General features: G+C 44.5%; 1 protein-coding gene, 1 long non-coding RNA gene and 1 pseudogene across 2 annotated transcripts; 2 read left to right on the forward strand and 1 right to left on the reverse strand.

The window, feature by feature from the left end:
- The first annotated feature begins 17,916 nt into the window (after positions 1–17,916).
- LOC149429023 (uncharacterized) lies at positions 17,917–19,018 on the forward strand. The gene is made up of 3 exons (XR_016310625.1): positions 17,917–18,460; positions 18,545–18,640; positions 18,746–19,018. It is a non-coding gene; the product is annotated as an uncharacterized LOC149429023 (long non-coding RNA).
- A 3,875-nt stretch (positions 19,019–22,893) lies between these two features.
- Positions 22,894–37,079, forward strand: CYP8B1 (cytochrome P450 family 8 subfamily B member 1). Its single transcript, XM_089666818.1, has 2 exons — positions 22,894–22,922; positions 34,808–37,079. Exon 2 carries the CDS (start codon positions 34,816–34,818, stop codon positions 36,349–36,351), a length of 1,536 nt encoding a protein of 511 aa, XP_089522944.1. The 5' UTR covers positions 22,894–22,922; positions 34,808–34,815; the 3' UTR covers positions 36,352–37,079.
- Positions 37,080–55,148: 18,069 nt separating this feature from the next.
- On the reverse strand, positions 55,149–56,335 carry LOC149429025 (one cut domain family member 2 pseudogene; annotated as a pseudogene).
- Between the last annotated feature and the right edge of the window lie 15,754 nt (positions 56,336–72,089).

A 72,089-nucleotide genomic window follows, 5' to 3' on the forward strand; every position in this document is an offset into this window, starting at 1 on the left:
CTTCCTTGACGCAGAGCAGACACCATGTTCTTTCCGTTGTCAGTCAACATGGTTCCGATTTTTAGTTTGCGCGGAGACAGCCATCTGTCGATTTCTCTGTTCATTACACTCAGCAGTTCCTCCCCTGTGTGACTACGTTCGCCAAGGCATACCAGGTGCAGCACAGCGTGACACCGTTGCGCCCTGCACATGTGATATGCCGGTCGGGTAATGGGACTTGGCACGGGGGTGGCGGCTGAGGACACGGCGGAAAAAGAGGTGGTAGAGGCGGACATGCTTGCTGGACCAAGGACGTGCAAACGTGGAGGCAAAAGCGTCGTGACCTGTCCAAGTTGCTGGTGCGGCTGTGCCGGCACCACGTTCACCCAGTGGGCCGTAAATGACATGTACTGTCCCTGACCGTAGTTACAGCTCCACACGTCGGCGCTGCCGTGCACTTTGGCAGAGACCGACATGCTCAAAGACTGGCCCACCATCTCTTCTACATGTGAATGCAGGGCTGGCACTGCCTTTTGGGCAAAGAAATGACGGCTTGGCACTCTCCACCGCGGCGCGGCACAAGCCATCATTTCTCGGAAAGGTGCTGAGTCCACCAGTTGGAAAGGGAGGGACTGCAGCACCAGCAACTTGGACAGGAGGACGTTCAGCTTTTGCACCGTCGGGTGCGTGCTCGCAAACTGTTGTCTCTTGGATACGGATTCCAAGAAAGACTGTTGACGGAATCCGAGAAGAGGAGTAGCAGGAGAAGGAGCATCTGAACGAGCGGAAGATGCCAATGAGCGACAACTCCCCTCAGCAGAGGTGTTGGAGCCTTGACTGGCTGATAGAGGGCGATTGACGACGTCGGGTGACGGAGCAAGTAACGGAGCGGGTGATGGAGCGGGGGCTGGGGCAGGCAGAACCGCCGTATGTTTATCACGGTTTTCCCAGGCCACCGAATGGTGACGCTGCATATGCTGACGCAACGCTGTAGTCCCAACATGGGCCCCCTGGCCACGCTTGCATTTCTGGCCACATAGTCGACATACGGCTACGTTTACTTCCTCGGGCGGCTTGAGGAAAAATTGCCACACCACCGAGTAGGAAACTTTGCCCCCGCTACTCTTCACTGGCTGACTGCTACTTCCTCCGTGCGCACCGGCACCACTACTGGCCGTGGTGGTAGGCTGCAGTGGAGCTGGTGCTCTACTCCGTGGACGTTTGGCTCCACTGACACTGATGCGACCCTGCTGCTGTCTCCTGGGCAACCCACCGACTGTTTTGCTCGCTGCCAAGCTGCCACCCTCTTCTCCTGATGATGCGGAAGAAATTGCCTGATGACGACGAGGCTGCCAAGTGCGATCAACCTCCTCATCATCAAGTAGGGTCTCCGCCTCACTACTAGCCCCCTCGGCTGCGTCTGGGTCAGGAGACAGACCTGTCTCTAGACCGGCTACCGAGCCACTCTCCTCGCCAGTACTTGTTCGCTTGGCTGCTGAAAAGGCCGATGTCTCCCCCCGTTCCTGACCGCCCTCTGTTAGCTCTTCCTCACTGTACAGTGGGGCTGAGCCCACAGCATGCGATACTTCGCTTGGTGAGGGAACAGCAAAGGACAGGGGCAGGTAGAGGACACGTGATTTCAGTGGGCTTGGTCCCGGGCCATGCCAACTAACGGTTGTGTCTGACGTACCCACCGACCGTTGGCTGTAGGTGTCAGAGGTGACCTGGGAAGAGGAAGACGACCGAGCCAACCAATCAATGACGGCAGGGTTGTCGGTGGAGACACGACCGCTGGATGACACCGGGAGCACTGGCCTCTGGCTGCGAATACTGCTGCCTCGACCCCTTCCTCTGCTGCCACGTCTGCTCGCTCCTAAAACATTGCCTCCTCTGCCACTCCTCTGCATGTTGTCTGACATACTATTTAATTCAACGATTAGGTGTCCCTGAGTAACAATTCTCTGGCACTCAGTAACAATTCTGTCTGTCCCTGAGTAACAATTCTCTGGCACTCAGTAACAATTCTGTCTGTCCCTGAGTAACAATTCTCTGGCACTCAGTAACAATTCTGTCTGTCCCTGAGTATGAATTCTGTGGCCCTGAGTAACAATTCTGTGTCTGCGCGAGTAACAATTCTGTGTCTGTGCAAGTAACAATTTTGTGTCTGTGCGAGTAACAATTCTCTGGCACTCAGTAACAATTCTGTCTGTCCCTGAGTATGAATTCTGTGGCCCTGAGTAACAATTCTGTGTCTGTGCGAGTAACAATTCTGTGTCTGTGCGAGTAACAATTCTGTGTCTGTGCAAGTAACAATTTTGTGTCTGTGCGAGTAACAATTCTCTGGCACTCAGTAACAATTCTGTCTGTCCCTGAGTAACAATTCTCTGGCACTCAGTAACAATTCTGTCTGTCCCTGAGTAACAATTCTCTGGCACTCAGTAACAATTCTGTCTGTCCCTGAGTAACAATTCTCTGGCACTCAGTAACAATTCTGTCTGTCCCTGAGTAACAATTCTCTGGCACTCAGTAACAATTCTGTCTGTCCCTGAGTATGAATTCTGTGGCCCTGAGTAACAATTCTGTGTCTGTGCGAGTAACAATTCTGTGTCTGTGCAAGTAACAATTTTGTGTCTGTGCGAGTAACAATTCTCTGGCACTCAGTAACAATTCTGTCTGTCCCTGAGTAACAATTCTCTGGCACTCAGTAACAATTCTGTCTGTCCCTGAGTAACAATTCTCTGGCACTCAGTAACAATTCTGTCTGTCCCTGAGTATGAATTCTGTGGCCCTGAGTAACAATTCTGTCTCTGTGCGAGTAACAATTCTGTGTCTGTGCAAGTAACAATTTTGTGTCTGTGAGAGTAACAATTCTCTGGCACTCAGTAACAATTCTGTCTGTCCCTGAGTAAGAATTCTCTGGCACTCAGTAACAATTCTGTCTGTCCCTGAGTAACAATTCTCTGGCACTCAGTAACAATTCTGTCTGTCCCTGAGTAACAATTCTGTCTGTCCCTGAGTATGAATTCTGTGGCCCTGAGTAAGAATTCTCTGGCACTCAGTAACAATTCTGTCTGTCCCTGAGTATGAATTCTGTGGCCCTGAGTAACAATTGTGTGTCTGTGCAAGTAACAATTCTGTGTCTGTGCAAGTAACAATTTTGTGTCTGTGAGAGTAACAATTCTCTGGCACTCAGTAACAATTCTGTCTGTCCCTGAGTAACAATTCTCTGGCACTCAGTAACAATTCTGTCTGTCCCTGAGTATGAATTCTGTGGCCCTGAGTAACAATTCTGTCTCTGTGCGAGTAACAATTCTGTGTCTGTGCAAGTAACAATTTTGTGTCTGTGAGAGTAACAATTCTCTGGCACTCAGTAACAATTCTGTCTGTCCCTGAGTAAGAATTCTCTGGCACTCAGTAACAATTCTGTCTGTCCCTGAGTAACAATTCTCTGGCACTCAGTAACAATTCTGTCTGTCCCTGAGTATGAATTCTGTGGCCCTGAGTAACAATTCTGTGTCTGTGCGAGTAACAATTCTGTGTCTGTGCAAGTAACAATTTTGTGTCTGTGCGAGTAACAATTCTCTGGCACTCAGTAACAATTCTGTCTGTCCCTGAGTAACAATTCTCTGGCACTCAGTAACAATTCTGTCTGTCCCTGAGTATGAATTCTGTGGCCCTGAGTAACAATTCTGTGTCTGTGCGAGTAACAATTCTGTGTCTGTGCAAGTAACAATTTTGTGTCTGTGCGAGTAACAATTCTCTGGCACTCAGTAACAATTCTGTCTGTCCCTGAGTAACAATTCTCTGGCACTCAGTAACAATTCTGTCTGTCCCTGAGTAACAATTCTCTGGCACTCAGTAACAATTCTGTCTGTCCCTGAGTAACAATTCTCTGGCACTCAGTAACAATTCTGTCTGTCCCTGAGTAACAATTCTCTGGCGCTCAGTAACAATTCTGTCTGTCCCTGAGTATGAATTCTGTGGCCCTGAGTAACAATTCTGTGTCTGTGCGAGTAACAATTCTGTGTCTGTGCAAGTAACAATTTTGTGTCTGTGCGAGTAACAATTCTCTGGCACTCAGTAACAATTCTGTCTGTCCCTGAGTAACAATTCTCTGGCACTCAGTAACAATTCTGTCTGTCCCTGAGTAACAATTCTCTGGCACTCAGTAACAATTCTGTCTGTCCCTGAGTATGAATTCTGTGGCCCTGAGTAACAATTCTGTGTCTGCGCGAGTAACAATTCTGTGTCTGTGCAAGTAACAATTTTGTGTCTGTGCGAGTAACAATTCTCTGGCACTCAGTAACAATTCTGTCTGTCCCTGAGTAACAATTCTCTGGCACTCAGTAACAATTCTGTCTGTCCCTGAGTAACAATTCTCTGGCACTCAGTAACAATTCTGTCTGTCCCTGAGTAACAATTCTCTGGCACTCAGTAACAATTCTGTCTGTCCCTGAGTAACAATTCTCTGGCACTCAGTAACAATTCTGTCTGTCCCTGAGTAACAATTCTCTGGCACTCAGTAACAATTCTGTCTGTCCCTGAGTAACAATTCTCTGGCACTCAGTAACAATTCTGTCTGTCCCTGAGTAACAATTCTGTCTGTCCCTGAGAATGAATTCTGTGGCCCTGAGTAAGAATTCTCTGGCACTCAGTAACAATTCTGTCTGTCCCTGAGTAACAATTCTCTGGCACTCAGTAACAATTCTGTCTGTCCCTGAGTAAAAATTCTGTGGCCCTAATAACGTTTCTGTGGCCCTAAGTAACAATTCTCTGGCACTGAGTAACAATTCTGTCTGTCCCTGAGTATGAATTCTGTGGCCCTAACTAGCGTTTCTTTGTCCCTAAATAACGATTCTGTGGCCCTCATTAACAAGTCTGTGTCCCTGAGTAATGGTTCTCTGTCCCTAAGTAACTTCTCTCTGTCCCCAATTCTCGTTTCTGTGGCCCTAACTCTGTCCCTGTCCCTAGTACAGAGCGGTCTGCCTCTGTTCAATGACTGCAGGCAAATGAAGATTTCCAAAATGGCCGCTATATATACCTCGACCATTACACAGTGCTGGCTGGCTGGCTGCTGATTGGCTGATGCGATCACATGTCGTTGAGGAATGCATTATGGGGCAGCGCGCCTTGTCTGCGCGCCTTCCCCGACATCCCCGCTCCGTCGCCGCACATGTCAGCCGCCATTTTCGGAAAAATTTCGATTCGCGCGTCCGAATTAGGCTGTTTTTCGGATTCGGCACGAATCGAAATTTTTCCGATATTCGACTCGAATTCCACTTCGGATACTTCGATTCGCTCATCTCTAGCAAAGACCAAAGAGCTGTCCAAGGATGTCAGGGACGAGATGGTAGACCTACACAAGGCTGGACTGGGCTATCAAACTATCACCAAGCAGGTTGGTGAGAAGGTGACAACAGTTGGTGCAATCATTCACAAATGGAAGAAACACAAAACAAGTGTCAGTCTCCCTAGGTCTGGTGCACCATACAAGATCTCCTATTGTGGAGTGTCAATGATCATGAGAACAGTGAGGAATCATCCCAGAACTACACGTGAGGATCTTGTCAATGATCTCCAGGCAGCTGGGACCATGTAAATGCAACATAAATCATGCAACTTAATAAAAATGTCAATTGCTGTGAACTGTCCCTTTAAATCTACAGTAACTTCACTTGGACCAGTGTTGTCATACCAGAGTACGGCGCGTCTGTATCACTCCTTAGTGCTTCTCCACCTCCAACAGACTTATGTGCTCACCTCAATGTTTGACCCATAATGACGGGTCAAACTGAACTTTTACCTTTTAGGTATAATAGTACACAGGTCTTCCCACTCTTTGCCAGCACTTTTATGTAGATCCAATCCACTCCGCATTCATGTAAAAAAAACGCTGAATATAGTGTAGCATGTATACCAAAAATAGCCTTTATTTAAACTACTATATATCCACTCACATCAACACGTGTCCTCCTGGGACACCACAGGGTTAAAAACTCACTTTACGGTGCTCCAAATTGAATATATGCTGTAATCCCTCTTTCAAAATGGCGGCACGTAGACTTCCGGTTTACTGCTTGACGTCATCAGCGTACCCTGCGCGTTACGTCCCATCAAGTGACTTCATCAGGAGTAGCCGATTGGATGTCAAGCCTTCCATTTATACTCATTCATAGATTGTAATACAAGACATCTGTGCCAGGCGCTATTAACTTATAAAAAAAACCCAAACATATAATATTTATTAATTATAATTAAAAATTACTTTTATATATGTATGAAAAATGTTTATCTATTTAGCATATTGTCTTTAATTATATTTTAAATGTTTATTTAGTAACTCTGATTAGTAATACTAGAAACACACACAATACACACACTGGATGGACTTGTGACTTTAAACTGTCAATATACATTAACGTCATTCGCACGGCCCGCTCCTATGTGAAACAACGGAGTTCAGCCTTCACCTTCCACCCGGAGCCCCATTGCATGATGCAGCTCCAGTCCCTGGCAGGTTATCAGCATGAACAAGGCCAGCTTCTCTGTACACAGAGGGAAGGTTGGTGTTGTGTCGGTTGTGCTGACATATCACGGTTATTCCCAGATCTCTAGTATCTGATTCAAATGTGTGGTCAAAGTATGGAAAACCACCATAGAGACCCTCAACGCCAATGGCAGCACAGTGGCTAAATGGTTAGCACTTCCCCCTGGCAGTACTAGGGTCGTTGGTTTGAATCTCAGCTACGGCACCACCTGCCTGGAGTTTGCATGTTCTCCCTGTGCCTGTGTGGGTTTCCTCCTGAGTACTCTGGTTTCCTCCCACACTCCAAAGACATGCTGGTAGATTAATTGGCTCCTGTCTAAATTGTCCCTAGTATGTGTATGTATGAATGTGAGTTAAGGACCTTAGATTGTACGCCCCTTGAGGGTTAGGGACTGATGTGAATGTACAATATATATGTAAAGTGCTGTGAAAATTGACGGCGCTATATAAGTACCTGAGATAAATAAAATAACACGGAAGAGTAGGCACCACATGGATGTTTTAAATCCTCCTTCCCGGCACCAATCCATGGCAGCATACTATACCAACCAGTTCCTTCCTAGGTTGTGGAGGCATCAACTTCATAGCTATTCCCTGGCCCCATGGGTAGAAGGAGATGGGGCTACTACCACACGTACGCTGCACATGGCTCGGAAAGAAAAATGATGGTAAGTATTTGATACAATTTTATTATTATTATTTTTATACAGGATTTATATGGCGCCAACAGTTTGCTCAGCACTTTATCATAGGGCAGCACAGTGGCTAAATGGTTAGCACTCCCGCCTGGCAGAACTCGGGTCGTTGGTTCAAATCCCAATCACGGCACCACCTGCCTGGAGTTTTCATGTTCTCCCTGTGCCTGCCTGGGTTTCCTCTGGGTACTCCAGTTTCCTCCCACACTCCAAAGACATGCTGGTTGGTTGAATTGTCTCCTGTCTAAATTGTCCCTAGTATGTGTATGTATGAATGTGAGTTAGGGACCTTAGATTGTACACCCCTTGAGGGTTAGGAACTGATGTGAATGTACAATATACATGTAAAGTGTGGCGTAATTTGACGGCGCTATATAAGTACCTGAAATAAAAAATATATATAAATATAAAAATCATAAATAAAATATAAAATAAATAAGATAGATAAGAAATAAAAGATAAATAAAATATAGATAAAAAATAGAGAAGATAAAATAAATAAATAAATGATAAGATACTGTAGATATGAAATAAAAGATAAGTAAAATATAAAATAAATAAGATAGATAAGAAATAAAAGATAAATAACATAAATAAAAAAGATAGATAAAATATAAATAAAAAAAATTAAGTAGATAAAATAAATAAATGATAAAATAAGATAGCTTAGAAATAAAAGATAAATAAAATATACATAAAATAAATAAAAAAGATAAAATAGATAAAAAATAAGATAGATAAGAAATAAAAGATAAATAAAATATACATAAAATAAAATAAATAAAAAAGATAAGATAGATAAGAAATAAAAGAGAAGAGGTGAGTAAAAAGCATAATAAAAGGCTTGATAATTAAATCATCATTACATAATCTTGTGTTTTATGATTTGTAGTGAAGCTCCATAATGAGCGGGATTGGCAGGGATCGCTGGTAAAGCTGATTCCAGGCAAGCAGCGGCAGACTCTAATATACACACATCTGAACTGTATTATCTGCCAAATGATTTGTCATTCTATGCTCTGAAGGAACGGCATACCCATTCCTTCAGAGCGCTGTGCTGTGCCCCGAGACTCCCGCACGTGCAGGAGTGACGTCATCCTGTCATGGCCAGTCAGACGTAGCCCTGTAAAGAAGGCCGGGTGAAGATGGAAGGGCTGTCAGTGGTGACAGTGAGCCGCTGGAGGGCTTCATTTTAGGGTCAGTCTTTCATACCGTGCCAGTACGCGATGCACACCACTACATTATGATGTTACCTTGCAGGGGATTTTTTTTTTTCAAGTTGCGGTTTCCTACCACTTTAAAGTACAACTAAAGGCAAAAGTTTTTTTTAGTTTTGGATAGAGTGGAGAGGGATAAGGTCACAACTCTGCCCAGCCAGCCATTCAGCAAGGCCACAACTCTGCCCAGCCAGCCATTCAGCAAGGCCACAACTCTGCCCAGCCAGCCAACCAGGCCACAACTCTGCCCAGCCAGTCAGCCAGGCCACAACTCTGCCCAGCCAGCCAGTCAGCCAGGCCACAACTCTGCCCAGCCAGCCAGTCAGCCAGGCCACAACTCTGCCCAGCCAGCCAACCAGGCCACAACTCTGCCCAGCCAGCCAACCAGGCCACAACTCTGCCCAGTCAGCCAACCAGGCCACAATTCTGCCCAGCCAGCCAACCAGGCCACAACTCTGCCCAGCCAGCCAGCCAAGCCACAACTGTGTCCAGCCAGCCAAACAGGTCACAACTCTGCCCAGCCAGCCACTCTGGCCAAAACTGCCCATCCAGCCAGTTTGGCCAAAATTCTGCCCAGCCATTCAACCAGGCCACAACTCTAACCAGCCAGTCAACCAGGCCACAGCTCTGCCCAACCAGCCAGGCCACAACTCTTCCCAGCCAGCCAGCCAGGTCACAACTCTGCCATGCCAGCCAGGTCACAACTCTGCCAAGCCAGCCAACCAGGCCACAACTCATCCTTGTCAGCCAGCCAGGCCACAACTGTGCCCAGCCAACCAACCAGGCCACAACTCTGCCCAGCCAGCCAACCAGGCCAAAACTCCTCTGCCCAGCCAGTCAACCAGGCCACAACTCTGCCCAGCCAGCCAAGCCACGACTCTGCCCAGCCAGCTAACCAGGCCATGACTCAACCCAGCCAGCCAGCCAGCCAGGTCACAACTCAGCCCAACCAGCCAACTAGCCAGGCCAGAACTCAGCATTGAACTCAAACTAGTCAGATGAGCCAAGCTAAAAAGAAATTACTGGTTTATAGTTTTACAACAACATTTATATTATCATATTTTCTAAGTTTTCTTCAAATTTTCCATTGTAACAATTATAACAATGCCTCGCTAGATTATCTCCTTAGGGCGCTTCACCCTGGTGTTCTTTGGTCTCTGATCTCTTCCATGTTGGTCAGGTAGACCTTCACTTCTTCAAAGTTGCTTACCTCTGCCATACCCCCTCCCCCCATCCCTCACACATACACAGACATATAGCGAATGTCGCCAAAGCTGACCTTACACTAGTACAACAATTCTCATCAGTACATTCAGTGAATTGGGGAATGTTGTTCAAACGTACTTGTCTTGACCATGTCTCCCACCTTCTGTCTAGTATAACAGCCCAAGTCCTAATCATGGGGGATACTTTGGCCCCCAAAATACATTGGATACTGCTAGTCTAAGGCTTTGTCCCCAGCTCCCCGGACCAGGGGGGGGGGGGGGAGTGGGTACCTGAATTTGACAGGTTCCCACTTTGGGTGCGATTGCCTGTGGCAATTGAAAGCAGAGGTTATCCTCCCCCCCCTCCCTGTACTCTTCTGGGACACGTGACAGGTCCCAGAAGACTATGGGACCATTCTCAAAGCACATGCGCAGTGTGAAGTCGCAAGCTGTCACAGCCAGGTGCCCACACTGAAGATGCCCGGGAGAGAAGATGGCTGGTGAAACCAGCCATGGTGAGGACACCGCTGGACTGAGGGACAGGTAAGTGTCTGTAAGTCAGCAGCTACAGTTTTTGAACCCTGGGACTGTACTCTATCCTCTGTTCTTCCCTCAGCTGTTGCCTGTGTGGTCTTCAAACTGTGGTCAGGACACACAGCCCTCCGACGATCTGTGATGAGTTGGTGAAGGACCTCAGCCCTCTGGACATCCTTCTCCATGTCACTCTGGCTAGACTTCCTCTGCTGAGGCCACTGTTGGCTGGTGAGTCCCTGAATTGCTGCCCTGTGCCCTTGGACTTTTCTGTACCAATTTCTGGCCTGCTACTCACTGGGCTCGGATTGTTGCTGTTTGACTCTGGACTAAGTTCTGCTGTACTAGAGTGCCATCTGTGCCAAGGACTTAGCCACTGTTGTATTCCTGCTGTGTATCCAGTTCCTTGTGCGGATTAACCCTTTCCTGTCAGACCTCTTCCATCTCTGCTGTGTGCCCAGCCTGTGCTACGGACTTAACCCTTTGTCTGACAGAATTCTGCTATCCCTGCTGTGTGCCCAGCCTGTGTTATGGACTTAACCCTTTGTCTGCCGGAGTTCTGCCATCCCTTCTGTGTGCCCAGCCTGTGTTATGGACTTAACCCTTTGTCTGCCGGAGTTCTGCCATCCCTTCTGTGTGCCCAGCCTGTGTTATGGACGTCACCCTTTATCTGCAAGAGTTCTGCCATCCCTTCTGCGTGCCCAGCCTGTGTTATGGACTTAACCTTTTATCTGCAAGAGTTCTGCCATCCCTTCTGTGTGCCCAGCCTGTGTTATGGACTTAACCCTTTGTCTGCCGGAGTTCTGCTATTCCTTCTGTGTGCCCAGCCTGTGTTATGGACTTAACCCTTTATCTGTTGGGGTTCTGCCATCCCTGCTGTGTGCCCAGCCTGTGTTAGGGACTTAACCCTTTGTCTGCCGGAGTTCTGCCATCCCTTCTGTGTGCCCAGCCTGTGTTATGGACGTAACCCTTTATCTGCAAGAGTTCTGCCACCCCTTCTGTGTGCTCAGCCTGTGTTATGGACTTAACCCTTTGTCTGTAAGAGTTCTGCCATCCCTTCTGCGTGCCCAGCCTGTGTTATGGACTTAACCCTTTATCTGCAAGAGTTCTGCCATCCCTTCTGTGTGCCCAGCCTGTGTTATGGACTTAACCCTTTGTCTGCCGGAGTTCTGCTATTCCTTCTGTGTGCCCAGCCTGTCTTATGGACTTAACCCTTTATCTGCAAGAGTTCTGCCATCCCTTCTGTGTGCTCAACCTGTGTTATGGACTTAACCCTTTTTCTGCCCGGAGTTCTGCCATCCCTTCTGTGTGCCCAGCCTGTGTTATGGACTTAACCCTTTATCTGCAAGAATTCTGCCATCCCTTCTGTGTGCTTAACCTGTGTTATGGACTTAACCCTTTGTCTGCCGGAGTTCTGCCATCCCTTCTGTGTGCCCAGCCTGTGTTATGGACTTAACTCTTTGTCTGCCCGGATTCTGCCATCCCTGCTGTGTGCCCAGCCTGTGTTATGGACTTAACCCTTTATCTTCCAGGATTCTGCCATCCCTGCTGTGTGCCCAGCCTGTGTTATGGACCTAACTCTTTGTCTACCGGAGTTCTGCCATCCCTGCTGTGTGCCCAGCCTGTGTTATGGACTTAACCCTTTATCTGTTGGGGTTGTGCCATCCCTGCTGTGTGCCCAGCCTGTGTTAGGGACTTAACCCTTTGTCTGCCAGAACTCTGCTATCCCTGCTTTGTGCCACTCCCGTGTTGCGGACTTAGCCCTTTGCCTACCAGAACTCTGCTATCCCTGCCATGTGCCCACTCCCTGCTTTTCAATAAAATCCTTATGTGTATACTCCCACTCTCTGCATATGTTCTGTTCCACCTACACCTTCGTCACACCACCCATTTTCTATTCATAAATAAAAATAAAGCTATATGGACATTTGATGTGATCATCTGGCACCACGATCATTATTCTTATTTGGATTTCTCAAATCAGGAGGCACCCTCCTGGTGGAATTGATCCCTCCCCCCCCCACAAACACATACACTTATTTTGAGTGGTCTGTGTAAAGTCAACTGGCAGTCACAGCCAATTTGCTCAGGTGGTTATGGGTCTCTTCCCCCCTTGCATGGCTCGTCTAATAACCAAGTATCATGTCTCATTAGGATCTGTACTAAGCAGTGATGTCTTAGAGATCGAACATTCTCACCCTTATAACCCCTTCATAAAACATAAGTGGGATCCCCATTTGATTCTACTCTAGTGGAGTACAGACTTTCAGCAAAATGAACAGTGGTCTTCTGAACCACTTTACCAGTTCACCCAAAGAAATGGACCGCTTTGCACGAGATAGAACTGATCGTGAATTGGGTTGCTTCACTCTAACCATAAGGTAATCATATGTTGGTGGTGAACTGGCCTAGTCCGCGATGGGTTGGGTCCTCTCTAAAAATTAGGATGGGGGTGTAGACCATAGTGTGTAATGACCAGTCTAAAGCAGATCCCACCACCAACTTCATCTGACGGACAATGTACACCCCTTCTTCTTTAGCAGGAATGCTGAAGTGTTTATAAAGGTTTTGGTTCTGCAGAGCCTCCCCCATCATCTGGAGCTCTCTACCCCAATTTATTTTATTTGTTTCAGGTATTATTATTATACAGGATTTATGGCGTCAACGGTTTGCTCAGCGCTTTACATTATAGTGGGAGACAATACAGTAACAATACAGTTCAATACAAGAGGGATTTGAGGGCCCTGCTCCTTGGAGCTTACAATCTAGGAGGGAGGGGTGAGTGGTACAGTAGGTAGTCACTGTGGGGGATGGAGTGGTTGGAAGAGTAGAGGATTCCAGAATTAGCAGAGGGCGGGATAGGCTTCCCTGAAGAGAAAGGTTTTCAGTGATCGCCTAAAAGCAAGTCAAGTAGGTGATAGTCTGATAGATTGGGGTAGGGAGTTCCAGAGGATGGGTGACGCCCTGGAGAAGTCTTGGAGACGAGCATGGGAGGAGGCGATAAGGGAGCTAGAGAGGTCTGGCGAGGAGTGGAGTATACGGTTTGGGTGATATTTAGAGATAAGATCGGTGATGTAAGTTGGGGCAGTGTTGTGGATGGCTTTATATGTCATTGTTAGAGTTTTGAATTTTATCTGTTGGCCAATTGGAAGCCAGTGGAGGGATTGGCAGAGAGGGGTGGAGAACACTGAGTGGAGGCCAGTGGAGGGATTGGCAGAGAGGGGTGGAGGACACTGATTGGAGGTCAGTGGAGGGATTGGCAGAGAGGGGTGGAGGACACTGAATGGAGGTCAGTGGAGGGATTGGCAGAGAGGGGTGGGGGACACTGAGTGGAGGCCAGTGGAGGGATTGGCAGAGAGGGGTGGAAGACACTGAGTGGAGGTCAGTGGAGGGATTGGCAGAGAGGGGTGGAGGGCACTGAGTGGAGGCCAGTGGAGGGATTGGCAGAGAGGGGTGGAGGGCACTGATTGGAGGCCAGTGGAGGGATTGGCAGAGAGGGGTGGAGGACACTGAGTGGAGACCAGTGGAGGGATTGGCAGAGAGGGGTGGAGGACACTTAGTGGAGGCCAGTGGAGGGATTGGCAGAGAGGGGTGGAGGACACTTAGTGGAGGCCAGTGGAGGGATTGGCAGAGAGGGGTGGCGGATACAGAACAGTTAGTGAGGTGGATGAGTAGCAGCAGCGTTCATGATAGACTGGAGGGGGGATAGCCTGCGATGAGGTCGGCCAATGAGGAGGGAGTTACAGTAGTTGAGGTGTGATATGACAAGGGAGTGGATAAGTTGCTTAGTGGTTTCTGGGGTTAGGAATGGGTGTATCTTGGAGATGTTGTGGAGGTGACGTCTACATGATTTTGTCAGCGATTGGATCTGGGGCTGGAAGGACAGATGGGAGTCTAGGATTACCCCTAGTACCCCGGCATGAGGGGATGGACTGAGGATGGTGTTAACAATATTTATGGTAAACTCAGTGGGGGTGGCGCGGGCGGGGGGGGGGGGGGGGAATACTAGGAGCTCAGTTTTGGAAAGGTTGAGTTTGAGGAAGTGGAGTGACATCCATGCCGATATGTCGCTTAGTAGGCTAGCGATGCGGGTGGAGACTGAAGGGGTGAGGTGGGGGGTAGAGAGATAGATTTGCGTGTCATCAGCATAGAGATGGTAGTTGAAGCCGTGGGAGTTTATCAAGTGACCAAGGGAGGAGGTGTAGATGGAGAAGAGAAGGGGCCCGAGGACAGAACCTTATATAGCTGTCAATTTACACAGAGCTTTACATATATATTGTACATTCACATCAGTCCCTAACCCTCAAGAGGCGTACAATCTAAGGTCCCTAACCCTCAAGGGGCGTACAATCTAAGGTCCCTAACCCTCAAGGGGCGTACAATCTAAGGTCCCTAACCCACAAGGGGCGTACAATCTAAGGTCCCTAACTCACATTCATACATACTAAGGCCAATTTAGACAGGAGCAGGGGCGGGCTGACAACTCATGGGGCCCCCGGGCAATAGGGGATCATGGGGCCCCTGTGTCCTTGCCCAAACTCAAAAAAGCCTATGAAAAACGTAGCAGGGGCATTTAATGGGGCCCCCTACTGACCCCAAGCCCTCAGGCAGTGCCTGAGTTTCCAAATGGTCAGTCCGCCCTGGACAGGAGCCAATTACCCTACCAGCATGTCTTTGTATATCTGTATATCACCTACTCTGCTCACTTTTAGGCGATCTCTGAAAACCTATCTCTTCAGGGAAGCCTATCCTGCCTTCAGCTAATAATGGAATCTTCTATCTCTCCTATCAGTCCATCCCCCACAGTTATTACAAACTGTTGGCGCCATAAATCCTGTATGGTTCTAGAGAAACTGCAATGTCGTCTTTTCTCTTTTGGCTTCTCTCTTTTTTTAATTGAAGATGTTCTTATGTTTTAGTATGACCATAGTAACATACATTAAAAATAATAAAATCTCCTGATAAGCCTGCTGTAGAAATAGAAATAACCTAGAAAAATATGGGCGAAAGGTTGAGATTGCCTTTTACATGACTATATTCTCTGATTCTTTCCAGCAATAATTAGGTTTTGGCCATCTCTTCCCTGGAGAACAAGGAAAATGGGATTACTACCTTTGGCCATCTCCAAATCAAGATCAAAGTTCAATTGTATTGATAGGGATCCAAGGACGCAGCCTTGTAATCTCCATTCTCAGAAATTAAATATTAACGCTGTGCTGATCCAAGTCCCTACCAACTAGAAACACAGGTAACTGCAGGACACACATGTATTTGTATGGACAGCAGGCAGCCTTAAGGAGGTCCTTCTCTTTGTTCCTAAATCCCCAAGTCCTCAATTTGTCCATCACTGTCCCTCTTTAAGTTCTGACATCTATATAAGTAGGTTTGTCTGGTTGTATGTACAAGATGGTAGTTTGAGGATGTTAGGCTTTGGAATGATTGCTGCAATAACATCTACACTAGTTTTTGGACAACAAATGTATGTATTATTCAGACTGGGGAAACAGCAATCGTCTAGATCAGTGGTTCTCAACCTCTGGGTCACGACCCCTTCGGGGGTCGAACAACCCTTTCACAGGGGTCACCTAAGACCATCGGAAAACACATATTTCCAATGTGTAAGAGCAGCTACTGTGTTGAAAGCAGCTACTCTGTTAAAAGCAGCTAATGTGTAGAAAGCAGCTAATGTGTAGAAAGCAGCAGTATTGGAGGTAAAAAGACACTTCATGAATTATAATTACTGGGTAAATAATTTTATGGTTGGAGGCAGGGGCGGACTGACCATTTGGAAACTTGGGCACTGCCCGAGGGCCCGGGGTCAGTGGGGGGCCTCATGAGATGCTCCTGGTACCTTTTTCATAGGCTTTTTTGAGTTTGGGCAAGGACACAGGGGCCCCATGATCCCCTATTGCCCCCTGGGTGGGGGTCACCACAACATGAGGAACTGTATTAAAGGATCGCGGCATTAGGAAGGTTGAGAATCACTGGTCTAGATAGATCAGTTTCAGCTGAACCTTCATTTTCCAGGGGTCATATCAAGTCTATGTTTTCCTGAAGCTGGTAGGCCAGGGGTCATATCAAGTCTATGTTTTCCTGAAGCTGGTAGGCCAGGGGTCATATCAAGTGTATGTTTTCCTGAAGCTGGTAGGCCAGGGGTCATATCAAGTCTATGTTTTCCTGAAGCTGGTAGGCCAGGGGTCATATCAAGTCTATGTTTTCCTGAAGCTGGTAGTCCAGGGGTCATATCAAGTCTATGTTTTCCTGAAGCTGGTAGTCCAGGGGTCATATCAAGTCTATGTTTTCCTGAAGCTGGTAGGCCAGGGGTCATATCAAGTCTATGTTTTCCTGAAGCTGATAGGCCAGGGGTCATATCAAGTCTATGTTTTCCTGAAGCTGGTAGGCCAGGGGTCATATCAAGTCTATGGGTACTCTAAGGGCTCATTTACACCTACTTCGACTTTAACCACCTACCACTTCAACATGATTTTTTTATGTGCTTTAGATGAGTTTGTGGTGCTTTTTTTGAAGCTTTAATGAAGCTTAGTAAATGCCCATGTGTGCTGTAGCTGCTGACTTTTAAAATACAGCCACCTGTCCAGCGGTGTCCTCACCACGACTGGTTTCACCGGCCATCTTCTCTCCCTGGCACCGGCATCTTCTGTGTGGGCACCCGGCTGTGACACAAAAAAATGAACCTTTAGAATCACTTTAACTCTAATTAACTAGCAACAAATGACGCAACAGATGATAATTTTCTCTATTGGCTAATACAAAAATCCTAAAGCTCAAAATGCCAATGCCTAAAAAAAAAACGCTGTATGAAAACGCATGAAATCGCGCAAGAAATCGCATGTGAAAATGCAGGAAAAACGCTTTTCAAATTCGCTACACTCAAGAGTGAACGCAGCCTGATGTTAACAGCATACTAAACAATATGGTAGTGTGACAAGAGCACCCCTACCTTAAAAAAGAAGGTTACTAAATGATCCACGCGGAGTAATATGAATTCAAAAATTTTTTTAACAATACTTTATTTGATCACATAGATCATAAGGAGGTTAAACATGAGCACGGTGAACATGTCAAACAAATAAAATCATGTTAAAAAGCACTTGGCGTCTTCATTATAGGGTCATTTTAGCAAGTAGAGTACCATATAAGGCAATATAGGGTAATGGTGAGGTAATGGTGAGTTTTTTTGAATTGATTTTTTGGAACCTTTAACATACCTTGAGTTATAACCTGTACTGGGGTACTGTATATGCGAATGAAATATGGATTTATCTGGACATAGTATGAATCTAATTATGTGATTCTTTCTATTTCCCACTATAGATTAAACTCCTATAATAACTAGATCAATACTATAATTAGGAAATTGAACTCTGTCTTGATGTCTTCCTGTTTGAACGATAATTATGATAATAATAATTTCTTTCCACTAATTTCTTTAAAGATGATCTGATTTACAGTAATATGGTCCCTCCTTTTTATTGCCAGCAGTCATTTTAAATTCAATATATGTGTTTCAATTCACTCTGGATATTTCAAATGTAGTGATACTCTTTCAACACAAGATGGCGAGGTGGAGACTCTTTGGTATGCAATTAGTGCACCATATAAGGCAAAGGACTGAAGTCCCCTCCCAGTTCTGACGAAGTCTGCGGTGATTGGCGGACGAAACGCGTCAACATATTGACGTCACTACGCTCGGCGTCTTCATAGGGTGCGGCGCCCACGAGGCGGGAAGGAACGGCGGTGTCACAGCTCCCTGCTAGGAAGGCACGAGACCCTCTGAAAACTACCATAAGGCTACTATTACAGCGGTTCGCAAACGGCAATCCCCTAGGGGAATATACCTTCCACCGGTGGCAAGTTATTTAAGCTTACAGCTGTTTAGATTTATAGAGCATATATGGAGTTAAGAAGGCATGTCATACGGGCCTAATCTACCCTATATACTTGGGGAATTTTTGGAAATCCTCTTCAGAGGATAATATACATATATATATATATATATACGCTATCCTACTTAGGCATTGTATGCTGTGACATAGCCATATCCTAATGAAACCGCTTCAATTTTCTCAAATTGAGTAATTTTTGGAAACCCTTCATTGGGTATATAGACTCAGGTACTCACGGCCTGCTACATACATATCACATGTGTTTGGAATTGACGTACTGTGACTACCTTGCTCCCCACCCCCATATGCACCTTTGAACAAGCATCAAGGACCTGATCCTATTTCAAGTCGACGGGAGTCTTCTTGATCTTTATTGATGGTAATATACCCATATTGTGTTCTTTGTTTTCAGGGTTTACTTGATGCCTGTGATCTATACATTTATTTTTATATATATCCCCAGAATCATTTGGTACTGTGGACTTTGTTTCACTTGGGGTGGCTACCCAGGAAGTCCCTACACTTGAGAAGCGGGTATGATAGTCTCATGACTGAGAAGGTAATAGAAGTGTCCACTAATTACTGTAGAGGGAGGCCTGGTGAGTCTTGGATGCGATTCGGCTCCTATATTTTTATACATACACTGTGTATTTTTGTGTTCCAGCTTCCACATACCAGGAGGCTCCTGACGTATATTGGGAACATATCTGCTGAATACATGGCTCACTCTAATACAAGCTGGAAATTCATGGAAACCTAGGAGAATTACCTCACCATTACTCTATATTGCCTTATATGGTACTCTATTTGCTAAAATGACCCTATAATGAAGACGCCAAGTGCTTTTTAACATGATTTTATTTGTTTGACATGTTCACCGTGCTCATGTTTAACCTCCTTATGATCTATGTGATCAAATAAAGTATTGTTAAAAATTTTTTGAATTCATATTACTCCGCGTGGATCATTTAGTAACCTTCTTTTTCAGGTAGGAGTGCTCTCGTCACACTACCATATTGTTTAGTATGCATTTTCTGGGTTTATGGATCCACACTTATACAAGTGAGTCGGAGATATGACAATGACACCAGTTATTCGTGTCATTTTAAGTGGCCTGTTTCTGCTCTATTTTTGTGATGTTAACAGCACCTCAAACACAGCCAACAGACGCACATTCCGCCAATCAGAACACCCGACCAAACACGGCCAGCAGACGCACATTCCTCCAATCAGGAGAACACCCGACCAAACGTGGCCAACAGACGCACATCCCTCCAATCAGAACACCCAACCAAACACGGCCAACAGAAGCGCATTCCTCCAATCAGGAGAACACCCGACCTAACACGGCCAACAGACGCACATTCCTCCAATCAGGAGAACACCCGACCAAACATGGCCAGCAGACGCACATTCCTCCAATCAGAACACCCAACCAAACACGGCCAACAGACGAGTATTCCTCCAATCAGGAGAACACCCGACCAAACACGGCCAACAGACGCACATTCCTCCAATCAGGAGAACACCCGACCAAACACGGCCAACAGACGCGCATTCCTCCAATCAGGAGAAAACCCGACCAAACACGGCCAACAGACGCACATTCCTCCAATCAGGAGAAAACCCGACCAAACACGGCCAACAGACGCACATTCCTCCAATCAGAACACCCAACCAAACACGGCCAACAGACGAGTATTCCTCCAATCAGGAGAACACCCGACCAAACACGGCCAACAGACGCACATTCCTCCAATCAGAACACCCGACCAAACAGGGCCAACAGACGCACAATCCTCCAATCAGGAGGGGAAATTGTGGGATATTTGTGCTAACAGGAGGATTTGGGTGGGGGCGGGGTTTTGTGCTGGGAAGAGTGAGGATTGGGGGGGGGATTTGAAATATGTGGGGGGGATTTGAGGGGGGTTTATACTAGGAGGGGCGATTTGGGGGAGGATTTGTGCTGGGATGGGGATTTGGGTGGGGGTGGGGATTTGTGCTGGGAAGAGTGAAGATTTGGGGGGGGGGAATATTGTACTAGGAGGGGTGGGTGAGGGGGATTTGTACTATGTGGGGGATTGAATTTGTACTATGTGGGGGGTTTATACTAGGAGGGGCGATTTGGGGGAGGATTTGTGCTGGGATGGGGATTTGGGTGGGGGTGGGGATTTGTGCTGGGAAGAGTGAGGATTTGGGGGGGGGGGTATTGTATTAGGAGGGGTGGGGTGGGGGGGAAATTGTACTATGTGGGGGGGGGGGGAATTTGTACTAGTAGGGAGGATATGAGGGGGATTTATACTAGGAGGGGTGATTTGGGGGAGGATTTGTGCTGGGATGGGGATTTGGGTGGGGATTTGTGCTGGGAAGGGTGAGGATTTTGGGGGGGATATTGTACTAGGAGGGGTGGGTGGGGGGGAATTTGTACTATGTGGGGGAGGGAATTTGTACTATGTGGGGAGTGGGGGATTTGTACTAGTAGGGGGGATTTGAGGGGGGTTTATACTAGGAGGGGCGATTTGGGGGAGGATTTGTGCTGGCATGGGGATTTGGGTGGGGGTGGGGATTTGTCCTGGGAAGGGTGAGGATTTGGGGGGGGGGGATGTTGTACTAGGAGGGGGGTGGGAGGGAATTTGTACTAATAGGGGGAATTTTAGGGGTGGCTGTACGGCAAGCAGATATACTGACAGGTCTGCAGGAGACATACATGGCATCATCGCTGGTGAATGTCTCCTTTAAGGACAACACTTTAAAGCGTTAGCAAAGTCCCTTTGAAAAAAAAAAAACCACGCTGACTGGCCGGGCCGCGGTGTTGTCACTCCCATGCGGGAGCCCAGGGCATGGCACGGGTATGCCAACCTTCAGTGCTCTGGTGATGGCTCCGGCTGCTGCTCTCTGGAATATCTCCCAAGTGGCTCACATTTAGCAGATATTCATTGTACCTCCAGGGAAGATTTATTATAAGCTCACCTGAAGATAAAAGTCAAAGAACGCACTTTACTGCCACCTTACCAGAAATGACAAAACCGTCCCGCTCTGTGCGTTCGCTAAAAAACAGACTACAGTGTTTCTGCAAATCTATACTCAGCAAATATGTCCCAGGAAATACACGGCTCAAAAAAATGAAAGGAACACTCTGAAAACCCATCAGATCTCAATGGGGAGGAATCTCCTGCTGGATCTCTATACTGACATGGACGGGGGATGGGCGAGGAATGTAAGGACGCCCCATCAGTTTATGGAAATGAAAATGATCGACCTACAGAGGACTGAATTCAAAGACCCCCCAAAAATCAAAGGGAAAAAATGATGCAACAGGCGAGTCCATTTTGCTGAAATGTCATCACAGCAACTCAGAATGGACCGAAACATGATATCCCAGAGGAGTTCTATTGGATTTAGGTCAGGTGAGCGTGGGGGCCATTCAATGGTATCAATTCCTTCATCCTCCAGGAACTGCCTGCATACTCTCACCACATGAGGCTGGGCATTGTCGTGTACCAGGAGGAATCCAGGACCCAATGCACCAGGAGGAACCCAGGACCCCCTGCACCAGGAGGAACCCAGGACCCACTGCACCAGGAGGAACCCAGGACCCACTGCACCAGGAGGAACTACTGCACCAGTGTAGGGTCTGACAATGGGTCCAAGGATTTCATCCCCATACCTAATGGTAGTCAGGGTGCCATTGTCTAGCCTGTAGAGGTCTGTGTGTCCCTCCATGGATATGCCTCCCCAGACCATCACTGACCCACCACCAAAACGCTCATGCTGAACCATGTTACAGGCAGCAGAACGTTCTCCATGGCTTCTCCAGACCCTTTCACGTCTGTCACGTGCTCTGGGTGAACCTGCTCTCATCTGTGAAAAGCACAGGACGCCAGTGGTGGACCTGCCAATTCTGGGGTTCAATGGCAAATGCCAATCCAGCTCTATGGTGCCGGGCAGTGAGCACAGGGCCCACTAGAGGATGTCGGGCCCTCAGGCCACCCTCATGAAGTCTGTTTCTGTTTGGTCAGAGACATTCACACCAGTGGCCTGCTGGAGGTCATTTTGTAGGGCTCTGGCAGGGATCATCCTGTTCCTCCTTGCACAAAGGAGCAGATACAGGTCCTGTTGATGGGTTAAGGACCTTCTATGGCCCTTTCCAGCTCTCCTAGAGTAACTGCCTGTCTCCTGGAATCTCCTCCATGCTCTTGAGACTGTGCTGGGAGACACAGCAAACCTTCTGGCAATGGGACGTATTGATGTGCCCTCCTGGAGGAGTTGGACTGCCTGTACAACCTCTGTAGGGTCCAGGTATGGCCTCATGCTACCAGTAGTGACACTGACCCTAGCCAAATGCAAAGCTAGTAAGAAACAGTCAGAAAAGATGAGTAGGGAAGAACACGTCAGTGGCCTCCACCTGTAAAACCATTCCTGTGTTGGGGGTTGTCTCATTGTTGCCCATCGAGTGTGCCTGTTGTTAATTTCATGAACACCAAAGCAGCTGAAACTGATTACCACCCCCTCTGCTACTTACCTGACCAGATCAATATCCTGAGAGTGTCATTGACCTGATTCTAGACTCTGATTACAAAGTCTTCCTTTCATTTGTTTGATCCGTGTATTTGCTCTGCAATCTTCCATTGTAAGTCATCTATATAGTCTGTGTGCTGAGTGGAAGTTTCGCCCATCAGATGGTAATGGATGAAATGTATTGCTGAGCGGAGTGGATTAGGAAGGGGTTAAACAGCTTGCAGCAGAGATAAGACGGGGAGTGGGGAGGGGCCTCTGTAGAATACCAGGAGGTTGTCACAGTGTCAGGCTCAGAGTAGCTGGGACCTCACTGGCAGCCGCAGGTAACTCTCCCATCTCTTCCTGATCTTTCTGCCAATTTTCTCTGCTTGCCATGTGTGCGTTAAGGAGCTGCAGCTCAACGACTTCTTCATTCCAGGCGTTACTTTCCGTCGCATCTTCGTCTCTGCAACAAATAATGATCCAGCCAGCCTCAATGGCCCCGTCGCAGGAATACACCGCGCCTAATGCGCAAGAAAACCAGTTACTATTATAATCTATGACGCTCATTGCATCTTTGTGTTGCGTTAGAGCAGTGTTTCTCAACTCTAGTCCTCATGGACCGCCAACAGGTCATGTTTTCAGGATTTCCATTATTTTGCACTGGTGATTTGATCAGTTTCACTGCCTTAGTAATTACCACAGCTGTTTCGTCTGAGGGAAATCCTGAAAACATGACCTGTTGGGGGTTCATGAGGACTGGAGTTGAGAAACACTGCGTTAGAGGGACGTGCGTTGCATTGATGAAAAATCCCGCCTAACCCCATGTTCACACCTAAGCATTTTCTGCAGCGTTTCGCGTTTTTCAGAAACGCAGTACGGTCCATTTAACATGATTTCCTATGGGACAGGTTCACATCTCCGCATTTTTACCCGGTGCGTTTTTTCAGAAAGGGTCAGGGACTTTTTTTTTAAACGCACAAAGTTGCGTTTTTGGTTCTATAGACTTCAATGGAAACGGTGAAAATGCAGAAAAGCATGTATTGTGTTTTTGCTGAGTTTTGCACTTTAAATCTGCCTAGCAACAAGAACAATTTTTAAAAAATGAAAATAAAAAAAATTGCAAAATGCAGGTGCAAAACGCAATGCAGAAACGGCTCAAACGCAACCTGCATAGGTGTGAACCTAGCCTGGTGCATCTGTGTCAGGGGCTGACTGACCATTCGGCAACTCGGGCACTGCCTGAGGGCCCGGGGTCAGTAGGGGGCCCCATGAAATGCCCCTGGTACCTTTTTTATAGGCTTTTTTGAGTGTGGTTGAGGACACAGGGGCCCCATGATCCCCTATTGCACAGGGGCCCCATGAATTGTCAGTTCGCTCCTGTTCTGTGTTTATTTTATTTTTTTTAAATGCGACAAGTTTTATTTACTGCGTTTTTGCTGCATTTTGCGTTTGAAAACTGCCTAGCAACAAGAAAAATTAAAAAAAAAGCAAAATGTGGCAAAAACGCAATGCAGAAACAGCTCAGACGCAACCTGCATAGGTGTGAACCTCGCTTGATGCATCTTCTGTGTTTATTTTTTTGTAAAATGCGCCTTGCCTGATAGGTGAGGATAACACAGAAAATGCACTAAAAAAAAATGCGAAACGTGTTTTATTTACTGCGTTTTTCTAGTCAGGCGGCGGTAACTCCCATGGAAGGGTGAAAATGAAAACGAAGAAGATGCATGTACAATGCATCTCGCACTGTTACATTTTAACGCAGCGCAATTCAAATCAGGCTAAAACTTAAAGATTGCGCTTCGAGGAAAGCACATGCGCGGGTTCTAGCATGATGGTGCAAATGGACCTTTTAGCCTCGGGTCACACCTATGCGTTTTCTGTAGCGCTTTGCGTTTTTCAGAAACTCAGTACAGTCCATTTAACATAATTTCCTATGGGACAGGTTCACATCTCCGCGTTTTCACCCGCTGCGTTTTTTCAGAAAGGGTCAGGGACTTTTTTTTAACACACAAAGTTGCGTTTTTGGTTCTATAGACTTCAATGGAAACAGTGAAAATCGCAGAAAAGCATGTATTGCGTTTTTGCTGCATTTTGCATTTGAAATCTGCCTAGCAACAAGAAAAATTTTAAAAATTAAAAAAAAAAGCAAAATGTGGCAAAAACGCAATGCAGAAACGGCTCAGACGCAACCTGCAAAGGTGTGAACCTCGCTTGATGCATCTTCTGTGTTTATGTTTTTGTAAAATTGCGCCTTGCCTGATAAGTAAGGGTAACACAGAAAATGCACTAAAACAATGCAACACGTTTTATTTACTGCGTTTTTGTTGCATTTTGCGTTTGAAATCTGCCTAGAAACAAGAAAAATTTTAAAAATGAGAAAAAAAAAGCAAAATGCGGCACAAATGCAGGTGCAAAAACGCGTTCTATAGACTTCAATGGAAACGGAGAAAATGCAGAAAAGCATGTATTGCGTTTTTGCTGCATTTTTCGTTTGAAATCTGCCTAGCAACAAGAAAAGAAAAATGCAAAATGTGGCAAAAATTCAGGTGCAAAAACGCAATGCAGAAACGGCTCAAACGCAACCTGCATAGGTGTGAACCTAGCCTGATGCATCTTCTGCATGGTGCAAATGGACCTTTCAGCCTTGGTTCATACCTCTGCGTTTTGTTTTTTTTGTTTGTATTTCAATGTTTTTATTCATTTATAAACAGTTTTTAAGGCTACGTTCACACTAGCGTTGTCAGCAGGTGGCAGACAGGCGTTTGGGAAGCGTTTTTACCGTTTTCCAAACGGCTCGGAAAATTCTGCACATTGCAGCACATAGCGCTGTTCACACGGGAGCGTTAGCGTTGCGGCAAAACGGACGCCTCTGGTCGAGTCAGGAGGACTCTGCAAACGCCCAGCTGGCAGAGGGCGGAGCAGGCTGCAGGTCTAGACCAAGAACAGTCCACTTTGGTCATCCTGTGGTGCTGGGGGCGGGACACACACACACGATGTCATTGGCTGTTAGTTCGACTGTGGTCATAACAACCAATCACTGCAGGAGAAGGGGGGACCTGTGTTAGGGGTCCAGATAGAACTGTGATGTCTAAATTAGAGAATTTTAGGTTTTTTTTGTAATTATTCCAGGTATTGATATAATTCTGATTATTTATGCAGCGTTTAGCATATTGTACATTCACACCAGTCCCCGCCCCCAAGGAGCTTACAATCTAAAGTCACAGAACAGATACACCTACTAGGGCCAGTCTTAGACAGGAAACAATTGAACTACCAACAGGTATTTGGAGGGTAGGAGGAGAATGGCGTATCCAGAGGAATCTTACACAAGCAGAGAGAGAACATGCAAACTCCATGCAGATAGTGTCCTTGTCAGGATTCAAACCAAGGACCCCACCGCAGAGAATGCAAAAGTGAATCTCATTCATATTTTATCTGTTGGCACCAGGGGCGGACTGACAACTCATGGGGCCCCCTGGCAATAGGGGATCATGGGGCCCCTGTGTCCTTGCCCAAACTCAAAAAAGCCTATGAAAAAGGTACCAGGGGCATCTCATGGGGCCCCCAACTGACTCTGGGCCCTCGGGCAGTGCCCGAGTTTCCAAATGGTCAGTCCGCCCCTGGTTGGCACTGCCTTTGTCTAGAATCTGCGTATATTCTGCTCTCTTCAGCTTTTATTTGTTAAATCTACTTCAAAGGTTTTCCGGAATCTCGTGTTTGAAGTCTGCATGAACTTTCAGCTTCAATCAGCTAAATACATTCCCGGAGCAGCAAAGCAAAAAGTGTGCGAAGGTTGGATTTCTATAGAAAGCAGCCACAGCCTGTGAACAGAAAAGCCTGTCCCCTGCCTGCATGCTGCGGAGAAAGACTCTTGCTCTGTGTGGAAGCAGCGGTCTCTCTACAGAGGTCCAACATACCCTCCTACTGTGTCAGGGCTAGGGCTCTCCAATCGGTAAAGCTCATGCTGCCTGCTGATTGGAGAGCTATAGCCCTGACCAGGGGCGAACTGACAACTCATGGGGCCCCCTGGCAATAGGGGATCATGGGGCCCCTGTGTCCAAGCTCAAAAAAGCCTATGAAAAAAGGTACCAGGGGCATCTCATGGGGCCCCCTACTGACCCTGGGCCCTCGGGCAGTGCCTGAGTTTCCAAATGGTCAATCCGCCCTTGAGCTCTACTTCATGGTAGCCTTGAGTTCAGAGTTATTGTGATCGCCATCGAATTTCTACATTCGGGATGAGCTGAGGGCACGTGGGTTTGGGGCAGGATAGGCAAACATTACTAAAGTTCTGGTGGCAAATCCGAGCCCCATCTGTTGTGAAGGAGGAGAGGACAGTGGCAGTATCTGGGTGACAGTGGCAGTATCTGGGTGACAGTGGCAGTATCTGGGTGACAGTGGCAGTATCTGGGTGACCCCCTTTTGTTAAAGCGGGCTTACAGATTTTGATAAACCCACCCACCTGCAGGCCCCAACAACCACCAAACCAGGGTTGTTTGATTGGAGAGCTATAGCCCTGACCAGGGGCGGACTGACAACTCATGAGGCCCCCCGGGCAATAGGGGATCATGGGGCCCCTGTGTCCTTGCCCAAACTCAAAAAAGCCTATGAAAAAGGTACCAGGGGCATCTCATGGGGCCCCCTACTGACCCCGGGCCCTCGGGCAGTGCCCGAGTTTCCAAATGGTCAGTCCGCCCCTGACCCTGCAGGATGGTGTGCTGGACCTTTGCAGAGAGACCACCGCTTCCACACTGAAAGCAAGGGTCCTGCAGCATGCTGAGCAGATAATCACTTTGATCCTTTTTTTTTTTCCTCCCGTTCTCTATTCCCTTTTTATATGTTTAAAAGAATCTGTCGTGTCTAGTTGGGTGAACTATGCAGCTACCTGTATGTACTTGTTAGAGCCGGGAATGTTCTAAAACATAGATTTGTCAAGAAGCCAAAACAATAAATATTCCGCCTGAATCAATGTTTGAGCAGAACGAATAAAAATCAGTTTATATAGGACGTATTTATCAACGCTGGCCGCAAAACTCACATTGAGCCCCGGATTCACACTGATGTGGTGTGGAATTCGCAGCGTTTTCTGTTCAAATTACGCACTGCATCACGGTTGCACCCCCTTCCTGCAAACTGCTGCGAGGGTGTATGTTCAGTTAACAACACCCCGAAAGCGGTCCGCAAAACGCGGTGCGATGTGCAGAATTGTGCTCACAGTTTGATTTGTGTGATTATATGCACTATAAGAAAATAATTTGGATTTGAATATATATATATATATATATATATATATATATATATATATATATATATATATATATATATATATATATATATATATATATATATATATATATATATAATTTTTTTTTTTTTTTGCAAAAAAGGTTTTTGAAGTGTATTTTGGTTGCACGGGGTGATTATTGCTATTATTATTATTATTATTAAGGTAATGCACTAGATATTATTTTTTTTTTTACTTCGAGGTGCGTTTTGGATGAAATAGGAGTCAATCCTTTTATTGGATGAAAAGAGTCGAAAAATTTTGGGATCTTTGTGGACACTATTTTGGACATCTTTTTGATCAGTTGGACTTTATTGTATATTATATGTTTAAAATTAATTCATTTATTTATTTTACTTAATTTCTGTAATTTCACAAAAAAGGTTTTATATGTATTATTGCACTTTCTAGGGAGGAAGTATTGACTTTTTGAGGGTTTAAAAAGGAGAAGGGTATATATTGATTGATGTGCAGAACTGGATCACATAGGTGTGAATACCCGTGCGATCCGATTCTAGTGCAGACCCAAGAAAAGGGTCCTGCGTGTTTTTGGTGTGGACGCGGTGCGATTAGAGCCATACAAAATGTACGACTCCGATCGCACCACACGCAAATCGCATGTGATTGGCACAGGAATGCGGTTCCTGTGCGAATCACGAGATATACCGCACCGCATATATGTGAACCTGGGCTAAGGCTCTAATTACGTCGTGCAAATTCCCACGCTTAAATCGAATGTTCGGTGTAACACTGAGAGACAGAATAGCAACAACAAATTCAGCAGAAATGCGTCTAACAAATGACTGATTTGCATGTTCATGAGGGAAATAAGTATTTGATCCCCTATCATTCAGCAGGATTTCTGGCTACCAGGTGTCTTTCATACAGGTAACAAGCTGAGATTAGAAGCAGTCTCTTAAAGGGAGTGCTGCTAATCTCATTTGTTACCTGTAGGGTGGTCAGGAAGCTGTTAAATTTTAATGGCTTTTTTTTTTTTTTTAATTTTGCCCAGAGTTGGGAACACTTCTCTAACCCTGGGTGGTGAGTCTTAGGTTTACGTCTATACCACTAAATACTATGCGGTGCAAGGAATAAGGACATATGCCGGCCATACATTGGTCGAAATTCGACCGATTTTTCGTCCAAAAATTGGACCTAAGAATAATCGACTAATTTTCGCTCTATTAGTAGGCCAATGGCACCAAACGATTTTTGTGGTTCCTCCCCTTTTTGGTGAACGGGCATGTTGGAAAATTTGTGAAAAACGACCGATTTTTCAACTCAATGACGGTCAAATCGTACGATTGTTTTTCTGAAAAGAATATGCGCATGAGCCGTGACCTGGAAGGAACAGACGTTTCTCTTGTTATATGGGGTGAACTTTATGACTTGGTCGACCGATTTTCGAAATCATTGATGGCGCCATCGGGTTACCGAGCAAACGATGTTTTCGATTTTTGGACAAAAAATCATTCAGGGTTCGACCCATGTATGGCCTGCATTACCCTTTAAATGGAGTGTTCATGGAGAAAGCACGTCCACACATGGGTCCCTTATGCGGGCCATAGACAAGATGAAAAACGACCGAAAATTGGCCGAAAAAAAAAAATCGATCATTAGTGCAGTAATCGGACGGCCGTTTTTCGTGATTTTTGACCTTTTAGATTATCGGTCCTGCTGGAAAATAATCGGCCAAATTTGTCGTTCTGCTGATTTTCGCGGCAATGATGGACAAATTTGCCGATCTTTTTCCGATATTTAAAAATACGCATGAGCAGTGACATGAAAGAAGAAGGAAAAGAATAAAAGGAACAAAACAGAATAAGAATGAGAAGAGAAATAGAATATGAAGAAGAAGTAGAAAAAGAAGAAATAGAATATGAAGAAGTAGAAAAAAAAGAATTTCAGTCCGATTATTATATTTGACATTTAAAAGTATAGCAACATTGTATCTATTTGTATCCGAATAGAAACATCTGTATCCGAAATGTATACAAATAGATACAATTTTGCAACTTTTTCTGCTTCTGCATATTCTATTTCTTCTTTTTATTCGTATTCTATTTCTTCTTCTTCTGCATATTCTATTTCTTCTTCTTCTTCTTCATATTCTATTTCTTCTGCTTCTGCATATTCTGTTTTCTTCTTCTTCATATTCTATTTCTTCCTCTTCTGCATATTCTATTTCTTCTTCTTTTTCTGCATATTCTATTTCTTCTTTTTATTCGTATTCTATTTCTTCTTCTACTTCATATTCTATTTCTTCTTCTTCATATTCTATTTCCTCTTCATATTCTATTTCTTCTTCTTCTTCATATTCTATTTCTTCTTCTTCTTCATATTCTATTTCTTCTACTTCTGCATATTCTATTTCTTCTTTTTATTCGTATTCTATTTCTTCTTCTTCTGCATATTCTATTTCTTCTTTTTATTCGTATTCTATTTCTTCTACATATTCTATTTCTTCTACATATTCTATTTCTTCTTCATATTCTATTTCTTCTTCTTCTGCATATTCTATTTCTTCCTCTTCTGCATATATTCTATATAATTGCCGGCCGTAGACGGGACGAAAATCAGCCGATTTGTCAGCTGATTGAACGACCGATTTTTCGATTTTCAAAAAGAAAAACGGCCGGTTTTCTCCCCGTCTATGGCCTGCATTACTGCGCTTATTTATGGAGCAGACAGGAAGCCAACAACCATAAGGAATACAATGACAGCACATTCCAGCAGGCCAGGAAATCCCTCTACTCCTACATTCCTATCTCAGGAAGAGTTCTATATACGTTCAGAAAAGGACACATGTAGATATTACCCCAGAAAGCCAGACTATAGCTAAATAATATATCTAACAGCATTTTATTTTGGATGGAGTAAGGAGGGTTAGAACCCCTAACTTTTTTTTAAAAATTTCTATTGCGTTTCGGATGGGGAGATTCTCCCGCTATTTGGGTCTGTTCATAAAACATTTGTTGCATGGATGTCAGAAGCATTCGTGAATGCTGATCAGAATGTACCCGTAATTCTTGTAAGAGATTAATGCTGGGATTTGTAGCTCCATCTAGTGGCCATAATGCAGTATGATTTTTTGAAACGCCGCAATGAGAAAACTATACTGCGATATGGCCACTAGACGGAGACAAAGATCCCAGCCTCAATTTTACAAAAACGACAGTCGAATTTCATGCAGGAATGCTTCTGATATTTGTGCAACTGTGTATGCTGGTGACCACTGTTCATAGAATATTAGATATATATTGTATGTGTGTATATATATATATATATATATATATATATATATATAATAGAATAAATGTTAGTTTTTTTCAGAAGGAGAGGAGGAAATCATCCATTGGGGACAACTGCCTAATGGGGGTTCTGTTCACAGATTTATTTATTTTTTTTTTTTTCTGATTTCCTGTTGGGATTTGAGACAGGAAGCGATGGTCAATCTGCCCAATGGGACACTGTCAAATAAACAAAACAAAAAAAACCTTGACTAAGTTCTAACCATTCCCCACTCTATCTATAACAAAGCAGAAACATTTTAACTTTGGAGTTTAACCCCTTTTGCACTCTGCCCTGATGTCCCTTTTAACAGGGTCTTCATGTCCTAGAGATGGGAAGGACCAGCCAATCACATGACTGCTGTGATTTGCTGTCACAGTGGTCACGTGATTGGCAGCCGGCTCCCAATCAGTAGAGATCGAGAGCTCTCTTAGACAGCTCGGTCACTGTTCTGGGATCATGTGATGGGCATACTCTCAGCATAGAAAGCTCTTCCACCCATTGGTGTACGTGCAGCTTTTTTTTTTTTAAGCTGAACAAATCAAATATAACTTTGTTTTCAGTAATGAATTATTACTTTTTTATGTGTAGGCACCTAAATTCGACCTGGAATCAACCTCTACAGCAGACCTCAGGGAGGGTGTGGGAGAAGAAGCACAAGGAGCGTGCAACTCAAAGCAGAAGCATGCAAGGAGGTGGAGAGAGCAGAGGCTGCTGATAAGGGGGTAGCATAGGGCCCATGTACCTTCAGTTCAATGAAGGGCCCATAAAGTGTTACGGCAGTTCACCAGACTGGAACGAAGATCCCCTGTGACTCCCCTCTGCTTTGCAGCCATCTCCTCCTCTACCTCCCGCTTGGTTCCAGTAATTGTGTCGTCCCCCCCCCCCACTATTCTGATCCAACCCCTCCACAATCGGATCCCCACTTCCTGCAGCTCTGTTCCCCATGTGTGCCCCAACCTGCACTGCTACTGATTGGCATGATGGAGAAGAGGGAAGGCCAGTACACATCCATATTTACTGGCCGCTTCACTTCCTGAATGAACAAAATAAGCAACGGGTACCGATCGTTGCTGTATTCATTTGTAACTGAAGCATAGGGAACTGCATTTACTATGCTTCATTTTGTGAATGAACAAGTCGCTTCTGCACCCTGTTCCTTCATCCTAAAGTACAGCTTTGGCTACAGAGAAGGGTTATGAGGAATCTATGTCCTCCATCTTTGTCTCTGTCTCAAAAGTGAGTAAGTAAATGTAAAACTACAGTAGAGCAGACCAGTGTCTCAACTTTTTTTTAGTCAAGGCACCCTCTAAAATTAGTCCCGAGGCACCCTTTAAAATTATGGACAGTCTTGAGGCACCCCATTCTAAAATTTAAAAAACTATTCTAATAGTTTTCTATAGGAACCAACATCCACACATGTAGGACACCCAACGCTAGAGGCGATTCATTCTTCCAAATTAATTACACTTTTGCACACTGGTCCTGACTAGTATCCCAGTGTTTCTCTCAGTTTTTCTCCATCGCTGAGCTAATGTGACTCCAGCACTGATGGAGAAGGGCGGGGGAGGGTCAAACTAGGATGCTGTGCAGGCAACCGACATCTTCCTTATCATCTGATGATGTCATTGGTTGTCAGGCTAGAAGGCCATAATGATGCTCAATGAAAACCCATGGCTTTGAGTAACTAAAAGGCCGGCTTGTTCCACCCGATGGCTTGTATACACGTTTTGTGCAACTTTTAGACATTTTGCCAAGGCACCATTGAAGAAACCTCAAGGCACCCCGGGGTTCCTGGGCACCCTGGTTGAGAAAGGCTGGAGTAGAGAATACACTAGAGCTGTGATGTTTACATTTTAGATGGACAGAAATACTAATTCTTTAGCAGGTAAACCCGCTCCCACATACAGTTGCAAGAAAAAGTATGTGAACCCCTTGGGATTACGTGGAGTTTTGCATGAATTGGGCATAAAATGTGCTCTGAACGTCATCTAAGTCACAACAATAGAAGAACACAGTCTGCTGAACATAATACTACACACACATTAGATGTTGCCATGGTTTAATTGCACATAACATGTAAACATTCACAGTGCAGGGAGGAAAAAGTATGTAAACCTTTGGACTTAATAACTGGTTGACCCTCCTTTGGCAGCAATAACCTCAACCAAACGTTTCCTGTAGTTGCAGATCAGACCTGCACAACGATCTGGAGTCATTTTGGACCACTCCTCTTCACAAAACTGTTTCAGTGTAGCAATATTCTTGGGATGTCTGGTGTGAATCGCTCTCTTAAGGTCATGCCACAGCATTTCAATGGGGTTGAGGTCAGGACTCTGACTGGGCCACTCCAGAAGGCGTATTCTGTGCTGTTGCAGCCATTGTTTTGTTGAATTACTTGTATGCTTTGGGTCATTGTCCTGTTGCATCACCCATCCTCTGCGGAGCTTCAGTTGGCGGACAGATGGTTGTACGTTTTCCTGCAAAATGTCTTGGTAAACTTTGGAATTCATTTTCCCATCAATGACAACAATCCGTCCAGGCCCTGAGGCAGCAAAGCAGCCCCAAACCATGATGCTCCCTCCGCCATGTTTCACAGTGGGGATGAGGTTTTGATGTTGGTGTGCTGGGCCTTTTCTTCTCCACACATAGTGTTGTGTGTTCTTCCCAAACAACTCAATCTTGGTTTCATCTGTCCACAGTATATTTTGCCAGTAGTGCTGTGGAACATCCAGGTGCTCTTTTGCAAACTTCAAACGTGCTGCAATATTCTTTTTGGACAGCAATGGCTTCCTCCGTGGTGTCCTCCCATGTACTCCATTCTTGTTTAATGTTTTCCTTATTGTAGATGTGTCAACAAAAATGTTAGCATGTGCCAGAGATTTCTGTAGGTCTTTAGCTGACACTCTGGGATTCTTCTTTACCTCATGCAGCATTCTGCACTGTGCTCTTGCAGTCATTTTTAGAGGACGACCACGCCTAGGGAGAGTAGCAACAGTGCTAAACTTTCTCCATTTGTAGACAGTCTGTCTTACCGTGGACACATGAACATCAAGGCTTTTGGAGATACATTTGTAACCCTTTCCAGCTTCATGCAAGTCAACAATTCTTCATTGTAGGTCTTCTGAGAGCTCTTTTCTGCGAGGCATGGTTCACATCAGACAGTGCTTCTTGAAACCAGTAAACCCAAAACAGGTGTGTGTTTTTTAAGGGCAGGACAGCTGTCAGCAACACATCCAATATCATCACACTGATTGGAGTCAAGGTTGGCTCACTCCTGGCTCCAATTAGCTCTGGGAGAAGTCATTAAGCTAGGGCCTCACATACTTTTTCCTTCCTGCACTGTGAATGTTTACATGTTATGTGCAATTAAACCATGGCAACATCTAATGTTTGTGTAGTATTATGTTCAGCAGACTGTGTTCTTCTATTATTGTGACTTAGATGATGTTCAGAGCACATTTTATGCCCAATTCATGCAAATCTCCACGTAATCCCAAGGGGTTCACATACTTTTTATTGCAACTGTACAGTATGTATTGCCTCTGTTTTATTTCACAGATCACTTTAACATATCACTTTTATCTGCAAACCTCATACAATGTCCTATTTTGAATTGGATGAATATAAAATATATTGTGTTCTCTTTTGCAGCCTCCAAGATGGCTCTGTTACTCCCAATCCTCCTGGCTTTATTGGCCTCGGTTCTTGGAGGCCTCTACATGTTGGGAATGTTCCGGAAAAGAAAACCCAATGAGCCGCCATTAGACAAAGGAACCATCCCATGGTTGGGATACGCCCTTGAGTTCCGTAACAGCACAGCCGCCTTCTTGAAGAGGATGCAGAAGAAACACGGAGACATTTTCACAGTTCAGATCGCCGGCTATTATTTCACGTTTGTAACAGATCCACTCTCCTTTGGTCCCATCGTCAAGGAAGCCAGGACAAAGCTGGACTTTGAGCAGTTTGCTGCAGAGTTGGTTGCCAGGGTGTTCGGCTACCATCCTATATCTAATGACCACAAGATGCTGGAGAAATCTAGTACAAAACACCTGATGGGTGATGGCCTTGTGCTCATGACACAAGCTATGATGGACAACCTCCAAAACTTGATGCTCCATAATGTTGGCTCCGGAAATGGTGAAAAAAAATGGCACCAGGATGGCCTTTTCCACTATAGCTACAACATTGTCTTCCGAGCCGGCTACCTAGCTTTATTTGGGAATGAACCAACTAAAAGCAAAGGTGATGTGGAAATGGCTAAGAAGCAAGACCGTGAGCTCTCAGATGAACTGTTTCGTGAGTTCAGAAAGTACGACAAATTGTTCCCACGTCTGGCTTACGCCGTCCTGACACCTAAAGGCAAGTTGGAAGCTGAACGGCTGAAGAAGCTGTTCTGGAACATGCTTTCCATAAAGAAAACTCTACAGAAGGAAAATATCAGTGGGTGGGTCACCGATCAGTTCCAGTTTAGGGCTGAGAATGGGATGCCAGAATATATGCAAGACAGATTCATGTTTCTGCTTCTTTGGGCCTCTCAGGGTAACACTGGACCTGCGTGCTTCTGGCTTCTTCTTTTCCTCATGAAAAACCCAGAAGCTATGCAGGCTGTAAGTGAAGAAGTTCAAAAAGTTCTTAAAGAAACTGGGCAAGAAGTCAAACCAGGCGGACCACTCGTCAACCTCAGCAGAGATATGCTGCTGAAGACCCCTGTTCTGGACAGTACTGTGGAAGAAAGCCTACGTCTTACAGCTGCTCCTGTGTTAATAAGGGCTGTCAAGGAGAACCTGAACCTCAAGATGGCCAATGGAAGAGAATATGCCATCCGGAAAGGTGACCGTGTAGGGCTTTTCCCGTACATTGCAGTGCAAATGGACCCAGAGGTCCACCCTGAACCTGAGAAGTTCAAGTACAACCGCTTCCTCAACGAGGATGGCAGCAAAAAGACTGAATTCTACAAAAATGGAAAACGATTGAAGTATTTCACAATGCCATGGGGAGCCGGCACCACCATTTGCCCCGGGCGTTTCTTCGCAGTCAATGAACTCAAACAATTTGTGTTTTTGATGCTCTTGTATTTTGAGTTTGAGCTTGTGAATCCCAAGGAAGAGATTCCACCCATTGATGAAAGTCGTTGGGGCTTTGGAACCATGCAACCCACCGAAGATGTTCAGTTCAGATACAGGTTACGTTATTAGACCAAGAAGACAAAAATCATCTGCAAGAATCCTTTCTACAGTTGAGAGGTATTCTGACTGCCACACACCTCACGTGGCCGTGTGGTTAAAATTTAGAAACAGCCTCAGCTCACTCTGTCAAAGCTATGTCCCCACCGCATTCCGTCCCATCCCTGAGCTTGCTTATGGACCTCCATGATTAAGCCCCTGGGGTGGGGTGAAATGTGTGGGGCATGTCTTTGATGGAGTGAGCTGAGTCTGCTTCTGCTAATCATATGGCCAGCTGAAGTGTGGCGACCATATCTCTTTTCAACTCTGTGTGCCTTGAGTCGGTGCAGACGCCTCCTCAGCCAGCACCCTCAATGACAGCGGCATCCATCCCATCAGACACCGGCAGCCTGAGCAGGGGACCCTAAACTACCTGGGCTCATAAAAAACATTTCTACTTTTTTTTACAAAAACAAACACTTAAAATTTTGGGGAAGTGATTGACAGATTTTTGACCGATGCTGTTAACAATCATTCCGGTCCAGGAGAAGCTGCAATTCTTTGAAATTAATTGAAGTGAACTAGTGAATTAAATTAATTGAAGTGAAAAAAAACAAAAAAACAAAGTAAGCGTAAAATTATTTTGTAAAAAGAGATTTTTTTTTCCTTTTTGTTACTGATAAAAGGATTTCGATCCACAAAAGCGTAAAAAAATAAAAAGTTGAATATATACATTGTGAGAAATAAAACAATTACATGTTTGCATACTGTATTTATTTCAATATCATCCATATAACCCATGGCTAACTTTTCTATAGGCTGACCTGTGTTATGACCTGCTACAGTAGTCTTACCTATACTCCCCATTTACAAAATTCCAGCACCAACATGGGTGATACCGGCCATAAAAGAGACGGGTTGCCAATGCTGATGTTGAAATCGACACCCCTGAAAGGTAACGTGGGTTCCCCTGAGGAGCAGAGTCTGACAACCTGGTCTTCACCCATTATAGAGTGATGGACTGGTGACCTTAGCGGACCCCAAGGCTACTTTGCTGTCTGCTGTCACCAGGTCACGGCCCTCAGGGTCGCCCCACCAAGGGGTCACAGGAACAGAGTGGCTACAATGTGGCGACAAGGTATGAAATAGCAGAAAATCAAAGTTCAGGCAGAGGTCAGGGCTGGCAGTAGGGAAGAAGGTCCCCAGGCAAAGGTTGAGGCAGAAGGATAGTCAGTGTCTAGGCAGAGGTTGAGGCATGCGGCATTCAAGAATATTCGGCAGGCACGAGCACAGGGGCGGACTGACAACTCATGGGGCCCCCGGGCAATAAGGGATCATGGGGCCCCTGTGTCCTTGCCCAAACTCAAAAAAGCCTATAAAAAGGTATCAGGGGCATCTCATGGGGCCCCTTACTGACCCCGGGCCCTCCGGCAGTGCCCGAGTTTCCAAATGGTCAGTCTGCCCCTGCACGAGAATGTTGAGGATATAGGCAAAGGTCAAGGCAGGTGGCAAGCAGACAAATAGTCTCCATCTAGACAGGGGTTGAGGCAGGCAAGAGTGTTTAGTATCCAGGTGGAGGTTGAGGGTGGCAGCAGCAAAAGAGGGTAGTTAAGGTCCAGGCAAAGATTGAGGCAGAAGGAAAGTCAGTGTTTAGGCAGAGGTTAAGGCATGTGACATGCAAGAGTATTCGGTATCCAGACAGGGGTTGAGGCAGGCAAAAGAATGTTGAGGATTTAGGCAAAGGTCAGGGCAGGTGGTAAGTAGAATAGTCTGTATCTAGGTAGAGGTTGAGGCAGGCAAGCGTGTTTAGTATCCAGGCAGCAGACGAGGATAGTTAGCGTCCAGGCAAAGGTTTAGGCAGGTGGCAAACAAAGGGATAGTCGGTGTCTAAGAGCAGGTTGAGGCATCTAACATGCAAGAGTATTTGATATCCAGAGGTTGAGGCAGGAAAGAGAATGTTGGGGATATAGGCAAAGGTCGAGGCAGGTGGCATACAAGAGTACTCTGTAGCCAGACAGAGGTTGTGCAGGCATAAGAATTTTGGGGATATAGGCAAAGGTTGAGGCAGGTGGCAAGCAGAACAATAGTCTTTATCTAGGAAGGGGTTGAGGCAGGGAAGAGTATTTTATCCAGGCAGTTGTAGAGATAGGCAGCAGACCAGAAAGTAGTTGGTGTCCTGGCAAAGGTTTAGGCAGGTGGCAAGCAGAAGGCTAGTTTGCATCTAGGCAGAGGTTGAGGCAGTCAAGAGTATTTAGTATCCAGGAAGTGGTCAAGACAGGCAGCAGACAAGAGAGTAGATGATGTCCAGGCAAATGTGTAGGTAGGTGGCAAGCAGAAGGAAGGTCGGTGCCTAGGCAGAGGTTAAGACATATGACAGGCATGAGTATCCAGTATCCAGACAGAGGTCGAGGCAGGCAAGAGAATGTTGGGGATATAGGCAAAGGTCGAGGCAGGTGGCATACAAGAGTACTCTGTAGCCACACAGAGGTTGTGTAGGCATAAGAATTTTGGGGACATAGGCAAAAGTTGAGGCAGGTGACAAGCAGAACAATAGTCTGTATCTAGGAAGGGGTTGAGGCAGGGAAGAGTATTTTATCCAGGCAGTGGTCGAGACAGGCAGCAGACAAGAAAGTAGTTGGTGTCCAGGCAAAAGTTTAGGCAGGCGGCAAGCAAAAGGATGGTCGGTGTCTAGGCAGAGGTTAAGACATATGACAGGCATGAGTATCCAGACAGAGGTTGAGGCAGGCAAGAGAATGTTGGGGATTTAGGCAAAGGTCAGGGCAGGTGGCAAGCAGAATAGTATGCATCTAGGCAGAGGTCGAGACAGGCAAGAGAATGTTGGGGATTTAGGCGAAGGTCAGGGCAGGTGGCAAGCAGAATAGTATGCATCTAGGCAGAGGTCGAGACAGGCAAGAGAATGTTGGGGATATAGGCAAAGGTTTGAGGCAGGTGGCAAGCAGAAGAACAGCCTGTATGTAGGCAGATGTTGAGGCAGGCAGCAGGCAAGAGAGTTTCAGGAACAGGCACAGTTGGAAATGACAGCAGGAGTCGAGCAAGTTTGGGCAGTTCAGGTTGGTGACAGGCAGGGGCGTCCCTAGGGTTGGTGTCACCCGGTGCGATAACACTTGGTGTCACCCCTCCGAGGAACCCCGCAGGATGGATTGGATCTGCGGATTGGGGAGCATAATGGATCGGACTCCGATCCATTATGCACCCCAATCCGCAAATCCGATTCATCCTGCAGGGATCGTCGGCTTGCAACCTATACGGGGTTAACTGATCTCTCTATGAGCTCCACGAAAAGGTAAGTTTTAAAGCAAGCTGACGATCCCTACAAAATGGATGGGATCTGCAGATTGGGGAGCATAATGGATCGAACTTCGATCCATTATGCTCAATCCGCAGATCCAATCCTTCCTGCGGGGATCATCGGCTTGCTTTAAAACTTACCTTTTTTGTGGAGAGGGTCCAGTGTCACCCCGAGCGATAGGTGTCACCCGGAGCGGCGCGCACCCCCTGCACCTGCCTAGGAACGCCACTGGCGACAGGTGAATTGGGAACGGAAAAAACCTGATCCCGTATGTTCACATTTATTAATCGAACAGAGAAATGCCCTCTAAGGGTCCTTTCACACGGGACCAGGGACAGACTGACAACTCATGGGGCCCCCGGGCAATAGGGGATCATGGGGCCCCTGTGTCCTTGCCCAAACTCAAAAAAAGCAATGAAAAAGGTACCAGGGGCATCTCATGGGGCCCCCTACTGACCCCGGGCCCTCGAGCAGTGCCTGAGTGTACAAATGGTCAGTCCGCCCCTGCACGGGACTGACCCATTAAGTGGATCCACTTGCTCAGCGGGCGATCTCTCTCAGACGCAGAGCTGCTCGCTCGGCTTGTCCGTTTTCATCTAACGGATGGAAGGGGAATTGGATCCCCATCTGTCCCTTTTCAGCGGATCGGATGTCGGCGGGTGTAAACGGATACATGTCCGTTTACACCGCCGCTCCATAGAGGAGAATGGAGGTTCCCACCGCAAAAAAACGTGCAGGCGGACCTGATGGGAACATCCGTGTGACACGAAAGGGCGCCCACCATACCTAAGGCTTGGTTCACACCTATGCAGGTCACATTTGATCTGTTTCTGCGATGCGTTTTGCGTGGCGTTTTGCATTTTTGCACTTGGGTTTTTGCCGCACTTTTGATGCATTTTGTGTTTTTTTTTTCTTGTTGCTAGGCAGATTTAACCCTAGGTTCACACCTAAGAGTTTTATGCAGCGTTTTTGTGCTTTTTGCAGAAACGCAGTACAGTCCATTTAACATGATTTCATATGAGGACAGGTTCACACTTCCGCCGTTTTTGCCCAGTGCGTTTTTTGAAAAGGGTCAGGGACTTTTTTTTGAGGTTTTTTGAAAAGTTGCGTTTTTGTTTTCTATAGACCTCAATGGAAACGCTGCAGAAAAGCATGCGTTGTGTTTTTGCAGCGTTTTGGATGAATTTTGCGTTTTTAAATCTGCCTAGCAACAAGAAAAAAAAAATTAAAAACAAAAACAGGCAAAAACGCATCAAAAACACAAGTGCAAAACGCAAAACGTGATGCAGAAATGCTCAAACACAACCTGCATAAGTGTGATCCTAGCCTTAAATGCAAAATGCATCAAAAACACGGCAAAAATGCAGTACATGCTTTTCTGCAGCGTTTCCATTGAAGTCTATAGAACAAAAATGCAACTTTGTGCATTCAAAAAAGTCCATGACCCTATCCAAAAAAAACGCACCGGGTGAAAATGCAAAGATGTGAACGTGTTCCATACGGGCGGACTGACCATTTGGAAACTCGGGCACTGCCTGAGGGCCTAAGGTCAGTAGGGGGCCCCATGAGATGCCCCTGGTACCTTTTTCATAGGTTTTTTTTTAGTTTGGGCAAGGACACAGGGGCCCCATGATCCCCTATTGGGCCCCATGATCCCCTATTGCCCCGGGGGCCCCATGAGTTGTCAGTCCGCCCCTGGTCCCATAGGAAATCATGTAAAATGGACTGTACTGCATTTCTGCAAAAACCTGCGGAAAACACTTAGATGTAAGTCCGGGTTCACATATATGTGGTGCGATATATCGCATGTGATTCACATAGGAACCGCACTGCATTCCTCTGCCAATCACATGCGATTTGTGTGCGGTGCGGTCGGAGTCGTACATTTTGTATGGCTCTATTTGCACCGCACCCGCACCAAAAACGTGCAGGACCCTTTTTTTGGTCCGTACTAGAATCGGATCCCATGGGTATTCATACCTATACGATCCGATTCTGCACATCGCACCACGTTTTGCGGACCGATTTCGGGGTGTTGTTAACTTAACATCAACTCTCACAGCGGTTCGCATGAATGGGGTGCGATTCTGATGCGGTGCGGGATTCGCACTGAAAACTCTGCAAATTCCGCACCGCATCATCGTGAACCCGGGCTGAACCTAGGGTTAGTGACAACTGAAAGCCAATGGTGCCCCCTAGTGAGAACGAATCTCCAAGTCTCATTCAGCTGTGATTTATGCAGGATGGTTCAAGAATGAAGCTGCGTCTTCTCCCTCCATTTCTCACATTTTCATTATGGAGATATATATATATACACCCACCTCCCAGACCCGCCCCTTTTACAGAATACAGAACCAAGTATCATTTTGTGGTCCTACATAATTTGTATGGAATTTGTTAATGATAATAAGAAAAAGCAGTACAATAGATCCCCTGCAGCAGCAACTATAGACCCCCCCCAGTAACAGCAGACCCCAGCCCAGCAACAATTGATCCCCCACACAACAATAGACCCCCCAGCAACAATGGACCCCACCCCAGCAGCAATAGGTCCCCTCAGAAACAATAGACCCCACCCCAGCAGCAATAGGTCCCCTCAGCAACAATAGACCCCACCCCAGCAGCAATAGGTCCCTTCAACAACATTAGACCCCCCAGCAGCCAGCAGCAATAGAGCCCTCCCCCCCCCAGTAACAGTAGACCACAGGCCAGCAACAACTGATCCCCCACACAACAATAGACTTCCCCAGCAACAATGGACCCCACCCCAGCAGCAATAGGTCCCTTCAGCAACATTAGACCCCCCCAGCAGCCAGCATCAATAGATCTCCCCCCCAGTAACAGTAGACCCCATCCCAGCAACAAGTGATCCCCCACACAACAATAGACTCCCCCAGGAACAATGGACCCCAGCAGCAATAGGTCCCCTCAGCAACACTGGACCCTACCCCAGCAGCAATAGATACCCTCAGCAACAATGGACCCCACCCCAGCAGCAATAGGTCCCCTCAGCAACATTAGACCCCCCCCAGCAGCCAGCATCAATAGACCTATCCCCCCCCCAGTAACAGTAGAGCCCAGCAACAACTGATCTCCCACACAGCAATAGACTCCCCCAGCAACAATGGACCCCACCCCAGCAGCAATAGGTCCCCTCAGCAACAATGGACCCCACCCCAGCAGTAATAGTTCCCCTCAGCAACATTAGACCCCCCCCAGCAGCCAGCATCAATAGACCCCCCCCAGTAACAGTAGAGCCCAGCAACAACTGATCCTTCACACAACAATAGAATCCCCTCAGCAACAATGGACCCCACCCCAGCAGCAATAGGTCCCCTCAGCAACAATATACCCCACCCCAGCAACCACAGACCCCACTCCAACAACAACAGATCCCTCACACAACAATAGACCCCCCCCACACACAGCAACAATGGACCACCCACACAAAATACCACCCCCAGCAACATTAGACCCCCCCAGCAGCCAGCATCAATAGACCCCCCCCCAGTAACAGTAGACCCCAACCCAGCAACAAGTGATCCCCCACACAACAATAAACTCCCCCAGCAACAATGGACCCCACCCCAGCAGCAATAGGTCCCCTCAGCAACTATAGACCCCACTCCAGCAACCACAGACCCCACTCCAACAGCAATAGATCTCTCACACAACAATAGATCCCCCCCAACACAGCAACAATGGACCACCCACACAAAATACCCCCCCAGCAGCTAGCATCAATAGGTGCCCCCCTGAAGCCAGCAACCTCTCACTCAGCAGTAGATCCCTACCAGCAACATAAAACCCCCAGCAACAATATATCCCCCAGCAGCCAGCATCAATAGACCTCCCAGCACACCCCTTGCCAGTACATACATTCAGTGCTGGAGGTGTCGGAACCGCGTTCCCCCACGTCCCCGCTGAAAAAAAGCCCTAGATACTCCCAAAGGGAAATCATGTCTAAAGGGATGCAGACCCTGCTACTTTCCTCATTAAACCCTACAAATGCTGCAGCTGATTGGTAATTTCTTCTGAATAACACAAGGTAGGAACCTGCAGCAACGTTTGTTACAATCCCTGCAGTGTGCATAGATCACCCGGGGGGGGGGAGGGTTTTTTTTCCCAACAAAAATGGAGTTACCCTTTTAAATCCATATTTTTGCACTGCGTTCAGGGGAGGGAAAAAAAGTCCCAGACTGGCATTCCCAGAGAAATTTGCCCTTTTTTATGCATAACCGCACATAATTGCATTCTAGTGGCTAAAATAAATGAATAGAATGAGTTTCCACATACGGGCTTGTAAATGCCGTATACACTGACTGGGATTTTATTTTACCAATGTAGCAGAATACATTTTTGGCCTAAATTTTTGAAGAAATTGTATTTTTTTTATTGTATGTTTTATAGAAGAAAATAAAAAATATTGTGGGTTTTTTTTCAAAATGTTGGTCTATTTTCATCTGTATAATAAAAAAAAACCCAGTAATGATCAAATACCAACAGAAGAAATCTCTATTTGTGTGGAAAAAAGATATACATTTCATTTGAGTACAATGTGGCATGACCGTGCAATTACCAGTTGAAGTAGCGCAGTGCTGAATGGCAAAAAATGCTGTGGTCATGAAGGGGTTAATATGTGTGCATGAGGCCTTCCAAATTTGAGCTGAATCTTTTTGGTGGCTTTGAGAAGCTTCTGGGGGGGGGGTGGGAGAGGAAAGTGGTAGATGATGCTGGATGTCTTCCCGTCAGGAAATGAGGAAGGCTCTATCTGACTTGCTGCAGCTTCTGATGCACATGGTGAGAAGCTCACAGTGTGCAGTGAAATCAGAGGAAGCCATTTCAGTCCAGGAGAGGAGCCGGTACACCTGTGCAAGACTGAAGGGGAGGAGCCGGTACACCTGTGCAAGACTGAAGGGGAGGAGCCGGTACAACTGTGCAAGACTGGAGGGGAGGAGCCGGTACACCTGTGCAAGACTGGAGGGGAGGAGTCGGTACACCTGTGCAAGACTGGAGGGGAGGAGCCGGTACACCTGTGCAAGACTGGAGGGGAGGAGCCGGTACACCTGTGCAAGACTGAAGGGGAGGAGCTGGCTCACCTGTGCAAGACCGAAGGGGAGGAGCCGGTACACCTGTGCAAGACCGAAGGGGAGGAGCCAGTACACCTGTGCAAGACTGAAGGGGAGGAGCCGGTACACCTGTGCAAGACTGAAGGGGAGGAGCCGGTACACCTGTGCAAGACTGAAGGGAAGGCTGTAGGTCAGATTGTGACTCTGACATTGAGAACAGCAACCTGAACTAGACTCACCTTCCAGGATCCAGCACTTCTGGGTGCATTGAAACTTGTCCCCTCTCCACTCCCTGCACCTCCTCCTACTCTCATAGTGTAATATTGGTGGTCAATTCAATTGGATTTGTGTACAGAGGCGGTGCAGCTACTATGTGCGACGGAGGCGCCTCCAAACAGTCATCTGGAGACACGTGGTCACAGAACATAACCACTAGATGGCACAAAAAGCTTTCTCTAATCATAAGAAACAATTGAGGACTGTCCGTGATACTTTTTTTATTTGCACTAACATACAATTTTGTATGTTAGTGCAAATAAAAAAAGTATCACGGACAGTCCTCAATTGTTCCTGTCGCAAATGTACTAATACAGCTACAATCACCTCTAATCATAAGCAAACGGAAAACAGATAATGATACAGATGATGATATAGATGATGATACAGGTGATACAGATGACAGAGATGATGATAGAGATGATACAGATGATGATACAGATCATGATACAGTAGATACAGACGATCATACAGATGACAGAGATGATGATAGAGATGATACAAGTGATACAGATGACAGAGATGATGATAGAGATGATACAGGTGATACAGATGACAGAGATGATGATACAGATGATACAGGTGATAGAGATGATACAGATGATGATATACAGTAGATGATGATACAGATGATGATACAGACGATGATATACAGTAGATGATACAGACGATGATACAGATGATGATACAGATGATGATAGAGATGATGATCAGGATGATGATACAGATGATGATACAGATGATGATACAGTAGATACAGATGAAATTGATGATGATACAGTAGATAAAGATGACAGACAATGATACAGATGATGATACAGATGATGATACAGATGATGATACATTTGATACAGATGGTGATACAGTTGATGATACAGATGATGATACAGGTGATAGAGATGATGATACAGGTGATGATACAGTAGATACAGATGATGATACAGGTGATAGAGATGATGATACACATGATGATACAGGTGATGATACAGTAGATACAGATGATGATACAGATGATGATACAGGTGATAGAGATGATGATACAGGTGATACAGATGGTGATACAGTTGATGATACAAATGATGACAGAGATGATGATACAGGTGATGATACAGTAGATACAGACGATGATACAGATGATGATACAGGTGATAGAGATGATGATACAGATGATAGCGATGATGATACAGGTTATGATACAGATGATGATACAGACGATGATATAGATGATGATACAGATGATGATACAGATGATACAGATGATGATACAGGTGATAGAGATGATGATACAGATGATGATACAGGTGATAGAGATGATGATAGAGATGATGATACAGACGATGATATAGATGATGATACAGATGATGATACAGATGATACAGATGATGATACAGGTGATAGAGATGATGATACAGATGATGATACAGGTGATAGAGATGATGATAGAGATGATGATACAGACGATGATATAGATGATGATACAGGTTATGATACAGATGATATAGATGATGATACAGATGATAGAGATGATGATACAGATGATGATACAGGTGATAGAGATGATGATACAGGTGATAGAGATGATGATACAATCCAGTGCAACCCCTCACCAGTATATTAACAGTACAAACAAATGGCCGTTGCCCCAGTCTATAACTGGCCTTCACAGTACGGAGCCCATGGAGGGGTGACGCATATCAAACAACAAAAGAGGAAAGTTCCCGGTTGGTTTGCGGTCGAACATTTAAACCTAATTCAGGTCTATGGAACTCGAACTTGTACATTCAAAAGTGCCAATTTTGAAGACTTATATCCAAGTTATTGGCCATAGAAGGGGTATGGGGACTCGGGCTGCCACCTCATCCCTTTACATCCAATCACACATTAATTACACAGGTTTTGGGGATAATTTAACACAGATGAGGCACCAAGTGAGCTAAATTACCACCTTAATCAGCCACAGAAGCTGTGTAATGAATATGTGTTCGGTTTTAAAGGGATGAGGCGGCAACCATACTTAGGTACTGACCCGAGGGACATGAATCAGTGAAAAAAAAAATCAAAAAGTACAATTTTTAACCCGTTGAGGCCGACGTCACACAAATATGCGGCCTCACAGGACTGGGCTTTTTTCCGTGGGGGCCGCATATTTGCGTATCTGTCTTTGTGCTGGGAGCGCACTTTTCACTGTTGTCCGCTGTTACCGACCGAACAACGTTTTCGATTTTTTGGACAAAAAATCGTTCAGAATTCGAACCACGTATGGCCTGCGTTATCCCTGCAGGAGGGATGAGATTTTTTTTTTCTTTCTATTGTATTTTTTGATTATAATAATCCCTAGTGATCCTGCCATTGGGGTCCTCGTTCAGGTATTTCCTGTTATGGGGTGACAATGCCCAGCCCCTGTCCCCCAATTGTGGTCATTCGTTGTCACCCTGTCATGCAGGTTTCCGGTGGAGACAACAAGTGGCTTTACACTGTTGTCCGCTGTTGTCGCCGTCAGGAAAGCCTGTCCTGAGAAATGTCCTGCAACGCTGGCTGGAGCACATATAGAAAAGGAAGTGGCTGCAAAGAGGCTGCGGGAGATCAGCAGTTGCTGAGATATAACAAAAGGTTAATGTGTTAAAAGGTTAAAGGACTAAGAAAAGGTAAAAAAAAAAAATTTATTTAAGAAAAAAAAAAGGCAAACCAAATGTTTACATCCGCTTTAAATATGAGGCAGTACCAGGTGACACGATACTTTGTTAAGGTCGCACCAGGATGGTGGAGCCTTTGACAGTTAAAACTCCACGGGGTTCAAAATGTCGATCTGTTCCTTTAAGCCTGGTTCACACCAATGTGATTTTTACTGCGTTTTCCCCGAAACGCACTACAGTCCATTTAACATGGTTCCCTATGGGACACATTCACATCTCTGCATTTTCAGATGCTGCAATTTTGGAAAGGGTCGGGGACGCTTTCCCCGCAGCAGATTGAGTTTTCGGTGCAGACTTCAATGGAACCTCACCCTAAACGCGATTGTTGAGTTTTTTTATGCATTTTATCGGGGGGGGGGGGGGGTTGGGCCAATAGGAAAGTATTGAGTGCAACTTATATGCAACTTTACATTCTCTGTCACTCAAGTCGCATCGAAGTAGTGCAGGAACATTGTCAAAGTCGCTTTAAGTCACATGGATTTGAAAGGGTTCCGTTGCCATCACTGGGCTGCGACTTGTCATGCAGCTTTGTGTCCAAGTTCACATGTACTATGTACCCCATACTCATTCACAATGGGGGGGGCAGGATCTGGGGGCTCCAGATTCCAATAAGTCACTCCCTGCAGACCCCCACAACCACCTACCAGGGTTGAGGGGAAGAGGCGCTTGTCCCCATCAACATGGGGACAAGGTGCTATGGGGGGGCTCCCTACCCCAAAGTGACCCCCCCCCATGTTGAGAGCATGTGGCCTGGTACAGTTAGGGGTAGGGGGGCTCGCTCGCCCCCCCCTTTCCTGGCCTGCCAGGTCTTTGCTCGGATCAAGGGTGTGCTAGGAATTTTAGAGGGGACCCCATACTTTTTTTCCTCTTGTTCCTTCCTTTTGTGGGGGTGGGGTTCCCCTTTTAGGCCTGGTAGGGCTTTTAGGGGGAACCCCATGTACATAAAAAAAAAATTACCAGGGGGTCCCTCCTAACCTTCCTACCAGACCTAAAGGGCCTGGTAATGATTCGGAGGGGGGGGACCCCATGCTGTGTTTTTTTTGTAATTTAAAAAAAAATGTTGGTCTTGCTGCGGCAGGAGCCATACATTGTACTGATGTGCAACTTTGCAGGTAGTTTAAGGGGACTCCCCAGGCATGATATTTAAAGGAATTTTTCTTTTCTTTTTTTTACTTTAAGCAATGAAAGAAGACTGCCCCTTAACCCCTTCACGCCTGAGGGTAAAACAAATCTAAATGCCTAAGCACAATTTTGCAACGTTGACATGTTAGTAAAACCGTCCGTATCATCACAACTACTTTGTACATCCAGGTGGATTATACCGTGTTTTTTTCAGGACAAATTGGGCTTTCATTTGGTGGTAAATGGTAATGAATATCTCCTGATTTTTTTTTCTATTATCAAAAGAAAACTGTCCAAAAATAGTAAGAAAAAAATAATTAGCTGTGTGTTTCTTGTTATACCATAACCTACAACCAAAGAACAACCGAAAATAAATTCTCCAGCTCTTGACGATCGCGATACCATATATGTGTATGTCATTGGTTGTTTGTACCCGGAGTACAGCCCAGAAACAATAGTGCGCATTTTGTTTTTGTCTTTTTTTTTTACCTAAAACACACTGACACTAACTGACACTGATATAAATTTTTTTAAATCCAGACCTTTAACCCTGGCCTTTTTTACCTTGACCTTTGACCCTGACCTTAACCCAAACAATAACCCTGGCACTGAACTAGATCAAACCTAGATCTAGGTATTTTTTCTTTCTTTTTTTTTTTTTTTTTTAATGATTATTTATCTTTTTTTTTTCTTTTTGTGTATGTGTATGTATGAATGTGAGTTAGGGACCTTAGATTGTACGCCCCTTGAGGGTCAGGGATGTGAATGTACAATATATATGTAAAGCGCTGCGTAAATTGACGGCGCTATATAAGTACCTGAAACAAATAATATATATATATTTTTTAACATACCGCATTATGGCCTAATAATAATAAAAATAATAATAATAATAAAATAAAAAAGCAGGTATTTGGCGTTTGACAGAGTAGAGTAGGGACTGGCCAGAGAGGGATCGCTTTACTGCGACAGAGTAGAGTAGGGACTGGCCAGAGAGGGAACACTTTACTGCAGTGGTCCAGGGAAAGGGGAAAGGAAGGGAGGAAAGAGGCAGGAAATTGGTTAGGAGAAAAGAGAAGGGTGGCGTTATGGAGAGGAAAGAAAGAGGACAGAAAGGGAAGGGAGGAGGGAAATGGAAGGAAGAAATGAATCAAGGATAGAAGGAAGGAAAAGAAGAACACAAGGGAAAGGCCTGTCAGTTTATATTTTACTCTCTATGTACCATCGGGGAAATTTCCTTTCACTTCCCTTTCTCAGAGGCGCTACAGGACGTTAGAGGAAATCTCTCAAAGTAAGGAGAATTACCCTCTTAGATGAGAATGAATTGATTTAATAATTTAAGTTAAGGATAAGAAAATGGTTGTGAATATTAGTATTTGCTTTCAAGGGTGAAAGTGTGACTTTTTCTTGGGATTAGAAGTTGGATATTCACTATATGAGTTTTATTTAAGTTATAAGTTGCCAAGTGATTTATTTAATACCCTCTTAGATGGCTGTCCGCAGTACAGGTGGAAGATTTCCTCTCACCCTTGCTCTGGGGACAACTGTAAAAATTTAGATGACGCAGACAGCAATAAAATCCTGATTGTAACCCTTCCCCACCCAAAAAAAATAGAAAAAAAAAAAAAAAACAATAAAAACATACACTTTAATATCCTCCTAAAACGACACGCCCATCTAAGAGGGTGACAACGGTGCTGTGCAATTTCACTGCGGAATGAACAGCGTTGTCACCTGTTACAGGAAGCGGGAAAAAAAGAATAACTGATCTACTGGCAGGATCAAAAGCTAATAGAAATATGTTGCAGGGGGGACTTACAAAAAAAAAATGGCTTTGTTAATGCTAGTGATCGATCGCACCATATATGTCATTTAAAAAAAATGTTGCTTATAGTTATGGAGTGTCAGTGCTTGTCTAGTGACGTTATAAAAGGAACGCAGCTGCAGAACAGTCCGCCCCGGGCTCCGTGTGCAATGTCTTCCATCCAGCCCCAGGAGCGAGCTGTCATCCTGCTCAGTGTACTCCATCCATGTAAATCTGCAGCTCCGTCCTCGCTCTCCTCCAACCGGACTTCACTCCTAGACCAGCCGCCAACTTCTGCTCAGTCCGCAGTACCTACTGCCACCCGCCCTCTGCCAGCACATCCCATGCCAGGCTCATTATTAACCTCTACAGCTGCCTCCTGGCCTGAGAGAAATTTACTCGGAGAATTTACAAGTCAGGATCTCAGAGCCGAAGGTATGTCAACTATTCTGTACATGGAAAATTCTGTGTTCTTCCTATGGGCAGGCGTCGGGCTGAGAGACCGTAGTTAAAATCATTGAAGAAGTTACCTAGTTACGTATGCTGAAAAAAAAGAACACACAAAAAAAAAAAAAAATAGGCGTCTGATATTAAACATCGATCTGTTTTTCGTTACTTGTATTCGGTTGTTTGGAAGCCCACAGAGAATTCCATAAGCCTCGTCCAATCGGTGGATGGTTGCCGGACTGGGTGATGATCATATTGTTATATTACCAAAGCAGAAATTGTCAAGTTTGCTTTTGGAGCTATTTATGTGAAATTTGTTCGAAAAAAACCATCTACCTTTTTTTTTTTTTTTTACTTTTTTTTTTTTTGAAGGGTAGTGGTGTATTAAGGCTGGAGAATTCCGTAAGTCTCGTCCGGATTGGGAAATGATCATTTTATTGTGTATGAACACCCTCGGGCCACAGCAGACCTTCCCAGCCCAAGGTGATTATTAGGGAAGAATGGAGAAGTTTTTGACAAATTGGACTTTTACAGTGAAATTTATTTAAATAGGTTGAAATATTTGAGAGTATCTATATATATTTATTTTTTTATATTCAGACATTTAAATTGATTTACATAAATTTAGCAAAATATTGCCAAAGCAGAAATTGTCAATTTTGCTTTTGGAGCTGTTTATGTGTAATTTGTTTGAAAAAAAACCATCTACCTTTTTTTTTTTTTTTTTTTTTACTGTTTTTTTTTTTTTTTTGAAGGATGGTGGTGTATTAAGGCCGGAGAATTCTGTAAGTCTTGTCCGCATTGGGCAATGATCATTTTATTGTGTATGAACACCCTGGGGACACCGCAGAGCTTCCCAGCCCAAGGAGATTATTAGGGATGAGCGGAGTCGTAGATGTATATATTTATACATCTTTAGGTTGAAATATTTGAGAGTATCTATACATAGTTATTTTTTTATATTCAGACATTTAAATTTATTTACATGAATTTAGCAAAATATTGCCAAAGCAGAAATTGTCAAGTTTGCTTTTGGAGCTATTTATGTGAAATTTGTTTGAAAAAAAACTTTTTTTTTTTTTACTTTTTTTTTGACGGGTAGTGGTGTATTAAGGCTGGAGAATTCCATAAGTCTTGTCCGGATTGGGCAATGATCATTTTATTGTGTATGAACACCCTCGGGCCACTGCAGACTTTCCCAGCCCAAGGTGATTATTAGGGAGGAGCGGAGAAGTTTTTGACAAATTGGACTTTTACAGTGAAATTTATTTAAATAGGTTGAAATATTTGAGAGTATTTATATATATTTATTTTTTTATATTCAGACATTTAAATTGATTTACATACATTTAGCAAAATATTACCAAAGCAGAAATGATCAATTTTGCTTTTGGAGCAATTTATGCAAAATTTGTTTGAAAAAAAAAAAATCTACTTTTTTTTTTCTTACTGTTTTTTTTTTTAATTTTTTTGAAGGGTAGTGGTGTATTAAGGCTGGAGAATTCCATAAGTCTTGTCCGGATTGGGCAATGATCATTTTATTGTGTATGAACACCCTTGGGCCACTGCAGACTTTCCCAGCCCAAGGTGATTATTAGGGAGGAGCGGAGAAGTTTTTGACAAATTGGACTTTTACAGTGAAATTTATTTAAATAGGTTGAAATATTTGAGAGTATTTATATATATTTATTTTTTTATATTCAGACATTTAAATTGATTTACATACATTTAGCAAAATATTACCAAAGCAGAAATGATCAATTTTGCTTTTGGAGCAATTTATGCAAAATTTGTTTGAAAAAAAAAAATCTACTTTTTTTTTTCTTACTGTTTTTTTTTTTAATTTTTTTGAAGGGTAGTGGTGTATTAAGGCCAGAGAATTCTATAAGTCTGGTCCGGATTGGACAAGACTTATGGAATTCTCCCATAAATGATCATTGCCCAATCCGGCAACCATCTACAGATTGTAGATGGTTGCTGGATTGGGCAATGATCATTTTATTGTGTATGAACACCCTCAGGCCACTGCAGACCTTCCCAGCCCAAACGAGATTATTAGGGATGAGCGGAGTAGTTTTAGACAAATTTAAAATTGCACAAATTGTATTTATATATAGATACATATATATATATATATTTATACATCTTTAGGTTGAAATATTTGAGAGTATCTTTATATATTTTTTTTTTATATTCAGACATTTACATTTATTTATATAAATTTAGCAAAATATTACCAGAGCACAAATTGTCAATTTTGCTATTGAAGCTATTTATGTGAAATTTGTTTGGAAAAAAAACAACTTTTTTTTTTACTTTTTTTTTTTTTTTTTTATATATGAAGGGTAGTGGTGTATTAAGGCTAGAGAATTCCATAAATCTTGTCCAATCTGTAGATGGTTGCCGGATTGGGCAATGATCATTTTATTGTGTATGAACATCCTCAGGACACGGCAGACCTTCCCAGCCCAAGGAGATAATTAAGGATGAGCGGAGTAGTTTTGGAAAAATTTATAATTGCACAAAATGTATTTTTTTTTATATATATATATATATATATATATATATTTATTTATTTATACATCTTTAGGTTGAATATTTGAGAGTATCTATATATATTTATTTTGTTTCTATTCAGACATTTCCATTTATTTACATACATTTAGCAAAATATTACCAAAGTAGAAATTGTTTTTTTTTACTATTTTTTTTTTTTTTTGAAGGGTAGTGGTGTATTAAAGCTGGAGAATTCCATAAGTCTTGTCCAATCTGTAGATGTTTGCCAGATTGGGCAATGATCATTTTAATGTGTATGAACACCATCAGGCCACGGCAGACCTTCCCAGCCCAAAGGAGATTATTAGGGATGAGTGTTATTATTAGGGATGAGAAATTTTACGTTTGCACAAAATGTATTTATATGTATTTATTTATACATCTTTAAATGTTTCAATTAATTTATATAAATTTAGCAAAAGATCACATAAATTGCCAATTTTGCTTACTGAACTGTTTATGTGAAATTGTTTGTGGAAAAAAATTTTACTTTTTTTTTGGAGGATAGTTATCTATTTAGGCTGGTGAATTCCATTGGTTGCTAATTTGGGTAACAATCATATCATTTTGTAAGAGCACCCTTGGACCTCAGCAGATGTTCCCAGTCTTTATGTGAAGTTTTTTGAAGAAAACAAATTTATTTATTTTTTTTTAAATTAGAAGGTTTTTTTGGAGGTTAGGAGGGTAATGGTGTATTTAGCCTGGGAAATTCCATAGGTCACGTCCAATGTGTAGATGGTTGCCACATTTGGCTATCTTTAGGCCGCCGCAGATGTCTCCAGCCTAGAGTGATTATTTGGGAGGAGAGCAGTGGTTTTGGAAAAATCTATTTTGCCAGGAAATGTATTTACATATTTAAATATGAGGTGGTATAAAAAGGTTCAAGACTAGCCAGTGGCCTCACTAGGGCAGGTGTCACCTGATGCGGCAAAACATGATGTGACCCCAGGCTAGTTTCAGGCCATGTGCACCCAAAACCTGCCTACTAGAGCTCCAAGGCTCTGAAGGCTTCAAGACACCAAATGCCACGCATTACCATGGATCTGTAAGTGCCTTTGATGCCACCTATGTGCCTACCAAGACTTTATAGGACATCGTTGCCCAAAGGACACAAGGCTCTGAAGGCTTCAAGCCACCGAATTCCACGCATTACCATGGATCTGTAAGTGCTTTTGATGCCACCTATGTGCCTACCAAGACTTTATAGGACACCATTGCCCAAATGACACAAGGTTCAAATACATGACTTCTTCAGATTGCGATCTACTGATGTTACAGGCAATGAAAGCCAAGATTTTTCATGGACCTATAAGGGTCTTTCAAAGCCACACATGTTCCTACTAAAGCTCCATGGCACACCATTGGGCAACTGACAAAAGGTTCAACCACCTTCCTACTTTAGATAGCAATTTGATGCTAAAGCCAATGAATGCCAATAAGTACCGTGACACTGTGAGTGCCTTTAATGCCACTCATGTGCCTGCTAAAGCCTCATGGCATATTATTAACCATTGACACATGGGGTTAAGTCCTTGTCCTGTTTTGGTTGCTATCTACTCCTTCTTCAGTGATGCCATTACTGGTTCCAATGGCACACTGAGCAATGTCATCAGTGGCACCTTTGGTGGCATCCTGAAGACCCTTGGTGGTGGTCCCCACTCACCTGAAAGCCTGAGAGCCAACATTCTTTGAAATTCAGGCTCCTGTAGCAATTCCACAACCTTCTGAAGGTCTCCCTGCCATATTTCAGTTTGGGGTCCCTTAAAAGATCTGAGAGGGTACTGTGCAACCAGCACAGCACCCTCTTGGCAAATATAGCCTGGGGGATGCTGTATCTTTTGAGTTCGGCTGTGAGTCTTTGGGCCACTTCTTTGGTGTTGATCTCATCCAACTGTCCAGAGTTGCTCAGATGGGACCCGGAAGAGGAGGGTGGCTTGTCATGGCTGGAGGTTAACACGGGCCCGTGAGTTTGAGTATGGCAAGGGTGGTGCATCCCATTGATGTGAGACATCATGGCAGATGATGGGGTAGCCAGCCCCCTACAGAGGTGCTGGTCGCCTCTTGCCAGTATGGCAGTGTGGGCATCAAAGTTTGGGTTGAGCATCTTGTTATGTCCAGGTGGTCCATAGTTGTGCAGGCTCTGTTGGATGTTGTGGATGGAGCCCAATCCATTGCCTAGAGGGGTATCTGTCAAGGAGGACAAGCTCTGCCCATGGGCAGACTGACAACTCAAGGGGCCCCCGGGCAATAGGGGATCATGGGGCCCCTGCGTCCTTGCCCACACTCAAACCACACCGAAAAAAGCCTATGAAAGGTACCAGGGGCATCTCATGGGGCCCACTACTGACCCCGGGTCCTCGGGCAGTGCCCGAGTACCCAAATACTCAGTCCGCCCCTGGCTCTGCCCCATTACAGTCATGTCCTTGTAGGGGCTGTACAAGTTGTTCATGGAGGGGAGCCCCCTGTCATCCCTCATCAGTGTGAAGCCACCACTGACATTACCAGAGAGCTGCAGGTAGTGGTGGTGATGGTAGGTATGGTGAAACTTGTCTGACACTGTGGAGATAGGGGGCAGTGGCTGGAGTGGCATTAGGGTGGTGTAGGTGCTGCTCATGTCCATTCCAGGTGGCGAGGGGTCACAGGGCATGCTCATGACATGGTGCAAGGGGATAGACAGCTCCAGACAGTAGTCCCCAGTCCCATCCAGGATGGAATCCATGCTGGAGACCATGGCAGACATGGACGATGGAGAGGACAGCTCCTGGTGGATCCCCCAGTGGTGGGGAAGGCTGTGGCTGCTCATCAGATCCTGCTCATGGCTGCTCCCACCCAATGGTGTCACTAGGGTTGGTGTCCAATCAGGACACTGACTGGCCTCTGAGTGCAGCAGGCTGGTCGTGGGGGGAGGTAGGGAGGTCCTTCTAGGCTCCTCCGCTACCATGACAGGCAGTAAGGGATGATGCTGGTGCAGGACAGTGTGCTGAAAAATAAAATAGTAAAAAAAAGAAAAAATGTAATAAAAATGTAATAAAAAATAAAAAAAATAATAGAAACATTTGAAAAAAAAATATAAATTCAATTATTATTATTATTATTTTCACCAAAGAAATGTAGCAGAATGCATTTTGACCTAAATTTTTGAAGAAATGTTAGTTATTTGCAAAATTTTCTAACAGAAACTAAGAAAAGTGCGTTTTTGTGTTTCAGGTGTTTTTTTGTTTTATTTAGCAAAAAAATAAAAAACTCAGTGGTGATTAAATACCACCAAAAGAAAGGTCTATTTGTGTGAAAACAAAAATGATAACAATTTTATACGGGTACAGTGTTGCATGACTGCGCTATTGTCGTTCAATGTGCGACAGCCCTGAAAATTGGCCTGGGCAGGAAGGGGGTATAAGTGCCCGGTAGGCGGGGGGTCCAGGGGTTTGTGACGCCGAGAGGCGGGGCAGAGTTTAGGGCTATGTGACTGCTGTCACATGATCAGAAAGGTCCCGATCGTAAGTAACGATCGGGACCTTTCCATGAGGCATTGGTAAATGCATGCAGGGCGCGCTCTTGGCACATTTGTTTGCATTTTGGTACGCAAATATGCATCCTCTTGGCGTCAAGGCCCAGCCACCGAGAGGCCACCTATGTACCATCAACGCTAAGGAGATAAAATGATACCAAAGCTATGATTTATATGCACCCTTTAAAATTATGGACAGTCTTGAGGCACCCTTTAAAATTATGGACAGTCCCGAGGTGCTCATTAAAATTATGGACGGTCCCGAGGCACCCTTTAAAATTATAGACAGTCTTGAGGCACCCTTTAAAATTATGGACAGTCCCGAGGCACCCTTTAAAATTATAGACCGTCTTGAGGCACCCTTTAAAATTATGGACTGTCCCGAGGCACCCTTTAAAATTATGGACCGTCCCGAGGCACCCTTTAAAATTATGGACAGTCCCGAGGCACCCTTTAAAATTATAGACCGTCTTGAGGCACCCTTTAAAAGTTATGGACAGTCCCGAGGCACCCTTTAAAATTATGGACAGTCTTGAGGAACCCTTTAAAATTATGGATAGTCCCGAGGCACCCTTTAAAATTATGGATAGTCCTGAGCACCCTTTAAAATTTTGGACAGTCTTGAGGCACCCTTTAAAATTCTGGACAGTCCCAAGGCACCCTGGGACAAGATCTGTTAGCCATCAAGGAGAAAAGGCCAAAGTGCACCCCTCCCCCATGCGTTGTCAACTACTTCAGCAGCGTAGGTTGCAGGTCCTGCCCTTTTTGTGTCCCCATTCCTGCTCAAGCAGCAAGGGCCACTCACCCCAACTGTGTTCTAATGACGCCGGCCACCGTATTGTATAATGTCCCACACCAAGATGGCTAACAAAGGTTGCAGCATCCAATCAGACAGCTGGTCCCATTGAGATACCAATGGAGTCCATGAGGGGCATTTCTCTTAACCACTTCCTGTCCGACCTATGTAGATAAATGGGAGCATTTCAGGAGCGTGTTCCCATTCATAAATGCCCACCTATGATCCAGTGCCCGCTGTGTCTGGAACACCGATCGCTGTACGGAATCTCTGTGTGAGGTCCCAATCATGTGATCATTGATTGGTCAATCAGTGATCACATGAAGAGTAGTAGGCAAGATGTCACTTCTGACATCATTGCTTATGTGTGAAATCTGTGAATGATCGCAGAGATCACATGGTACGGAGCTATTCACAACAGCCTTGTACCATGTGACAAGCTGTGACAAATCACAGCTCACACAGTATTTCTCAACATCTGCAAGAATGCAGCCAGAGGGAAGGAGAAATGATTGCTTTTACAGCCTTTATGGGTGTAAAAGCAATCAATGTAAAAAAAAACAAAAAAAACCTTCATCACCCCCCACAAGTAGTACAGTGTCACTGTACTGCTAGGGTGACAGTATGTTAAAAAAAACAAAAAAACATAAATAATAATATAAAAAAATTAAATAACAATGTAAAAAAATTATTTGGAAAAATTATAATTTTTGGTTATAAACTAATTTGGGTTTTTTTTTTTTTTTACTAAAAAGATAGCTGAATACATTTTGGCCAAGATATATGAAGAACGATTATTTATTTGCAAAATTTTATAAGCAAAAAAACATTTTTTTTTTAATTTTTGGACTTTTTCATTTATATAGCAAAAAAACCCCAAAAAAAACCCAGTGGTGAATAAATACCACCAAAAAAAAGTATTATCTGTCTCAAAAAAAGGATTATTTATTTGCAAAATTTTATAAGCAAAAAAACGTTTTTTTTTCAACATTTTTGGACTTTCATTTATATAGCAAAAAAAACCCCAAAAAAATCCCAGCTGTGAATAAATACCACCAAAATAAAAAATCTAAAAATGCTAAAAAAACCTCATATGGGCACAGCGTCGCATGACTGCGCAATTGTCTTTCAAAGTGTGACAGCGCTGAAAGCTGAAAAAGGGGGGGAAAGTGTCCGGACTGGAAGGGGGGTGAAAGTTTCCGGACTGGAAGGGGGTGAAAGTGTCCAGACTGGAAGGGGGGGAAAGTGTCCGGACTGGAAGGGGGGTGAAAGTGTCCGGACTGGAAGGGGGGAAAGTGTCCGGACTGGAAGGGGGTGAAAGTGTCCAGACTGGAAGGGGGGGAAAGTGTCCGGACTGGAAGGAGGGGAAAGTGTCCGGACTGGAAGGGGGGGAAAGTGTCCGGACTGGAAGGGGGTGAAAGTGTCCGGACTGGAAGGGGGGTGAAAGTTTCCGGACTGGAAGGGGGGGAAAGTGTCCGGACTGGAAGGGGGTGAAAGTGTCCGGACTGGAAGGGGGTGAAAGTGTCCGGACTGGAAGGGGGGGAAGTGTCCGGACTGGAAGGAGGGGAAAGTGTCCGGACTGGAAGGGGGGGAAGTGTCCGGACTGGAAGGGGGGGAAAGTGTCCGGACTGGAAGGGGGGGAAGTGTCCGGACTGGAAGGGGGGGAAAGTGTCCGGACTGGAAGGGGGGGAAGTGTCCGGACTGGAAGGGGGTGAAAGTGTCCGGACTGGAAGGGGGGGAAAGTGTCCGGACTGGAAGGGGGGGAAAGTGTCCGGACTGGAAGGGGGGGAAGTGTCCGGACTGGAAGGGGGGGAAAGTGTCCGGACTGGAAGGGGGGGAAGTGTCCGGACTGGAAGGGGGGGAAAGTGTCCGGACTGGAAGGGGGGGAAGTGTCCGGACTGGAAGGGGGTGAAAGTGTCCGGACTTAAAGTAGTTAACAGAATTTTGTCTTGCCGCACTGGAGCTCAGGGTTCAGCTTCTGCCAAGGTGATACCTGCATGGAGTTATTATGCGCGCCCCCCCCCCATCCCGTATTCCAACCCATGACCTTAGGGTGTGTGCGCTGGTCTGCTTGCAGTGAGGACATTAGAGCGTAAGCTCCTGCGGGGTAAAGGCTGCTGCGAATGCTGCTACATACACAACCAGCGCTGATGTTGATGCAATATAAATGAATGGGGTCATGCAGGTCTTCCGGCAGCTCATGCGGTCTGCGTGTCCTGCTGGCGTCCCGCCACTTCACATCTATGGACAGGATGACAGGGGAGGGTGTGCTGGGTGGCTGGGGGCCAGGACTGGCCCCGATTTATACGTTCTGTAGGATGCTGATGGTTCACACATCTCAGGGACCTCAGGCTGACATAGTACAGTAAGTACCATTTCTCATCGGGGGGCAGACAGTGAAAAGCAACGGGGGGGGGGGGGGTCAGGTTTATGGGGGGGGGTACTACTTTTTTTTTTTATTTATTTTTTTTATTATTTCTTTTTTTTTTTTTTTTAATTTATTTTTTCTACTTTTTTTTTTTATTTCAGGTATCTATTTATTTATTTTATTTCAGGTTCTATAGTGCCGTCAATTTACGCTGTGCTTTACATATATATTGTACATTCACATCAGTCATATACACGCAAGGGCTGAACCACACGCCCTCCAGAGGATTTACCCCCCCCCCCTCATGACCAGGCCATTTTTTGCGTTACAGCGCTGCGTTGCTTTAACTGACAATGGCGCGGTCATGCAACTCCGCACTTAAATAAAATTGACGTCCTTTTTATTTTCCACGCATTGAGCTCTCTTTCATTGGCATTTAATGCGTTGACAAATATACGTAAAAATATATATGTTAAAATGACTTTTTTGTATGTAAAAAAAAAATCTGAAGAATATATTTAAAAAAGACATATTTTTAAAAATATTTTTTTCATATTTTGTAATATATAAAAAAACGCATTTCAATGAAATACTACAATTTTTGGCCATATTCAATATATTTCAAAATATATTTCAATAAATATATATATATATATTGTGTGCAGACAGCGCAATTGTCAGTTAAAGTAGCGCAGTGGGGTAAATCTTCCAGAGGGCGAGTGCTTAAAAAAAGCTAAAGAAAATGTAATTTCCAGTTTTTGAACTTTCACTAAATTTATGGAGAAAATAAATTTTTTATGGGGTATGTTGAATAGCAAATATATATATATTTATTTATTTAATTTTTTACATTTTTTATGGGGTATGTTATATAGCGTATATATATATATATGGCATAATGAAAATCCCAGTAATGATCAAATACCACAAAAGAAAGCTCTGTTTGTGCAGAAAAAAATGCTATACATGTCATTTGTGTGCAGCGTTGCATGACCGCGCAATTGTCATTTAAAGTAGTGCAGTGCCGTAGCCACCAAAAATGGCCTGGTCAGGAAGGGGGGGGTAAATCTTCTGGAGTGCGAGTGGTTAAAAAAAGCGTAGGAAAATGTAATTTCAAGTTTTGAACTTTCACTGGATTCATGCTTGTAATAGAATTAACATTTTAGGATATTGTCATTTATAAACATGAAAGCCGAGTCTTGTCTTCATAATAAATGAACTGAGTTGGCTTTCTATAACAGAGGGCTCCATTATAATCCGCTTCCTGGGTGAGTCTTGGAAAAATTGTATTTATTTAAACGGATTGATACCGGACGCTCCTCCTGCATTCACAAGACGGGGGAGACCATGGGCGGACTGACAACTCATGGGGCCCCCGGGCAATAGGGGATCATGGGGCCCCTGTGTCCTTGCCCAAACTCAAAAAAGCCTATGAAAAAGGTACCAGGGGCATCTCATGGGGCCCCCTACTGACCCCGGGCCCTCGGGCAGTGCCCGAGTTTCCAAATGGTCAGTCCACCCCTGGGGGAGGCTGACTCCCATTCAGACCCATGATTATTTATTATTATTATTATTTCTTCTTCTTCTACTTCTTATTATTAGTTTATTATTATTATTCTTTATTATTATTATTTTTCTTCTTCTTCTACTTCTACTTCTTATTTTATTATTATTATTAGTTTATTATTATTATTATTATTATTCTTTATTATTACTATTTTTCTTCTTCTTCTGCTTCTTCTTCTTCTTATTTTATTATTATTATTACTATTATTAATAATATTAATAATAATTATTATTATTAGTTTATTATTATTCTTTATTATTATTATTTTTATTATTTTTTTATTATTATTTATTATTATTATTATTATTTATTATTATTATTATTATTATTATTATTATTATTATTATTATATTTATTCTTTTTTTTTATTATTATTATTATTATTATTTACATTTTTTTAATTAATATTATTACTTATTATTATTATTATTACTTATTATTATTATTATTATTACAGGTACTTATATAGCACCGTCAATTTACGCAGAGCTTTACATATATATTGTACATTCACATCAGTCCCTGTTGAGCTGATAAACAAATCGCCCCCACAAGGACTAGTAAACCCTTGTGGCAGTCTCTGAAGAGTGATCTGAGGTGGATCGCTTTTCACACAGCCTAGCGTTCGAACTTCAGAAATGAATGGAGTAATGGAGTTCCTGCTCAGACAGTTTTTAACCCCTTGACTCACCGGCCAATCCTGACACTTCTCACTTCTCGCCAGCAGCTCGCTTTACCTCAGGCAGAGCACTTATCATACAATCCAATACAGGAGGAATCAGAGGGCCGCGCTCAATAGAGATTAAAAAAAAAAATCTATATTTTTTGCTTGAAAATTACTTAGAACTCCAAACGATATATTTTTTTTTAAGAGGAGGCTCCAGAGCACAGGTGTCAAACACAAGGCCCAAAATCCGGCCCTCCAGGTCATTTCATGTGGCCCTTGCACCTCTCCTGCAGGTACCACCTTGTCTCAGCAGTCGGCAGCAGAGGGGAGAATAGAACTCTGCCAAATTCTGCACCTCTCAATGCAGCTGCAGCACCCCTTGATCTCCGCCTCCCCTGGTCTCAGCATTCAGCAGACTGTGGTAACTGACTTCACTCCTCCTCTGGTCCTCCTCCAGACCCGGCACTTTCTGCTTTCCAGCTCTGACCCCAAAAGGGGGTGTGTGGTGATGTTAGGGAGGGTGTGGGATTCTTGACATCTGATGTAATGGGGGGTGGGGTGCTCTGGACATCTAGACCAGTGTTTCTCAACCTTTTTTCAGTCAAGGCACCCTATAAAATTATGTACAGTCTTGAGGCACCCCGCTCTAACATGTGAAAAACTATTTGAATGGTTTATATAACCCAGCAACATCCACACATGTAGGACACCCAACATTAGAGGGGATTTGTTCGTCCAAAGCAAATACACTTCTGCACACTGGTACTGACTAGTATGCATAGTTTCTCCTCTCCCTCAGTTTTTCTCCATCACTGAGCTAATGTGACCCCAGCACTGATGGAGAGGGGCATCCTCCTTTTCAACTGATGATGTCATTGCCAGGGGCGGACTGACCATTTGAGCACTTGGGCACTGCCCAAGGGCCCGGGGTCAGTAGGGGGCCCCATGAAATGCCCCTGGTACCTTTTTCATAGGCTTTTTTTGGTGTGGGCAAGGACACAGGGGCCCCATGGTCCCCTATTGCCCGGGGGGCCCCATGAGTTGTCATTCCACCCCTGGTCATTGGTTGTCAGGACCCCAGCGGCTAGAAGGTCATAATGGCGCACAATGAAAACCTGTGGCTTTGTGTAACTAGAAGGCCGGCTTGTTCACCCGCTGGCTTGTATACAAGTTTTGGGCAAATTTTTAGACATTTTCCCAAGGCACCCCTTAACCCCTTCCAGTCCGGACACTTTCCCCCCCCCTTCCAGTCCGGACACGTCCCCCCCTATTCCAGTCTGGACACTTTCCCCCCTTCCAATCCGGACACTTTCACCCCCTTCCAGTCCGGACACTTTCCCCCCCTTCCAGTCCGGACACTTTCCCCCCCCCTTCCAGTCCGGACACTTTCCCCCCCCCCTTCCAGTCCGGACACTTTCACCCCCTTCCAGTCTGGACACTTTCCCCCCCTTCCAGTCCGGACACTTTCCCCCCCTTCCAGTCCGGACACTTTCCCCCCCTTCCAGTCCGGACACTTTCACCCCCTTCCAGTCCGGACACTTTCCCCCCCTTCAAGTCCGGACACTTTCCCCCCCTTCCAGTCCGGACACTTTCCCCCCCTTCCAGTCCGGACACTTCCCCCCCCCTTCCAGTCCGGACACTTTCCCCCCCTTCCAGTCCGGACACTTTCACCCCCTTCCAGTCCGGACACTTTCTCCCCCCTTCCAGTCCGGACACTTTAACCCCCTTCCAGTCTGGACACTTTCCCCCCCTTCCAGTCCGGACACTTTCTCCCCCCTTCCAGTCCGGACACTTTAACCCCCTTCCAGTCTGGACACTTTCACCCCCTTCCAGTCCGGACACTTTCCCCCCCTTCCAGTCCGGACACTTTCCCCCCCTTCCAGTCCGGACACTTTCCCCCCTTCCAGTCCGGACACTTTCCCCCCCTTCCAGTCCGGACACTTTCACCCCCTTCCAGTCCGGACACTTTCACCCCCTTCCAGTCCGGACACTTTCCCCCCCTTCAAGTCCGGACACTTTCCCCCCTTCCAGTCCGGACACTTTCCCCCCCTTCCAGTCCGGACACTTTCCCCCCCCTTCCAGTCCGGACACTTTCACCCCCTTCCAGTCCGGACACTTTCCCCCCCTTCCAGTCCGGACACTTTCTCCCCCCTTCCAGTCCGGACACTTTCCCCCCCCCTTCCAGTCCAGACACTTTCCCCCCCCCTTCCAGTCTGGACACTTTCCCCCCTTCCAGTCCGGACACTTTCCCCCCCCCTTCCAGTCCGGACACTTTCACCCCCTTCCAGTCCGGACACTTTCCCCCCCTTCCAGTCCGGACACTTCCCCCCCCCCCCCCGGTTTGGACACTTTCACCCCCTTCCAGTCTGGACACTTTCACCCCCTTCCAGTCCGGACACTTTCACCCCCTTCCAGTCCGGACACTTTCCCCCCCCTTCCAGTTCGGACACTTTCACCCCCTTCCAGTTCGGACACTTTCACCCCCTTCCAGTCTGGACACTTTCACCCCCTTCCAGTCCGGACACTTTCACCCCCTTCCAGTCCGGACACTTTCACCCCCTTCCAGTCTGGACACTTTTTTCACCCCCTTCCAGTCTGGACACTTTCACCCCCTTCCAGTCCGGACACTTTCACCCCCTTCCAGTCCGGACACTTTCACCCCCTTCCAGTCTGGACACTTTTTTCACCCCCTTCCAGTCCGGACACTTTCACCCCCTTCCAGTCCGGACACTTTCCCCCCCTTCCTGTCCAGGCCAGTTTTCACCTTTCAGTGCTATCACACTTTGAATGACAATTGCGCGGTCATGCAACACTGTACACATATCAATTTTTTAGCATTTTCCTCACCAGGGGTGGACTGACCATTTGGAAACTCGGGCACTGCCCGAGGGCCTGGGGTCAGTAGGGGGCCCCATGAGATGCCCCTGGTACCTTTTTTATAGGCTTTTTTGAGTTTGGGCAAGGACACGGGGGCCCCATGATCCCCTATTGCCCGGGGGCCCCATGAGTTGTCAGTCCGCCCCTGTTCCTCACTGTTCTCATGATCATTGACACTCCACGAGGTGAGATCTTGCATGGTGCACCAGACCTAGGGAGACTGACACTTGTTTTGTGTTTCTTCCATTTGTGAATGATTGCACCAACTGTTGTCACCTTCTCAAGATTGCACCCACAATGCAGCTAACAAATGTTACAAGATGCATGGTTAAAAACCGCATGTACCTTGATTTTTTTTTTTTTTAAAGAGAGGCGCATGAGCTTCTTTGCTGTGTTTGTCATTAAAAGGAATTGATTGCCCTATGTAATGCGAGACAATATGCAAAAAATGCCTAAAAATGCCAGTACAGGTGACGTGTTACATAGTGTGAATCATGAGCAGTTGTTACTTTTTTGGGCAATTTGTATAATTATTAAAATAATAATGGAGATTACGGGAGAGATTGATGCACACTATTGTGGAAAACATGCGATAATATAACGAGTCATCAGCTGTCGCAGGGCTCCTGCTGACAGGTGAATGTAAAAAAAAAAAAATTTAAATTAAAAATTAAGAAAAAAGTCGTGGGGTCCCCCCCATCCATTACAAGCCCTTCGCCATTTTTTTTTATTTTGGCGTTTTTCACCTCAAAATCCATACCAAACCCAAAAGGCTTTCTTAATTTTTTTTATTGCCGGCAATTCTTTTTTTCCATCTGTCAGCGGGGAACCCCACTGACAGCTGCTGACTGATCATTAGTTAAGGTCACAGCGGCTGCCCTCTCCTTAACAACCATGACAGTTACTGGTTGTTAAGGACGCTGGTGACTCCCCCCCCCCCCGCTCTTTAACAACCAGCACACACCGCATATCCTCGACCACTACATAAAGTGGAGCTCCACCCAAAAGGGGAAGTTCTGCTTTAAGCCTTTGGCCCCCGCTCCCCATTAACCACTTGCCAACCGGCCGCTGTTTATAAACGGCAGGACGGTGGCACTCCAGGGTCAGGTTGCCGTTCATAAACGGCACCCGCATTTTCAAGCTGTGCACGCTCCCTGGCAGCGCACAGCACCGCAATCCGGTGCCCGCTGTGTCCTTCGGACACAGTGGAACACCGATCGTCGCATGGGACCTCTGTGCGAGGTCCCGATCATGTGATCACTGATTGGCCAATCAGTGATCACATGCAGAGTAGTAAGCAAGATGTCACTTGTGACATCATTGCTTACTATGTGTGAAATCTGTGAATGATCACAGAGGTCACATGCTACAGGGCTATTCACAACAGCCTTGTACCATGTGACAAGCTGTGACCAATCACAGCTCACACAACATTTCTCAATGGCTGCAAGAATGCAGCCAGAGAGAAGGAGAAATGATTGCTTTTACAGCCTTTATGGGTGTAAAAGCAATCAGTGTAAAAAAAAAAATCTTTAACACCCCCCACAAGTAGTACAGTGTCACCATGGTGACACTGTACTGTGCGGGGGGGCACAGTATGTAAAAAAAACAAAAAAACAAATATTAATATAAAAAATAAAAATGTAAAAATGTTTTGTGGCCAAGATTTATGATAAAATATTATTTACTTGCAAAATTGTATAAGAAAAACACTTTTTTTCAAAATTTTTGGACATTTTAATTTATATAGCAAAAAATATATAAATCCCAGTGGTGAATAAATACCACCAAAATAAAGCTTTATCCGTCTCAAAAAAATGCTAAAAAAATTCATATAGGTACAGTGTTGCATGACCGCGCAATTGTCATTCAAAATGTGACAGCGCTGAAAGCTGAAATTTGGCCTGGACAGGAAGAGGGGGGGGGGGGGGGAAGTGTCCGGACCAGGGGCGGACTGACCATTTGGAAACTCGGGCACTGCCCAAGGGCCCGGGGTCAGTAGGGGGCCCCATGAGATGCCCCTGGTACATTTTTCATAGGCTTTTTGAGTTTGAGCAAGGACACAGGGGCCTCATGATCCCCTATTGCCCGGGGACCCCATGAGTTGTCAGTCCGCCCCTGGTCTGGACATGAAGCGGTTAAGGATTGGCACCTTTTGGGGAGCGGGTACCCGAATTTGACTGGTACTCACTCCCATTTCCACTGCAATTGCCTGGGCGATCGGAATCGGAAGTTGTCCTCCCCTCCCTCCTTCCCCGTAGTCTTCTGGGACACATGACAGGTCCCAGAAGACTACGGGGCCATTCACAAAGTGCAGCGCTTCTCGCACATGTGCAGTGGGCACCTATGAAGCCGCAAGCTGTCACAGCCGGGTGCCCACACTAAAGATGCCGGCGCCAGGCAGAGAAGACAGCCAGTGAAACCAGCCGTGGTGAGGACATCACGGGACAGAAGGACAGGTAAGTGGCTGTATTTTAAAAGTCAGCAGCTACAGTTTTTGAGATCAGAAAAACCGCACAAATGTTCGTTCAATTTCTTTTGATGGAGTGTACTAGGCATCAGGCTGCTTTCACAATGTTTTGTAGCAAAAAAACACAATATATATGCATTTGCCTTTTTATCTAATTTTTGGTGCATTTTCTGGGTGCCTGACTCCCAGCATGCACCTGTGAAACATGGACATGTGACTGAAAAAAAAAATGCACCAAAAATGCAACTGTGTCTTGGCCATGTTTTCCATTCGTTTCAATGGGCAGTTGTATTTTTGGTGTGGTTTTGAAAACTGCCCCAAAGATGCAGCGTTCAAAACTTTTCAAAAACACATTGCACCCGCAGCGCAGTGTAGAAGACTCCCATAGGATTTAAAGGACGTGCATTTTTGGTGCGTTTTTGGCAAGGTAAATACGCATCAGTAACATAAATCTAAACTTTTTTTTTTATCCTTTTAATTGACCGGCATTTTTTGAAGACTGTCTGCTGCTGGACGTCTGGCAGTCCCGGCGGTCAGACGTGAGTCAGAGCCGGTGATTAGGAGCCTACAGACAGAATTCCTATATATTCCCAATGAATCATATAGTGGGCGAGAAATTACACCGCACTCCTCCCCCCTCCGCCTCTACCGCGCTCTAATAACAGCGTCAAGGCCACAAATCTGTACCCCACCTGCCAGCACAGTCATGAGCTCCACTTCCCCACATCTGGCAGTCGTTAGCTGCCACTGGGCCAGGTTTCCGTTCGCTAACGGTCGCAAAAACGGTCAGCGGGCACTAAAACCAGCAGTTGTGGAAGGAACTGGAGGAGGAGTGCTGTTATGGATGGTCTGTAGGATCACTAGGGATCACGTACAACTATTACCCCGAATAAACATTTAATACTACAAATAAAAAAATAGTAAAATAAAAAAAATACTAAAAGTAATAAAATAAAAAATAAAATAAAAGCGCAAATTAACGCCTGTCTGTATTCTGTCCACCCTTCTTCTTTACAGACCCTTTCCTCTATATAGACCTGTATAGATAAATGGTTTATTATTATTATTATTATTATCACTATTTTTATTACTATTACTATTATTATTATTATTACTATCACTTTTTTTTTACTATTACTATTATTATTATTATTACTATTATTATTATTAAAATTATTACTATCTCTATTATTATTATTATTACTATCACTATTATTATTATTATTTACTATCACTATTTTTATTATTACTATTATTATTACTATCACTATTATTATTACTATTATTATTATTACTATTATTATTACTATTATTATTATTACTAGCACTATTATTATTATTATCACTAATATTATTATTATTTACTATCACTATTTTTATTATTACTATTATTATTACTATTATTATTATTACTATTATTATTACTATTATTATTATTACTATCACTATTATTATTATTATTATTACTATCACTATTTTTATTACTATTACTATTATTCAGGGGCGGACTGACAACTCATGGGGCCCCCGGGCAATAGGGGATCATGAGGCCCCTGTGTTCTTGCCCAAAGTAAAAAAAAGCCTATGAAAAAGGTACCAGGGGCATCTCATGGGGCCCCCTACTGACCCCAGGCCCTCGGGCAGTGCCCGAGTTTCCAAATGGTCAGGCCCCTGCTATTATTATTATTATTACTATCACTATTTTTATTACTATTATTATTATTACTATTATTATTATTATTACCATCACTATTATTATTACTATTACTAATATTATTACTATTATTACTATCACTATTATTATTACTATTATTATTATTACTATCACTATTATTATTATTATTACTATTACTAATATTATTACTATTATTACTATCACTATTATTATTACTATTATTATTATTATTACTATTATTATTATTATTACTATTACTAATATTATTACTATTATTACTATCACTATTATTATTACTATTATTATTATTATTATTATTATTACCATCACTATTATTATTATTATTATTACTATTACTAATATTATTACTATTATTACTATCACTATTATTATTACTATTATTATTATTACTATCACTATTATTATTACTATTACTAATATTATTACTATTATTACTATCACTATTATTATTACTATTATTATTATTACTATCACTATTATTATTATTATTACTATTACTAATATTATTACTATTATTACTATCACTATTATTATTACTATTATTATTATTATTATTACCATCACTATTATTATTATTATTATTACTATTGCTAATATTATTACTATTATTACTATCACTATTATTATTACTATTATTATTATTACTATCACTATTATTATTACTATTATTATTATTACTATCACTATTATTATTATTATTACTATCACTATTATTATTACTATTATTATTATTATTATTACTATTACTAATATTATTACTATTATTATTATTAATATTTACTATCACTATTTTTATTACTATTATTATTATCACTATTATTATTATTACTATCACTATTTTTATTACTATTATTATTACTATTATTATTATTACTAGTATTATTATTATTGCCCTCCTGAGGATGCCCCCCCCCCCTTTCTGACCAGGCCATATTTTTTGTGATACCACGCTACGTTACTTTAACTGACAATTGCGCGGTCATGCAACGCTGCACCCAAATTAAATTGACGTCTTTTTCTCCCACAAATTGAGCTTTCTTTCGGTGGTATTTCATCATCTCTACGGTTTATATTTTTTGAACTACGAAAAAAAAAAGACCGTCAATTTAAGAAAAAAACAATACTTTAGACTTTTTGCTATGAAACATATCCAGTAAAAAAACGAAATAAAATCTAATTTTCTTATAAATTTAGGCCAAAATGTATTCTGCTCCGTGTCTTGGTTAAAAAAAAAAATCCCAATACGTGTAAATTAATTGGTTTACCTGAAAGTTATAGCGTTTACAAATGGCGGTATTTATACTGGGAATTTAATTTTTTATTTTTACTAGTAATGGCAGGGATCAGTGACTTATAGTGGGACTGCGGCAGGCTTTCTGACACTGGGGGGGGGGGGGGACTGACTTGGTGTTACCAACATCCCCAGTGACACCAATACAGTGGTCAGTGCTAAAAAAAAATCCCTGACACTGTACTAATGGCACTGGGGAGGAAGGGGTTAACATCTGGGGGGATCGAAGGGTTAACTGCGCGCTGTCCTACTATTTTCTGTGTCAGTGTGCTTCACTGAAAGCACACTGCTTTGGATGGCTGTGCTGTGCAGAGCCATCCAAAGCAGAATGCAGGAGCTGACAGGGAGGAGAACTGCTTTGTTTACAAACACCCCCCCCCCCCCGTCGGAGATTCTCGGCAATCACCTGGCGCCAGCGAGTAATCACCAGCCGGGACCCGGTGATTGGCAGCCGCGGCCGCGAATGGAGGCACAGGTAGGTCGCTCGTGCCCCCTACGACTGCCCCCTACCCGGAAATGCAAAATCACGTATACATACGTGGTTTTGCGCACTCATACTGCCCTGTAGCTGTATTTCTGCTAAATGGCGGTCAAAAAGCGGTTATAAAGGGCTTATATATAGTGCCATATAAAAATGTTAACTAGCCGCCTGCCTTAGTATATTTACTGAGGGCGAGTGGCGCGTCACATGTACTCCATCCAGCCTCTTCTGGGTTGTGCACGCGCCCCCTGCTAACCCGCGCTGACGCCGGCTACAGCGTGATCTCATCAGCAGGTCCTGGCCAACGATTTATGGCAGAGACCTGCTGATCAGCTGTAGCCAATCACAGCACAGAGTTCAGTGCTTGCAAACACACAGGGCTCTGTACACAGATCAGCGATCTGGGTGTTTCTTCTCCCTGCAAAGCAGAAGAAAACAGCCGGATCTCATATGGCTGTGACCTGGCAGAGACCTGCTGATCAGCTGTAGCCAATCACAGCACAGAGTTCAGTGCTTGCAAACACACAGGGCTCTGTACACAGATCAGCGATCTGGCTGTTTCTTCTCCCTGCAAAGCAGAAGAAAACAGCCGGATCTCATATGGCTGTGACCTGGCAGAGACCTGCTGATCAGCTGTAGCCAATCACAGCACAGAGTTCAGTGTTTGCAAACACACAGGGCTCTGTACACAGATCAGCGATCTGGTTGTTTCTTCTGCCTGCAAAGCAAGGGAGAAAAACATTTTTTTTTTAGTCAAAAAAAATTCCAAAACG

Source organism: Staurois parvus, unplaced genomic scaffold (genome assembly GCF_062004578.1).
Source record: "Staurois parvus isolate SC_StPar_1 unplaced genomic scaffold, SC_StPar_1.0 ptg002860l, whole genome shotgun sequence".
In the NCBI taxonomy this organism is placed as follows: domain Eukaryota; kingdom Metazoa; phylum Chordata; class Amphibia; order Anura; family Ranidae; genus Staurois; species Staurois parvus.

Excerpts from the sequence above, each read along its gene's own strand:
- CYP8B1 (XM_089666818.1), top strand. The coding sequence starts at position 34,816 with ATGGCTCTGTTACTCCCAATCCTCCTGGCTTTATTGGCCTCGGTTCTT.